The 70,893-nt window shown below is 51.2% G+C and overlaps 1 protein-coding gene across 1 annotated transcript; it reads left to right on the top strand.

Annotated features, from left to right (window-relative positions):
* Positions 1-7,196: 7,196 nt before the first annotated feature.
* On the top strand, positions 7,197-42,729 carry LOC144263810 (class I histocompatibility antigen, F10 alpha chain-like). The gene is made up of 8 exons (XM_077814791.1): positions 7,197-7,346; positions 18,271-18,534; positions 31,557-31,832; positions 33,461-33,736; positions 35,967-36,068; positions 36,486-36,518; positions 39,814-39,855; positions 40,411-42,729. The coding sequence occupies exons 2-8, from the start codon at positions 18,387-18,389 to the stop codon at positions 40,413-40,415; spliced, it is 882 nt and encodes a 293-aa protein (XP_077670917.1). The 5' UTR covers positions 7,197-7,346; positions 18,271-18,386; the 3' UTR covers positions 40,416-42,729.
* The last annotated feature ends 28,164 nt before the right edge of the window (positions 42,730-70,893 follow it).

Consider the following 70,893-nt stretch of genomic DNA (forward strand, 5'->3'; position numbering starts at 1 on the left):
AAAGGCAGGTACCTTTTGGGTTATCTGTCAGGTGGCCATCTTGGACTTGGGAAAAGAAGCTGGTGACTTTTAGCCATTTCCTCTATTAGTTTGGGTTGGGAAGCACACTCCCACGCACGGATTGAATCCGCGTAGATAGGGTCTAACATCCAGGCAGAGACGACGCAAAGAGGGATAGGGAGGGTTTTTAGGTAGGTCTACTCACCCATTCCTGTGTCCATCATGGAGTCTCTCCCTTACGTCCATCGCTGTCCCTGCAAGAGAAGGGAGAGAGAACATCCACATGACCTCCTGGGTGTAATTGTTTGCGAGACTGGAGCACTTCCAGAGTTAAAGTTTTGTTAATCCACCCCTTCTCTAGCCTAGCCTAGTCCTTTTCCCTCTAGTAAATAAAGTCTTGTTTGTGTGCTTACCACTGCCTGGCGTTATTTTCTTGTGCTAAGGCAAGCTCTGACAGACTGGCTTTAGAAAGGGGACCATGTGGGAAGAATTTACTGTAAGATTCCCTGCATCTTCTGAATGGGGTTTGGGTTCTGCCCTTTTCAAAGGAACGAAAAATCCTTTCAGGTGATCCTACGGGACTGAAACCCACTGTGATTACTTAAAAAGAAAAGGAGTACTTGTGGCACCTTAGAGACTAACCAATTTATCTGAGCACAAGCTTTTGTGAGCTACAGCTCACTTCATTGGATGCATACTGTGGAAACTGCAGAAGACATTATATACACAGAGACCATGAAACAATACCGTCTCCCACCCCACTCTCCTGCTGGTAATAGCTTATCTAAAGTGATCACTCTCCTTACAATGTAGTGGTCACTTTGGATAATTTATTACCAGCAGGAGAGTGAGTTTGTGTGTGTGGTTTTTGGAAGAGGCGGGGGGGGGCGGTGAGAAAACCTGGATTTGTGCTGGAAATGGCCCACCTTGATTATCCACATTGTAAAGAGAGTGGTCACTTTGGATGGGCTATTACCAGCAGGAGAGTGAGTTTGTGTGTGGGAGGACGGAGGGTGAAAAAACCTGGATTTGTGCTGGAAATGGCCCAACTTGATTATCATTCACATTGTAAGGAGAGTGATCACTTTAGATAAGCTATTACCAGCAGGAGAGTGGGGTGGGAGGCGGTATTGTTTCATGGTCTCTGTGTATATAATGTCTTCTGCAGTTTCCACAGTATGCATCCAATGAAGTGAGCTGTAGCTCACAAAAGCTTATGCTCAAATAAATTGGTTAGTCTGTAAGGTGCCACAAGTACTTCTTTTCTATTTGCGAATACAGACTAACACGGCTGTTACTCTGAAATATATCTTCCTGCTGTATTTTCCCCTGCATGCATCTGATGAAGTGGGCTTTAGCCCATGAAAGCTTATGCTCAGATAAATTGGTTCATCTCTAAGGTGCTACAAGTCCTCCCCATTTGCTTCTCCTGACTGATTCTGCTGGGGGCTCTGCCTGGCTCCAGCGCTCCGGTCCCTCAGCTACCAAGGCCACCTGGGAACCCTGATCGATTCCAGCTTCAAGGAGTGCTGAGATCCATCTGTCTCTTTCTGTGCCTCTGTCTCTCTCTAGGAATAGCCTCCTGACCCTGCCTCCTGTGATCAGTTATAGTTTGCTAGCCCCCCACCCCACCTCCATGGGTGTTTTTGGCTTCTCCATTCACTCGGCAGCAACGCTCCTTGTACCCAAGCTAAAGATCCCTGCAGTCCCAAAAATCCTCGGGGGTTTGCTCAGCAAGTGAGTTACTAGCAGAATGGTTGTGGAGTGAAGGTGGGGATAGGGAGGTGCTGAACCTGGGGGCAGAGGAGGGTGGCAGATGAAGGTGTTGCTCAGCCCAGCCCGCCGAGTCCAAGGACATATGAGGGGACCAGCTTTCAATTGCTGTTCGATCCAGCCGACTGAGTCCCGGGACACATCAGGGGTCAGCTTGTGAGTGCTGATGACCCAGTCCTCTCTGACATGCTATGATCATGTGTGTGTGCCTGTGTGTCTGTTCATGTTCATCACATCTGGGGGCTGGAAGACCCCAGCCCTGGGGAACCGAGGTCCTGCAGGATAGCTCCATTGGGAGGGAACTTGCAGAAGGAAGGAGGAGCGATCCATAGGGAAACACAAGTGACAAAAGCAGCACATTGACAGAATTGCAGAATCTCCTCCCACCAGAAGAGTAACCCTAACAAATGGGCGTACCCCAAGGTAAAGGGCAATTCTGGTAACAGCTAATTTGGGGCTTGTTTGGAAGGGGGATGGATGTCATTCTTGCGACAAGGGACCTGCTATGGCCAAAAACAATTTAGCAATGTGCGCCCTTCCAGACAAGTCTTATGTCCCAAATACTTTGGGTCTTCTGGGATAAGTCCCCGAATAATCAAGGATCTTTACCAAAAAGGTCGTCACGTCTAAAAAGGAAGAAAGATTGTCGTTGTGGAGATTATGAAACAAGCCCTGCAACTTTTGGACACGTATCCCGACAGTCCACAGGGGGCACATCAAGGAACGTTCAAAGCGAGACGGGCGTTCTTTTTGGGGGGACTAACCCCCATTGCGCTGACCAGGAGAAGGGGGAAGTGGGAGCCTGCAGCGCCATCTAGCGGCCAAAGGAGAAATCGCCGGCTTCTGGACCTGTGTGCGCCCTTGGTTCGGTTCACATGCAAACCTGTGTCACACCAGGTTGGTAAAACGGGGTTCTGCTGTACGACATCATCCTCTGGAATGACTCAACCCGACAGGACACCTCCTGCGATACACTGCTCCGAGTGACGCTCTCAAACAGGTCCCCACAGCTCCCCAGCCTCCCCCCACCGGGAGGCAGGTGTGAGAGGATTGTTCTCCCCAACTGACAGAGGGAGAAACAAAGGCTGAGAAAGGCGAAGGGCCTTGTCTTCCATCACACAACCTGTCGGGATAGAGTTGGGAACAGGACCCGGGTGTCCTGACTTTCAAACGAACCATCAGTCTGGAGTTTCACACACTGAATGATCAGAATAAAGTCACCTGCAATGAGCTACAGACCAACAACCCCAATAACTCGAAGGGACAAAGGCCTAGCTGGGGGAAAATTGTCCCACCTTAACCTCCTGTTTTCCGTGCCGAGAATTTGGCCAGCACCGGGCGGATCAGGCTGCCTCGGTACCCAACCTCTCCGGGGCTCTTCCCTTCTCCACAGGGACGTCTGTCTTCTCGCTCAATGAGCAGTGGGAAAGGAGAAAACCCCAGAGAGGCTCCACCTCGCGCTCACATCCGAGACCCTGAATTCTCTCTCAGTCCTCAAGGAGACACCTCAAGAAGGAGACTCCCTGCAGCAAAGCCCCGGGGGTCTCTGAGATCCCCCTGCCCTGCAGCCTGTCCTCCCTGGCCGTTGTCGTGGACTCTCTGTGAGGTCACCGCCTCCAAACCGCCTTTCACCAATCAGCTGAGTGCTGCAAAAGGCCCTTGTGATGTCACTGCCACCCCCACCCCTGCCCTGCAGGGCTCATGTCCTGCCCCGAGCCGGCTCCTGTGTGTGTTTGAGCTGCTCCCCCTGGGTCACCCCCACACGCTCAGTGGTCGTGCAAGGGTTCACGCAGGCCACACGTGGAACCATCAGAGGATGCTCAATGTGCCGCACTTGGCTTTGCAGAGATTTGGAGACTTGAAGGCCAGAAGAGACTGTTAGATCATCTCATCTGGCCCCCTACACATCACAGGCCTCCTGTATGGCGCAGTAGTGAGTTTTGGACCAAAGCAGACTCCAGAAAGGCATCTCATCAAGGGACGGAGGAAGCACCACTTCCCTTGGCAGTCTGGAGGAAATTGATGCTGTGGGGGGCAGGGAATTGACCCCAAGGCCACACTTGTGAGTCTGTATCATAACACACATGCATAACAGCACTGCGCGAAGTATGTACACGTCACCTTAACTCTGATGTTTCCTAACGTTTAAAGGCCTGGCCTCCAGGGTGTTCTTTGTGCTTACAGATCTATTTTGGGGAGAGATGCACTAATTTATTTCAGAGTGGTAGCCGTGTTAGTCTGTATCATCAAAAACCCCCCAAAAATGAGGAGTACTTCTGGCACCTTAGAGACTAACAAATGTATTTGGGCATAAACTTTCATGGGCTAAAACCCACTTCATCGGATGCATCCACTGGTGTTAAGGTTCCTTCCCCACTCTGAACTCTAGGGTACAGATGTGGGGACCTGCATGAAAACCTCCTAAGCTTACTCTTACCAGCTTAGGATAAAACTTCCCCAAGGTACAAACTATTTTACCCTTTGCCCTTGGACTTCCACTGCCACCACCAAATGTTTATCTGGGTTACTGGGAAAGCGTTTGGAAACGTCTTTCCCCCAAAATCCTCCCAACTCTTGCACCCCACTTCCTGGGGAAGGTTTGGTAAAAATCCTCACCAGTTTGCATAGGTGAGCACAGATCCAAGCCCTTGGATCTTAGAACAATGAAAAAAGCATTCAGTTCTTGAAAAGAAACATTTTAATAAAAGAAACAGTAAAAAAAAAAAAAAGGATCACCTCTGTAAAATCAGGATGGTAGATACCTTACAGGGTAATTAGATTCAAAACATAAAGAATCCCTCTAGGCAAAACCTTAAGTTACAAAAAAGACACACAGACAGGAATATTCATTCTCTTCAGCACAGCTATTTTCTCAGCCATTTAAAGAAATCATAATCTGACACATACCTAGCTAGATTACTTACTAAATTCTAAGGGTATGTCTACACTACGAAATTAGGTCGAATTTATAGAAGTCGTTTTTTTAGAAATCGTTTTTAGATAGTCGATTGGTGTGTGTCCCCACACAAAATGCTCTAAGTGCATTAAGTGCATTCACTCGGCGGAGTGCTTCCACAGGACCGAGGCTAGCGTCGACTTCCGGAGCGTTGCACTGTGGGTGGCTATCCCGCAGTTCCCGCAGTCTCCACTGCCCATTGGAATTCTGGGTTGAGATCCCAATGCCTGATGGGGCTAAAACATTGTCGCGGGTGGTTCTGGGTCCATATCGTCAGGCCCCTGTTCCCTCCCTCCCTCCGTGAAAGCAACAGCAGACAATCGTTTTGCGCCTTTTTTCTTGAGTTACCTGTGCGGACGCCATACCACGGCAAGCATGGAGCCCGCTCAGCTCACTTGGGCAATTAGGATCACATTAAATACCACACGCGTTACCCATCATGGTGCACCATGGTGCTAATGGGGCAGGTTCATGCAGTGGAACGCCGATTCTGGGCCCGGGAAACAAGCACAGACTGGTGGGACCGCATAGTGTTGCAGGTCTGGGACGATTCCCAGTGGCTGCGAAACTTTCGCATGTGTAAGGGCACTTTCATGGAACTTTGTGACTTGCTTTCCCCTGCCCTGAAGCGCAGGGGTTTTTGTTACCTTTAAGCTGGACCCCAGAACGTCACTCTTGGTGCTGAATCCTTGCAGCTGCTCTTTTAATATCTAGCAACTGCCTGAGTCTCCACATGCTTGTTCTTTCTTTCTTTCTTTCTTTCTTTCTTTCTTCCTTTCTTAATAAAATTTACCTTTTTGAAGACCATGCTTGGATTTCTGTGTCTTTAGAGGTCCGTACACGTTTTTCAGTTAGTTGCTGGCAACAGCTGATTTCTTCTTCTTTTCCTTTTCTCAGCTCTTCCCGGGGGTTGGGGGGTGGGGGTGGAAGAGCTTGGGGGTACCCCACAGGAAGGAATTCCCGAATGTGCCTTCCTGGGTTCTCAGAGGGGTTCTGCATTTGGTGGCATCATTTCCCAGCCCAAGGCCAGGGGGATCTGGGACCGAGGGAGTTTAATACAAGCCTGGAGTGGCCAGTATTAATGTGTAGAGACCTTGTGGATCCCGGCCTTCTGCGCTCGAAGTGCCAGTGGGGAATCCGCCTTGACAGCATCCCAGATGGGGAAGTTTCCCATGAGCCTGGCTCCCCAGACCAGGAGAGACCAGCCCAGGGCAGGATCCAAAACCCAGTGATACTAACGCCCACAGTGACCCTACTGCAGCATGGGGCAACCTTCCCAGGCCCCAGAGCCTCGGAACCTCCTCTCCCCGCCAGAGGAGGAGACGCACCAAAAAGAGTTCCCAGAAATGATGTAAACAGCCGAGTGAGCGGCAAAAGCAGAGAAAATAAAGGGGTTAGGTCATCATCTGCCTGTGCCTAGATCAGGGGACTGGAGTCCGGAGTCCTGGGTTCTCTCCCTTGCTCTGGGAGGGAAGTGGGGTCTAGGGGTTAGAGCAGGGGGCTGGAGCCCGGACTCCTGGGTTCTCTCCCTTGCTCCGGGAGGGAAGTGGGGTCTAGGGGTTAGAGCAGGGGGCTGGAGCCCGGACTCCTGGGTTATATCCCTTGCTCCGGGAGGGAAGTGGGGTCTAGGGGGGTAGAGCAGGGGGCTGGAGCCAGGACTCCTGGTTTCTCTCCCTTGCTCCAGGAGGGAAGTGGGGTCTAGGGGGTAGAGCAGGGGCCTGGGACCCGGACTCCTGGGTTCTCTCCCTATCGTTGCTGCTTCCTTGGCAAATCACTTTCCTCTCTTTGTGGCTCTCTCCCCATGCCCGGGGGGGAGGGGGGTGGCGGCGCTGGGGAGGTGCCGGGATGACTGTGTCTCACTCCCCCAAGGGGAGAGCGGGGCGGGCGCTTCGTTCACCGGCCCCGCGGAGCGGTTCGAGCCCCTCGCCGGCCGGAGGGGCCCCTGGAGGCTCGGGGGGGTCCCCGGCCGGGGGCGGGGCCCGGCCCGAGCTGTGACCCCCCCTCTCCCGCCGGCCGCCCGCCCCCAGCCGGGGGGTGCGGCCCCCCCAACCTCCAGCCTCGGCATCCATGGAACAGCGACCTCGGCCGGGGAGCGAGTCGCGGCTCCGGGCCGGGCAGCCCCGAGGCCACGGTCCCCGCCGTGCCGAGCCCTCCGCCCGTCCTCTCCCGCTCGTACTGTCCCTTCCCTCCGCCTGCTGGCCCCGCCGGGCTCTGCCCAGCGACCGGTGACGGCGGCGGGCCTCCGCGTCGCGATTGGCGGGATGCTCGGGGGCAGGAGCTGGCTCCGCCCCCCGCGGCGTTCTCGGGTCCCGCGCTGAACCCGCCCCTCCTCTCCCGCTCGGACTTTCGCTTTCCCTTCGCCTGCCGGCCCCGCCGGGCTCTGCCCAGCGACTGATGATGGCACCGGGGCTCCGCGTCGCGATTGGTGGGATGCCCCCTCCCCAGCCAATCCCTGCAGGCCAGAGGCTCCCGGGGCAGGAGCTGGCTCCGCCCCCCGTGGCGTTCTCGGGTCCCGGGGCCGCATCCGGCCGCGCTGCGGGGGGTCCGGGCCTGGCGCTGGCGCTGCGCCTCCTGCTGCCGCTGCTTGGGGCTGCAGCCCTGCCGGGGGCCCGATCCCGTGAGCATCGGGGGCGGGGGCAGCCGGGCTGGGGGGAGCTGGGTGCCGGGGGGGGGCAGTTCTGGGCTCTGCGTTCAGAGGTGTCGGGAGACCCCCCCCGCGCCCCCCCCCCGGCACTGAGCGGTCGCTGACAGGGATCAGTGACGTTGCTATAGTGACGGGGGGGGGTCCTGGCCCCCTTGTGCCCGGCGCTGCCGGGGGCTGCGGGGACAATGTGCCGTGGGGCGCTGAGCGCCCCTGACCCGAGCGGTGACCCCGGCGTCTCCCGCCGATCGCCCCCAGCCGGGGGGTGCGGCCCCGCTCGGACCGGCACCCATGGGTGCTGCACCCGCCGACGAGCCCCTCGCGGCCCCGTGCGGCTCCCGGGCTGCGGGGAGTCCCCGGGGCCAGGCGCTGCCCAGGCCGGGTCCCTGCCCGCGTCTCCGGGCCGGGCGGGGCTCTCAGACCCGCGTCCTGTGGGCAGAGCCGGGCTGAGGGTCAGCGGGGGGAGTAAACTGACCCCCCAGACAGACCAGGGTTCAGTGACGGGAAAAGGCTTCTCGGGTCTCTCGCACCTTTAATGGCTCCCAGACGGTTCCTCACGCCGGGTTTCACCCCAGGGCCCGGGACTCCCGAGTGTGGCTTGTCCTCGGCTCCGTCCAGCCGGGCATCCGTCCAGCCGGGCTCTGTCAGCACCAGTCTAGTCCCACCCACAGTCCCCAATGGGTCCTGTCTGTCCTGGAAGCAGGTCCTTCGAGGCGTCATCCCAGGGAGGAGATGTCAACCCCGCTCTCTCTCTGGCCGCGTGTTGGCACCCCGGGGCTGCGGGAGAGTTTGGAGCCCCTGGATCTGTGCGTTAGTCGGGTCTTCGTTTGGGCGAGGTGAGCTCACGCGGCAGAGCCCAGAACAGCTGCTGCGTTTGTGTGGTTGGGGTCTCCTGAACCTGCCGGATAAAGAGCTTCCGGATCCCTGCAGGGTGGGGTGAGGAGAGGGGAAGGCCCATCCTGCTTTTCTAGGTGTGGACTTGAATCTTCCTTGTTCCCCAGGAGGCAGCAGCTCAGACCCTGGGGAGCTCAGGAGCCCGTATTGAGCTGGGTGAGGCTGCGGGGTGGGTTTGGGGTTTGTTTGAAATGGTTTAAGGCACACTGGTGCCCTTGTGTCACCTCAGTAACAGGCTTGTTTTGACTTAAAGAGGGTTAGGCCCCAGTGCAGCCTGGCCCTACAGGATCATAGGACCATGGAAGACATGGGTTGGAAGAGACCTCAGGAGGTCATCTAATCCAACCCCCTCCTCAAAGCAGGACCAATCCCCAACTAAATCATCCCAGCCAGGGCTTTGTCAAGCTGGACTTTAAAAACCTCTAAGGAGGGAGATTCCACCACCTCCCTAGGTAACCCATTCCAGTGCTTCACCACCCTCCTAGTGAAACAGTGTTTCCTAATATCCAACCTAGATCTCCCCCACTGCAACTTGAGACCATTGCTCCTTGTTGTGTCTTCTGCCACCACTGAGAACAGCTGAGCTCCTTCCTTTTTGGAACTCCCCTTCAGGTAGTTGAAGGCTGCTGTCAAATTCTCCCCTCACTCTTTTCTTCTGCAGACTAAATAACCCCAGTTCTCTCAGCCTCTCCTCATAAGTCATGTGCCCCAGCCCCCTAGTCATTTTCGTTGCCCTCCACTGAACTCTATCAATTTGTCCACGTTTTTTGTTTAGTGGGGGGGGACCAAAACTGGCCGCAATACTCCAGATGTGGCCTCACCAGTGCCGAATAGAGGGGAATAATCTCTTCCCTCGATCTGCTGGCAATGCTCCGACTAATGCAGCCCAGTATGCCGTTGGCCTTCTTGGCAACAAGGGCACACCGCTGACTCATCTCCAGCTTCCCATGCACTGTCATCCCCCGGTCCTTTTCTGGAGAATTGCCACTTAGCCAGTCGGTCCGCAGCCTGTAGCGGTGCATGGGATGCTTCCATCCTAAGTGCAGGACTCTGCACTTGTCCTTGTTGAACCTCATCAGATTTCTTTTGGCCCAATCCTCTAATTTGTCTTGGTCACTCTGGACCCTGTGCCTACCCTCCAGCATATCTACCTATCCCCCTACCTTAGTGTCATCCGCAAACTTTCTGACGGTGCAATCCATCCCATCATCCAGATCATTAATAAAGATGTTGAACAAAACCGGCCCCAGGACTGACCCCTGGGGCACTCTGCTTGATACCGGCTGCCAGCTAGACATCGAGCCGTTGATCCCTACTCGTTGAGCCCGACGATCTAGCTAGCTTTCTATCCACCTTATAGTCTATTCATCCAGTCCATACTTCTTTAACTTGCTGACAAGAATACTGTGGGAGACCGTATCAAAAGCTTTGCTAAAGTCAAGGAATAACACGTCCACTGGTTTCCCCATATCCACAGAGCCAGTGCTCTCATCATAGAAGGCAATCAGGTTGGTCAGGCATGACTTGCTCTTGGTGAATCCATGTTGACTGTTCCTGATCAGCTTCCTCTTCTCCAAGTGCTTCAAAATGGATTCCTTGAAGCTCTGCTCCATGATTTTTCCAGGGACTGAAGTGAGGCTGACAGGTCTGTAGTTCCCTGTATTCTTGTTCTTCCCTTTTTTAAAGATGGACACTATATTTACCTTTTTCCAGTCGTCCGGCACCTCAGCCCAATGGCCTCAGGTTTTCAAGGATAATGGCCAATGACTCTGCAATCACATCAGCCAACTCTCTCGGCACCCTTGGAGGCACTAGATCCAACTCTATGGACTTGTGCATGTCCAGCTTTTCTAAATAGTCCTTAACCTGTTCTTTTCACCATTGAGGGCTTCTCACCTCCTCCCCATACTCTGCTGCCAAGTGCAGCAGTCTGGGAGCTGACCTTGTCTGTGAAGACCGGCAGAAAAAGCATTGTGAGTACTTCAACTTTTTCTACATCATCTGTCACTAAGTTGCCTCCCCCATTCAGTAAGAGTCCCACACTTTCCCTTACCGCCTTCTTGTTGCTAACATACCTGTAGAAACCCGTCTTGTTACCCTTCACATCCCTTGCTAGCTGCAACTCCAATTGTGCTTTGGCCTTCCTGATTACACCCCCGCATGCTCGAGCAATATGGTTATACTCCTCCCTAGTCATCTAGTTTCCACTTCTTGTAAGCTTCCTTTTTGTATTTAAGTTTACCGAAGATTTTCACTGTGAAGCCAAGCTGGTCACCTGCCATATTTGCCATTCTTTCTGCACATCGGGTTGTTTCTTCCTGTGCCCTCAATAAGGCTTCTTTAAAATACAGCCAGCTCTCCTGGACTCCTTTCCCCTTCATATTAGCCTCTCAGGGGATCCTGCCCATCAATTCCCTGAGGGAGTCAAAATCTGCTTTTCTGAAATCCAGGCTCTGTATTCTGCTGCTCTTCTTTCTTCCTTTTGTCAGGATCCTGAACTCGACCATCTCATGGTCACTGCTGCCTAGGTTGCCACCCACTTCTACTTCCTCTACCAATTCTTCCTTGTTGGTGAGCAGGTCAAGAGGAGCAGGGCCCCTAGTTGGTTCCTCCAGCACTTGCACCAGGAAGTTGTTCCCAACACTCTCCAAAAACTTCCTGGATTGTCTATGCACTGCTGTATTGCTCTCCCAGCAGATGTCAGGGTGATTGAAGTCCCCCATGAGAACCAGGGCCTGTGATCTGGAAACTTGTTAGTTGTCTGAAGAAAGCCTCGTCTACCTCATCCTCCTGATCTGGTGGTCTATAGCACAAGCCCACCATGACATCACTCTTGTTGCTCTCTCCTCTAAACTTAACCTAACCATTAGAGAATGGAAAGTTACAGCAAGTCCATCTGGGTCTGTCCAGAACTTTCTCTTTTGTTCCAGTCCAGAAGCTTCTCCTCCCTCCAGCAGCCCACACTTAGCCCCAAGGGGCCCCTCCTTAGTCTTTTGTTGTTGTTTCTGCCAAACATTGTCATCTGGACTCGTCTTCGGCTCTTTGTTTTTCAGCTGGTCACAGCTGGTTGGCTTCCTGCAGAGAATGGGTCATCCATCGTCATTAGTTGCTTGGTGCCAAATGTCCAGGCAGTTGTCTTCTGGGACTCCCCATCAGCATGGGGCTCAGACCCCAGATAGTGAGGCATCAGTCACACCTGGATCTCTGCAGCGTAAACAACCTTTTCCCCCACCTTGATAACCATGCAGCTTATAGGGGAAACTGAGGCACACAAATTACAAATCATTGGGAGAGGTGATTGGTGGGTGATGCTGAGAAAGACCAGGTGATGATCGGAGCAGAGGAGTCTGCACCAGAGAGTTCAGAGAGCAGGGCTTGGTGAACCCAAGTCCAGTGCATGGCCCTTCTGGAGAGTCGGGGAGCTGACCCAGGGCAGCCAGGTGAATGCAGAGGGGAGGGTGAGGAGATGGGGAGCAGAGGGTCGGATGGGCCATCGCCTTGGAAGCTGAAGTTACTGAGGAGGAGTGTGGGAAGCTGAGGAAAGGGAGGGAGAGCTGGGGTGGGGACCAGGGAGGGTGACTGAGGGGAGGAGCGGGGTGGATGGCAGATGACAGCAGCGTGGAGAGAAGAAAAGAGAGAAATTAAGTGCAGGGCCCTGTAAAAGAAGAGATGGAGTGAGGAGGGGAGAGGGAGTGGCTGGAAGCAGCAGGCGAGTGGGGAGCAGAGGCCTCTGCAGGGCAGTGTCAAGAGGCAGGGAGCCAGATCTCTGAGAGGCAGGAGCGGGATCAGACTCTGATCCGTAGTGTCCCTGTTGCTCCCATCACTTCAGTGTCCAAGGGCTAGAGCCATAAAGGGGCTAAGGTGCCTAAATCCCAGAATCAGGCCCCCCAGTGTTCACAGTTGTGGGCCCCACGCTGCAGGCCAGTCAGCCTCACCTCAGTCCGTGGAAAAATCATGGAGCAGGCCCTCAAGGAATCAGTTCTGAAGCACTTAGAGGAGAGGAAAGTGATCAGGAACAGTCAGCATGGATTCACCAAGGGCAAGTCATGCCTGATTAACCTAACTGCCTTTTATAATGAGATAACTGGCTCTGTGGATGAGGGGAAAGCAGTGGACGTGTTATTCCTTGACTTCAGCAAAGCTTTTGATACAGTCTCCCACAGTATCTTGCCAGCAAGTTAAAGAAGTGTGGGCTGGATGAATGGACTATAAGGTGGACAGAAAGTTGGCTAGATCATCTGGCCCAATGGGTAGCGATCAATGGCTCCATGTCTTGCTGGCAACCTGTATCAAGTGGAGTGCCCCAAGGGTCAGTCCTGGGGCCGGTTTTGTTCAATATCTTCATGAATGATCTGGAGGATGGCATGGATTGCACCCTCAGCAAGTTTGCAGATGACACTAAACTGGGAGGAGTGGTAGATATGCTGGAGGGTAGGGATAGGACACAGAGTGACCAAGACAAATTAGAGGATTGGGCCAAAGGAAATCTGATGAGGTTCAACAAGGACAAATGCAGAGTCCTGCACTTAGGACGTAAGAATCCCATGCACTGGTACAGACTAGGGACCGAGTAGCTAGGCAGCAGTTCTGCAGAAAAGGACCTAAGGATTACAGTGGACAAGAAGCTGGATATGAGTCAACAGTATGCCCTGCTTGGCAACAAGGGCAAATGGCATTTTGGGCTGTATAAGTAGGAACATTGCCAGCAGGTCGAGGGACGTGATCATTCCCCTCTATTAGACATTGGTGAGGCCTCATCTGGAATCCTGTGTCCAGTTTTGGGCCCCACACTACAAGAAGGATGTGGAAAAATTGGAAAGAGTCCAGCGGAGGGCAACAAAAATGATTAGGGGGCTGGAGTACATGATTTATGAGGAGAGGCTGAGGGAACTGGGATTATTTAGTCTGCAGAAGAGAAGAATGAGGAGGGATTTGATAGCTGCTTTCAACTACCTGAAAGGGGGTTACAAGGAGGATGGATCTAGACTGTTCTCAGTGGTGGCAGATGACAGAACAAGGAGCAATGGTCTCAAATTGCAGTGGAGGAGGTCTAGGTTGGATATTAGGAAACACTTTCACTAGGAGGGTGGTGAAGCACTGGAATGGGTTACCTAGGGAGGTGGTGGAATCTCCTTCCTTAGAGGTTTTTAAGGTCAGAAATCACGTTGGGAAAGAAAGCTACTAGAGCCTCCCCTGGGATAGTGCTTGGAGTGTGCTATAGACCACCGGGATCTGATTTGGATATGGATAGAGACGTCTTTAATGTTTTTAATGAAGTAAATACTAATGGGAACTGCGTGATCATGGGAGACTTTAACTTCCCAGATATAGACTGGAGGACAAGTGCTACTAATAATAATCGGGCTCAGATGTTCCTAGATGCAATAGCCGATCGATTCCTTCATCAAGTAGTTGCTGAACCGACAAGAGGGGGTGCCATTCTAGATTTGTTTTTGGTGAGGAGTGAGCTATTTTTAAGAAAGGAGAAAAAAACGTGATCTGGGTAACTACAGGCCTGTTAGTTTGACATCTGTAGTATGCAAGGTCTTGGAAAAATGTTTGAAGGAGAAAGTAGTTAAGGACATTGAGGTCAGTGGTAAATGGGACAAAATACAAGATGGTTTTACAAAAGGTAGATCATGCCAAACCAACCTGATCTCCTTTGAGAAAGTAACAGATTTTTTAGACAAAGGAAACGCAGTGGATCTAATTGACCAAGATTTCAGGAAGACGTTTGATATGGTGCCACATGGGGAATTATTGGTTAAACTGGCAAAGATGGGGATCAATATGAAAATTGAAAGATGAATAAGGAAATGGTTAACAGGGAGATTATAGCGGGTCCTGCTCAAAGGTGAAATGTCAGGCTAGAGGAAGGTTACCAGTGGAGTTCCTCAGGGATCGGTTTTGGGACCAATCTTATTTAATCTTATTACTGATTTCGGCACAAAAAGTGGGAGTGTGCTAATAAAGTTTGCGGATGACACAAAGCTGGGAGGTATTGCCAATTTAGAGAAGGACCGGGATATCATACAGGAAGATCTGTATGATCTTGTAAACTGGAGTGATATTAATAGGATGAAATTTAATCGTGGGAAGTGTAAGGTCATGCACTTAGGGATTAATAACAAGAATTTTAGTTATAAGCTGGGAACACATCAATTAGAAGTAACGGAGGAGGGAAAGGACCTTGGAGTACTGGTTGACCACAGGATGACTATGAGCCGCCAATGTGATATGGCCGTGAAAAAAGCTAATGCGGTCTTCGGTGCACCAGGCGAGGTATTTCCAGTCGAGATAAGGAGGTTTTAGTACCATTATGCAAGGCACTGGTGAGACCTCACCTGGAATACTGTGTGCAGTTCTGGTCTCCCATGTTTAAGAAGGATGAATTGAAACTCGAACAGGTACAGAGAAGGGCTACTAGGATGATCCGAGGAATGGAAAACCTGTCTTATGAAAGGAGACTCAAGGAGCTTGGCTTGTTTAGCCTAACCAAAAGAAGGCTGAGGAGAGATATGATTGCTCTCTCTAAATATATCAGAGGGATAAATACCGGAGAGGGAGAGGAATTATTTAAGCTCAGTACCAATGTGGACCCAAGAACAAATGGCTATAAACTGGTCACTGGGAAGTTTAGACTTGAAATTAGATGAAGGTTTCGAGCCATCAGAGGAGTGAAGTTCTGGAACAGCCTTCCAAGGGAAGCAGCGGGGGCAAAAGACCTATCTGGCTTCAAGATTAAACTCAATAAGTTTATGGAAGAGATGATATGATGGGATAACATGATTTTGGCTATTAATTGATCTTTGTCTACTAGTGGTAAATAGGCCCAATGGCCTGTGATGGGATGTTGCGGGGGATCTGAGTTACTACAGAGAATTCTTTCCTGGGTATCTGGCTCGTGAGTCTTTCCCACATGTTCAGGGTTTAGCTGATTGCCATAACTGGGGTCGGGAAGGAATTTTCCTCCAGGGCAGATTGGCAGAGGCCCTGGGGTTTTTTCGCCTTCCTCTGCAGTGTGGGGCACCGGACACTTGGTGGAGGATTCTCTGCACCTTGAAGTCTTTAAACCGTGATTTGAGGACTTCAGTAGCTCAGATATAGGTGAGAGGTTTATTGCAGGAGTGGGTGGGTGAGATTCTGTGGCCTGCTTTGTGCCGGAGGTCAGACTAGATGATCATAATGGTCCCTTCTGACCTAGAGTCTATGAGTCCGGCTTGACAAAGCCCTGGCTGGGATGATTTAGTTGGGGTTGGTCCTGTTTTGAGCTGGAGGTTGGACGAGATGACCTCTTGAAGTCCCTTCCACCCTGATATTCTATGAGCTCACACAACAGTGTGGGAGGAACTGAGTGATTTGGGCATCACCTCGGGGGTAGGAGACACCTGGTTTCAGGCTCCCTCTGCCTGTGCGGGAGACTGGATTTGAGCAAGGCTCTGCCACCTCACAGGGTGCCTTAGTCCCTGCGCTGTGGGGTACTCTGCTGTGGGGCCCCCTCCATCGCTCCTGTGGGAGCTATTCCACTGGGGAAAAGTAGAACTGGGCCAGAGAGCAGGGGCTTGAGAATGGCTCTGGAGCCGGGTGGTTGGAGACCCTGGGTCCAGTCCCCCTGCTCCACTGACTCTCTTTAATTAGTTAGCCAGGGAGAAGCAGCATCAGCAGCCCTGCTCGCCGGATCCGGCGTCTGATTGTGACTGAAGGGGAGTGAAATGGACAGTGGCTGGTGCACAGCTGGAGGAGCTGAGGGGAAGAAAAGGGGAGAGCTCCGTCCCCGTTAGATCCGTCTGTTCTTCAGCTCATACATAAGCCAGGTCAGGGCTGTCCCTGTTGTGTGTGTCCAGCGTCCAGCACGGGGGGCAGCCCTCTGGTCTGTAACTGGCCATTAGCAACTAGGGAGCAAGGCCCCGATCCTGCAGACGCTGTGTGTCACGTTACTGAGGTGAGGGAAGGCTCCAGGGGGCTGTGAGAGTGAGTGAGGGTCCACACTGCGAGGCTGCAGGATCTGAGACTAAATAATCCCTGAGACATTGAGGAACTAACGGGACCAAATAAGTTACCAGCCTGCGTCAGCCTGCCCCCCCACCCCCCGAGGTCCTGACCCACCCCCAGACGTGTGTGTAACTCCCCTGAGCCATGTCTGACGTCAGTGGGACACTCATATGCGTGAAGGGATCAGGGATTCAGTCTCTGCATCATCAGGCGGTTTGGGAGCTGTCGTCCTTCCCCATCCCCTTTGGCCCTGATCCTGCCTGTGGATCTGTGGGGCCGGGGGATCAGCCTGTGAAGTCTGTGGGGCAGGGCCTGTGCAGTGACTGGCACGACAAGGGTCCCGATCCCTACAGGGGACCTGGTGTGCAGCCACAGCATGAATAAGTGAAGACCAAAGCAGACTGTGAAGAGTTACAAAGGGGATTACAGTGGACGAGAAGCTGGAGACGAGTCAGCAGTGTGCCCTTCTTGCCAAGAAGGCTAATGGCATATTGGGCTGCATTAGTAGGAGCGCTGCCAGCAGATCGAGGGATGTGATTGTTCCCCTCTGTTCAGCACTGGTGAGGCCGCATCTGGAGTATTGTGTCCAGTTTTGATTCCCCATCTACAGAAAGGATTTGGACAAATTGGAAAGACTCCGGTGGAGGGTAACGAAAATGATTGGGGGCTGGGGCACATGACTTCTGAGGAGAGGCTGAGGGAACTGTGTTAATTTAGTGTGCAGAAGAGATGGGTGAGGCGGGATTTGATAGCAGCCCCAACTGCCTGAAAGGGGGTTCCACAGAGGATGGAGGTAGGCTGTTCTAAGTGGTTGGAGATGACAGAACAAGGAGCAATGGTCTCATGTTGCAGTGGGGGAGGTCTAGGTTGGATATTAGGAAACACTATTTCACTAGGAGGGTGGTGAAGCACTGGAACGGGTTACCTGGGGAGCTGGTGGAATCTCTTTCCTTAGAGATTTTTAAGGCCCGTCTTGACAAAGCCCTGGCTGGGATGATTTAGTTGGGTTTGGTCCTTCTTTGGGCAGGGGGTTGGACTAGATGACCTCGTGAGGTCTCTTCCAACCCTAATCTTCTATGATTCTATGATCTTACAAAACTGGGTGACTGGGTGACTGGGCAACAAAATGGTAAATGAAATTCAGTGTGAATAAACACAAAGTAATGTACACTGGAAAACATAATCCCAACTATACATATAAAGTGACAGGGTCTAAATTAGCTGTTACCAGAGTCATTGTGGATAGTTCTCTGAAAACATGCACTCAGTGTGCAGTTTCAGAGCGGTAGCCGTGTTAGTTTGTTTATGGAGGACACGTGTCTCAGTGGCTATTAGTCACGATGAGGCAGGGATGGTGTCCCTAGCCTCTGTTTGTCAGAAGCTGGGAATGGGGCGACAATCCCGGCATGATTCCTGTCTGTTCATTCCCTCTGGGGCACCTGGCAGTGGCCACTGTCGGCAGACGGACACTGGGCTAGGTGGAGCTTTGGTCTGACCCCGTCTGGCCGTTCTTATGTTCTGAATAAGTTATAGTAAATTGTGTGCACAGCCAGTGTCCTGGATCCCACCTGTATCTTGGACACATCCCCCTGCCCACCTTGCCTTCCCCAGCTTCAGCTCCTGCATCTCCCATCCCCCAGTCCTCCTGCCCCACCCTCTCCCATAACACCGCCTTCCATTTCCCCACACCACACTCCAGCCCTGCCCCTCCTCCTGGGCCCCCTTTCCTTCTTCACACTTCCCTGCACCCCCAATACACTCTCCCCATATACTCCCCTCCTCCTCACACATGCTCCAGCCGCCCTGTACCTCCCCACCCCTTCCCCTCCTCACTCCCCCTCCAGCCCTGCCTCCCTTTCTCCTCGTACCACACCATCTCTTGCTCCCCAGTCAGGCCGTTCTGTGAGCCCTTCCCCAGGTCTCCCTCCCACAGGAGCGCTCCTGTGTATTGCCAGGGGCTCCCTGGCAGGGTCTGGTTTGATCTGACCTCCCTGCCCCCAATCTTTCCCCCCAGGCCTGCACTCCAGGCGTGTATTGGACACGGTGGTGTCGGAGCCGGGCCCGGGGCTTCCCTGGTACAGCCGTGTTGTGTACGTGGACGATCAGGTCACCTACGTCTACACCAGCGGGATGAAGAGGGCGGAGCCCTACACAGTGTGGATGGCGCAGAACGAGGGTCTGGAGTTCTGGGACGAGGTGACCTGGTGGGGACTGCGCTTCCAGAAATGGTACAATGTGAGTCTGACCACCCTGGGTCAGCTCTACAACCAGAGTGAGGGTGAGTGCGGGACCCGACCCGACCTAGGGACGCAGGGACATGGGGTGGGGGGCCTGGTTGATGTAAACAGGGTGAAGGGACACAGGGATGCATGTTGGGGATGGGGGGAAGGGACAGCCCCCAGGGGCATTTTCTCGCTGGAGTCCGTGTGAATGTGGGGGACAAAGGGACATGGGGCGGGGGGAGGGGCTGCAGGATGGAGGGTTCATGCGAAAGACATGTTTTGACACCCTCCAAAGTGGGACTCTCATACTGTCCCCTCCCCAGACACCCCAGATTTGTGCTACCAGTCCCACTTGCAGCTTCCTCGGCTGCCCTTCGGGGGACCCCCCGCCCCTCGTGTGTGGTCATTTCCTGGGCAGAGCGGCAGAGGTGCGAAAGCCAGAAGTTCCCGTCAGACCCGGCTAGTCTGACCTCCTGGTCACCCAGGCCAGAGAATCGTACCCAGCAATTCCTGCACGGAGGGGTTTGTTCCTCTCGGCTACGACAGTGACGCTGTCAGACCCTAGAGCTAGAGCAGGGCTCTGGGACGTCTTGTCTCAATTCCCAGACACCGAGTGATGGGGAATCCCAGTATCGGCAGCCCCAAGTGTTGAGACATCACGAGTCAGGCCCCCAAAATCCTGAGTTTGGCTTAAATGTCGTCAGTATTTTGGGAATAGTATTGGAGTTTATTTTTATTTGCCCTCTGGTCTGAGCCTTTAGGGGACACATTTCCGGGGTTTTCCCTGCTCCTAGAAGGACTAGAAGTTACTGCTGTAAGAAGAGAGCTGAGACTCTCCTCTAATCTCATGAGTCCAGGAACTAGGGATTTAATAAAACCACCCAGCATCATGAGACGCACGGTAAAGTCACAAGAGCAGGCAGTGCTGCATTCACCCAGCCCTGGGGAGAAGCTGCTCACCAGTGAGCCTCCTTCATTGTTCGCTTTGTCTTATTTCCAGAGTGAGTTTATTGAAGGTCAGATTCCTCTTCACTCCGCAGAGTGAGGGTCTGACATTGACTTGGGCTGGAGAGTTACTGAGAGAATCAGGCCCTGCAACGTGCAGAGACTCCCGGGCTTCCTTACTCCCGGCAGCACAAACCCCAGCCTGTGTCCACTGGTTGGAGCCCCTGGGGTCAGGCAGGTTCCCCTGCACACTATCGATAAATGTGTAAAGAGCCGTTCTTCCTGCTCAGCCTTATATATGGGGTGTAGCCCCTTGGCCAGGCCCCCGGATTGGGCTGTCTCACTTAGCACGGGGATGATCCATAAGCGTTCAGTGCCTGTCACTGCTGAACTATTCCTGGCAGGTGAGGGTCTCTGATGTAATTGCTCTGCCCTTCCTGACAGGAATTTTCACTCGCCAGTCCCGTGATTCCCCTGTGTCAGTGGTACTGGCCTGTCACATTGGTCCTCACCCAGGAGTGTCCCCAACCCCTTGTTATAGCACCCCCCGGCCTGCCCGAATCCCTCCTGCCTCCCAGCACTGAGACAGCAGCAATGAGAACTAATTCCCATCCTCTCATGGACACCTGGGTTCCTGGTGGCGCTGCCCCATGGCTAAGCGACAGGGTGGAGGGTTGTCAAGTGTCTGCCCCCCTAGTGTGGGAGCCCCTTCTGTAGCTAGTTTAACCATCTCCTGACTAGTCTCACCCATTGGTCCCCGGCTGCTGAGACTCCAACCTGACCTGCTCACACGGACACTTGCCTCCCCAATGTTAAGAAAGGGGCTCCGCTCGCCTGCCCCTAACCCTGCGGTGGGGAGCTGCTGTTCTGTCCCCGCAGCCCCCTCCCGAACCACTGTCCTGACTGCCCCCTCCTGCCTTCCTCCCCCCATTTACCCCCTCCTCGCAGTCCTCGGGCTGCCAGGTCACCAGAGACTGTCCTGAGTCCTGCATCCTGGCCACCAACGCTGTTCCCCTCTCTAGCTGTGTCTGCCCCCAACACGCATATGGGGGAATTCGGAGTCTGGTCCCTCTGAGACCCCATCGGTGCCCCCACCCTGCTCATCCCTGTGGAGATCAGCATAGAGGAGAAGAGGGATGTGTGGGGCTGCTTGCTTCTCTCATTACTCCATCCCTTTTCCCCTCAGTTGTTTTTCTCACTTTTTGACTTCAGTTGACTGGAATAAATAGTTAGTTGGACTCTCATAGCAGAGTTTCTTCTGGTCCTGAAACTGGGCATGCCTCGGTCTCCGGGCTTCAAACCTGGGACCTTCTGCAGCGAGCCCATGCCTTTGAGCGACCGGCACTCTAGCTGTCTAAAGTGCGTGGATGAGACTCCTCTTGCGGATCTCTGTCAGCTCTGCCACCAGTTCAGTCCACATGTGAAACAGGATAGGGAGGCCACGCTGAAGTTGTGACAGGTTTGGTCACAGAGACTCCCCTCGAGACTGTCACTCGATGTGCTGAGATACCAATGAAAACAACCCTCCTGCGAGAATAGGCTCCCCTCTACTCCTGTCTTGCTGAGTTAGACACACCAGTCATCTCCAGCACAGACACAGAGGTTGGGCCACAGAAACTGAGTTTCACTCATCCCTGGGGCTTTTCAGTTAACAGGGACTTTCCCAGCACCCAGTGTTCAGCCTTTCTGAGAGCCTGAACCCCAAATAAATCTGTTTTACTCTGTATAAAGCTTATACAGGGTAAATTCATAAATTGTCCACCCTCTATAACACTGCTAGAGAGAGATGGAAAGCTGTTTGCTCACCAAGGTATTAATCACTTACTCTGTGTTTATTAATAAACAAAAGTGATTTTATTAAGTATAGAAAGTAGGATTTAAGTGGTTTCAAGTAATAACAGACAGAACAAAGTAAGTCACAAAAGCAAAATAAAACAAACTCGCAAGTCTAAGCCTAATACATTAAGTAACTGATTACCGGAAATATCTCACCCTCAAAGAAGTTCCAATAAATTTCTTTCACAGACTAGACTCCTTCCTAGTCTGGGCCCAATCCTTTCCCCTGGTACAGTCTTTGTTAGATCCAGCAGACAACTCAGGTGGTAAGTAGGGGTTTTCTCATGACTGGCAGCCCCCTTTGTCCTGCTCCACCCCCTTTTATAGCTTTGGCACAAGGTGGAAACCTTTTGTCTCTCTGGGTCCCCACCTCTCCTGCTAAATGGAAAAGTACGAGATTTAAGATGGATTTCATTACCAGGTGATATGGTCACTGTAAGACCCCTAGTCTCCATTCTTCCTGGGTTGGCCCTCACATGCACAGGAAGGCTTGCAAGTATATGGAGCCATTCACAGTTCATTGACTCTGAAGCATCCTTAATGGTTTCCAATTAATATGTTTACATTAGTGATACAAGTTTATATCTTATTCTCCTAACTCCAGAGATGGAATTAATACATGCAAACAAATGGGATGAATACACTTAGTAGATTACAAGCTTTCTAATAATACCATACAAGAGACCTTTTGCATAAAGCATATTCCAGTTACATCATATTCACATTCATAAGCATATTTCCGTAAAACACATGGAGTGCAACGTCACAGAAGTCCCTCCTGATGGAATCAGCACTCAAACCTTCTTCAGAGCTGAGCCAGTCAAACTTGGCACCGTGTACCTCAGTCTTGGTATGAAGAGCTGCTGCAGAGAGAGTCCGTACGGTACTCTCGGCACCGTTCCCCATGCCCAGGGCCAGGAAAGAAACATGAGCAGCAGCTGCCTGAGAGGTTCCCCATCTCTCAGAATGGACAAGCATGGGGAGTGCCGGGGAGTGCGACCAGCGTCTGGCCACTCCTCTGCCCCTGCTCCGCGGCGATACCGTCGACTCCGCCCTGTCCACAGGCCTTGTGGAGTCCGGTGCCCGACCAGCCGCCAGCACCAGAGGGGCAGAGAGGCACAGCAGGGTCACGGTGCCGTCCGTCCCGGAGGGGTTTGCGGTGGCCAGGGACTGGCTGGCATGGTCGCTACCACCCTTGCTGGCAGTACAAGAGTTGGTGCCAGCAGTGGGGGAAGCAGAAGGGAGCATGTTGCCTCGAGCTCCCGTCTGGTACCAGGCCCCTTGCTCTCTGCTTATGTCGAAGCAGCTTCCCCATCTCGGCCCGATCCCTGGATCCTCAGCACCGTCCCTTGGAGCCGACGGGTACCACACCCCCCTCGTCCCCACAAGATGACTCATCAACCAAGTTGGAGTTTGAATCTTGCACCCAACCGAGGGATTAGTACCAGTACCCCAGCAATCAGCCCTATGCAATGGTGGATCCCGGGGTGGGGGTTCCTCCGATTGCCTGGCTCAGTGGGCAACGGCCCATGCAGATACAATGGCCTTTTCAGAACCCCTGGGGTTTTCCTCCACTGCCTGGCCTCCCGTCTAGGTGCTCCTGCTCAGTGGTGTCTGAGAGAAGGCTGCCTCCTCCTCCCCAGAAGAGGCAGGGATGGGTGTTTTGCCACCCCAGGACACTTCAAGGCTCACCAGGAGTTATGGAAGAAGGTGGCCTCAAACTTAGGGCTGAAAGTGGAGGTAGTTTAAAAAAAATCCTCCAACAGCTTTGTCAACATCTCGGCTGCAGTGGTCCTGTTGAAGGTAGCTCTGCCTTTCAATGAGGCCATAGTGAGTCCAGTTAAAACCCTATGGCAGACCCCTTCCTCACTGCCCCCCACGTCAAAGAAGGCAGATAGGAAGTACTATGTCTCCACCAAAGGGTAGGAGTACATATGTTCCCATCCCCCTCCCGGATCCTTGGTCGTCTCGGCAGCCAATGAGAGGGAAAGGCCAGGGTTATGAGGGGCCACCCACAAGTCAAAAGACTAAAAAAAGCAGGACTATTTTGGTAGGAAAATGTATTCTACCAATGGTCTATAGCTCCACAGCGCCAGCCAACAGGCACTGCTGGGCAGATATGACTTTCACTCCATGTTGAAATTTAAAGACTCGTTTCCCCAAGAGTCCAGGCAGAGGATTGTTGCTGTGGTGGAAGAAGGGAAGGCAGTGACCAGGGCTTCCCCACAAGCCACCCTTGACAGAGTGAATGCGGCAGCCGGGGCTATGCCGTCACCAGTGGCCATGCAAAGGGGCTCCTGGCTTCAGTCCTCTGGCCTACAGACAAAGGTACAGCAGTCTCTTCAAGACCGTCTGTTTAAAGGGACTTTGCTCTTCTCAGAGCAAACAGATGCCAAACTACACTGCCTGAAGGACTCCAGAGCCATCCTCAAGTCCTTGAATCTCCATGTCCCAGTGCCTTTGAGGAAAGAATTCAAACCCCAACAACCTGCCCACTTCCCAGGCCCGCCGCCTTGTCAAGCCCTGTTCAAAAAGCAGAACAGCAGTAGTAGATGCAGACAGGCGCCCCCATCTGCCTCAGCCTCGCTGTTTGGCCCTCATGGATACTCAGGGGGCTCCAAGCAAAACTTTTGATGGGGCACCCAAGGGCATTACACCAGTCCACATACCAGATCCTGCCCCCCTTTTGTTTTTGGACCATCTCTCCTGCTTCAGTTTGGCATGGTCCCTTATCACCACAGACCATTTGGTGCTGAGTACGGTGGAGGCGGGATTATACAAAGCAGTTCGTTTCCATTCCTCCCTCCTACCCCTCATCCCTGTCCCTCTTCAGGGACCCTTCTCATGAGCAACTTTTAGCCCAGGAGGTGCAAGTCCTTCTGTGGCTCGGAGCCATGAAGGAGGTGCCTTGGAACTTAAGAGGGAAAGGGTTTCACTCCTGTTATTCCTGTGATGGATTCTGTCACAGAGATCCCCTTGGGACTGTCACTGATATACTGAAATCATCTCTGAGCCAGTTTTCCCTGCCAGCTTGGGAATTCCAGAACCCTGTCTTGTTGAGCAGACATGCTAGTCTGTTTACATAGACCCAGGGTCTGGGCCACGCTCCCAAAGCTGCAGGCTTTAGCTGAAAGCTGTTCTGCAGGTTACCTGTCTCCAGTGCCCAGACACCCAGTTCCCAATGGGATCCAAACCCCAGATAAATCTGTTTTACTCTGTATAATGCTTATACAGGGTAAATTCATAAATTGTCCGAACCCTATAACACTGATAGCGAGATATGCACAGCTGTTTGCTCCTCCAGGTATTAATCACCTACTCTGCGTTTATTAAAAAACAACAGTGATTTTATTAAGTATAAAAGGTAGGATTTAAGTGATTTCAAATAATAACAGACAGAACAAAATGAAACAAAACACGCAAGTCTAAGCCTAATACATTAAGAAACTGATTACAGGAAATATCTCACCCTCAAAGATGTTCCAATAAGTTTACTTCACAGACTGGACTCTTTCCTCGTCTGGGCCCAGTCCTTTTCCCCTGGTACAGTCTTTGTTAGATCCAGCAGACATCTCGGGTGATAAGCAGGGGTTTTCTCATGACTGGCACCCCATTTTATAACTTTGGCACAAGGCGGGAATCTTGTGTGTCTCTGGGTCCCCGCCCCTCCTGCTAAATGGGAAAGTACCAGATTTAAGATAGATTTCATGACCGGGTAACATGGTCACCTGTCTCTGAGACCTCAAGTCTCCATTCCTCCTGGAAAAAGAAAAGGAATACTTGTGGCACCTTAGAGACTAACCAATTTATTTGAGCATGAGCTTTCGTGAGCTACAGCTCACTTCATCGGATATGCATCTGATGAAGTGAGCTGTAGCTCACGAAAGCTCATGCTCAAATAAATTGGTTAGTCTCTAAGGTGCCACAAGTGCTCCTTTTCTTTTTGCGAAGACAGACTAACACGGCTGTTACTCTGAAACCTGTCATTCCTCCTGAGTTGTCCCCCAGGTACACAGGAAGGCTTTCAGGTAGATAAACCATTTACCATCAATTGTTCTAATTAATTGGAGCCCTCAAGTTCCTAATGCCCCATTGACGGCCCTCACCTGGTATGACTACAACTGTGATACAAGTTTATATCTTATTTCCCCAACTCCAGACATAGAAATAATACATGCAAACAAATAGGATGAACACACTCAGTAGATTACAAGCTTTCTAATGACATCATACAAGAGCCCTTTTGCGTAAAGCATATTCCAGATACATCATATTCACATTCATAAGCGTATTTCCATAAAGCATATGGAGAGCAAAATCACAATTCATTAATCCTGAGTGTCAAAGGGCGTCTCTGACCCATTCTAGCCCTGCAACACCTCAAAGGCTGAAGTTGTGCATTGTCTCCCTGGCCTCCATCATTCCTTCCCTGGATCCAGGGGATGGGTACGCTGCCCTCGATTTGAAAGATGCCTATTTCTACATCTCTATTTTCTGAGACCACAGAAGGTTTCTCAAGACTGTTGTGAACCAGGCTCATTACCAGTTTACCATCCTCCTGTTCATCCTGTCAGCAGCCAAAGGGGTCTTTATGAAATGCATGGTAATAGTGGCAGCCTTCCTGAGAAGGTGAGGGGTGCAGGTGTATCCGTATCTCAGTGACTGGCTGGTCAAGGGCCAGTCCAAGTGCCAGGTAAAAGCCAGTATCCACCTCGTCCAAGCAACCTTTCGAGCACTGGGCCTGCTGATAAACGAGCAGAAGTTTATTGAAGCAGTGCTCTATTATACCCAGGCCAGGGCCTTCCTCCCAGAAGCCCACTTCCAGTCAGTGTCGTCACAGGTCAAGGCCCTCCCAGGCTGTTGGGTCACAAGGCCTTCTACATATACGTGGTGCGATATGTGAGGTTGCACCTCAGACCCCTTCAGGCTTGGCTGGCCTTGGTGTACTGGCCAAACAGCCATCATTTGGACTCGGTGCTCATAGTGCCTGCCCATCTCAGGCACCTCAGGACACAAGGTCGGTGGTCCCAGCAGGAAGTCTTGCTACGGATGAACATCAGAGAGCTCAGGGCGGTCCGCCTAGCACGTCAGGTGTTCTTACCCCCCATCGCAAGCAAGGTGGTGCAAGTTCTTACAGAGAATATGGCAGCCATGTTTTACATCGACAGGCAGAGAGCGGCCCGCTCTTCTTCCCCGTGTCAGGAGGCCATTTGCTTGTGGGAGTTCTTCATAAAGCACTCGAGCCACCTCGAAGCTTCTCACCTTTCGGGAGCCCAGAATGAGCTGGCAGATCAGCTCTTCTCACTGTGAATGGTCCCTATGCCCCGACATAGCAAGGACCATTTTCCAGTGGTGGGGTGCTCCCCTCGTAGAACTGTTCACAACCAGACAGGAAGGGGAAATGTCAGCAGTTCTGCTGTCTGCATGACTGCAACCTGGGCTCGCTCGCAGATGCCTTCTTACTCCCTTGGAGAAAGCACCTGTTCTGCGCCTTCCCCCCCATTCCTTTTGTGCACAAGGTCTTGCTGAGGTCAGGGGCGAAGGTTATTCTCATAGCCTCAGCCTGGCCACGTCAGCACGAGTCTGGCTTATTTCTAGACCTGTCAGTAGCTACTCCAATGCCGCTCCCTCCCCTTCTGAACCTGATCTCGCAAGATCACGGCCAGATGCTCCATCTGCCTGACAGCTCCATGGTGAAGCCTGCAGAACTGGCCTGTGCGGAGCAGGTCTGCTAGGTCTTGCTAGGCAGTCGGAAACCATTTACCAGAGCTACTTACCTCCCTGAGTGGAAGCGTTTCTCCATTTGGTTGACCCAGCAAGGCCTCTCACGGGGGTGCCAGAACCTCCCTATGAGTGGGGGGGCACCGGTGCTGAAACTGTGACTCCGCCTCTTCCCCTGATGCCCCCCCATGCTCCGCCTCTTCTCTTGAGGCTCTGCCCCCTCCCCCCTGCTGCTGAAGTGGCGGGGCCATGGCCCCTCGGTCCCCCTGTGCTGGCACCCCTGCCTCTCACCGACTGAGTCATCTCTCAGATGAAGCAGATTCTCCAGAACAGTCTGGGAACAGCCAGGTCTAGCGATTCCATCTGCTGAGGTGCACCTAGCCGCCATCTCCGCATTCTACCCCCAGGCGGGTGGGTGGGTGGTCAGTTTTTTCACATGAAATGTCCCTTCACTTCCTGAAAGGCTTTATCCGCGAATCTGGGAACCCGTCTGTGATAAATGAGGGTGGGTAGCACCCTTATGTAACTCCCCAACCATTCAGTTAGCCTTAGAATCCTCCTTAGCCGCTGCACCCTAATTGCCTTTCCTGTGAAGGGTTAAGAGGTAAACGTCAAATGAGTTGGCACCTGACCAGGGGAACCAATAAGGAAGCTGTACCCTCTCAAATTGGGAAAGACTGCTGGGTGTGTGGGTCTTTTGTTCTCTCGGCTGCAGAGGGACAGGGCAGCAGTCATGCTGTAAAAAGCTCTGGGTCAGGTGTGAAAAGTCATCTGGATCATACCTAGAAACTACTCATTTGGAACCACAGATATGGAAGTAGAACAGGAAATGGTCAGGTAGACGCGATTAGGCTTGTCTCTTTTTATGGCTTGTGGACTCCTCTCTGCTGACCCCAGGTGCTTTTGTTTTGTTGTAACCTTTAAGCTGGACCCCAAGAAAGCTACTCTCGGTGATTAATCCTTGCGGTTGCTCTTTTAAGATCTAGCAATAACTTAAGTTTTCCAAACGTGTTTTCTTTCTTTTTTCTTTTTTAATAAAATTTCCTTTTTTTAAGAACATGATTGGATTTCTATGTCTTTTGAGGTGAGGAGGTTGTGCATATCTTAATCTGCCAATACAACAGCTGGGTTCCCCTTTTCTTTTGTTTCCTTTCTCGGCTTCCCCGAGGAAGGGGTGGAAAAGCCGAGGGGCCCCAGAAAATCTTCCCAAGTGACTTTTTCTGGATTGGCAAAAGGCAGATTTTCACTTGGGTGGTGGCAGCATTACCAGCATGGAGTGGCCAGTATTAATTTTTAGAGTCCTTGCAGGCCCCCACCTTCTGCACTCGAAGTGCCAGAGTGGGGAATCAGCCCTGACACCATCCCCCTGGGGGACTTAAACATGGTCCTGTCAGAGCTCACAGGGCCTCCCTTTGAGCCACTGGCATTGTGCCCTCTGTTGTACCTTTCCTGGAAGGTCGCCTTTCTGGTAGCAATTACCTCAGTCAGGAGGGACTCGGAGATCAGAGCTCTTATGTCAAAATCTCCGTATACAGTGTTCTTTAATGACAAGGGTTGCCCCCACCCTTGTTCCTCCTGAAGGTAGTCTTGGAGTTTCCTAGTAATCAGGCTATTTTCCTGCCCATTTTCTTCCCGAAGCTGCACAAGAATAGGGAGGAAAGACATCTCCATACTCTTGGATGTTAGGCAGGGCATCCTAGTGTTCTGTGTAGAAATGACTATATAGAAAGTCGATCCATAAATCCACACAGCTCTTTGTGGCAGCAGCTGATAGGATGAAAGCCCCACCCATTTCAGCTCAGAGAATTTCATTGTGGATCACACTGTGTATTCACATGTGGTACGAGCAGGCAGGTGTCCCACCACCTGCCTTCCCGGCGGCCCGTTCTATGAGAGCACAAGCTTCCTCCGTGGTGTTCATGGCCCAGGCTTGATCCAGGACATTTGTAAAGCAGCGACCTGGGCGTCAGGACACACTTTTTCTTCCAACTACGCCATCACCCAGCAAGCTAGAGAGGACACTGGCTTTGGTTGGCCCACCTCTTACGGTACTGCAAGGGAGTCACCGAACGTGGCATGAACGTGTGCAAGCAGTTGAAGAAGAAAAAATGGTTACTAACCATTCTGTAACTCTTGGTCTTAGAGACGTGTTGCAAACGTCCATTCCACGAGCCACCATCCTCCTCCTCTGTTGGAGTTGCTGGCAACAAGGAACTGAGAAGGTGCGGGGTCGACTGGTCCTCTTATACTGCGCCATGAGCGCATGGTACCAGAGGGCACGAGAGGCGACCTGACGGGTACCACTGAGAGAGAAATTTCTGGCGACTGTGTGCGGGGCCCGCACACCTAGCGTGGAATGGACGTGTGCAGCACAGCTCTGAGAACAGCCGTCACAGGAAGGTTAGTAACCGGTTTTTGCCCAAGCCTGGGGCATGGTTCAGGGACACAGCTCAGTGGGCTCGGCTCTCACCTGTGGCTGTGACCCCAAGTGGTATTTTAATCCCTTGGCCGACGTTTTTCCAAACGTGATTCGTGATTTTTTGGGTGTCTGAGATTCAGCGGCCGGGTGCCCCCATGTTCTGATCAGGCCCCTTTAAAAGGTCTCAGTTGGGCACCCAAAATCACTAGTGATTGCTGAAAATCTAGGCATTTACCTCGGTGTATCTAATGCATGATGGGGGAGGGGTGTAAATACTTGGGACCCTGTGTGGGGTATTTTTGTGCCCCCACATTCTGCCCTGTTTGCCAAGCGAGGGGTCTGATCCGTTCCCCACGCGTTTCAGTCTTCCTCGTGATCCTCACAGTGTTCTCTGTTCACCACAGCCTCCCTCCCTCTCTCCTAAATTCTCCTTCCTGTCCCCATCTCTCTTCCCTCCCCCCTAGTCTCCCTCCCTGCCTCCTGTCAGGCCGGGGGTGGCTGTATTAACTGAGTCTGCTCTTGGCTGTGTGCGAGATGGGGGCCATTGTTGTGAAGATTAGCCTGGCTGTGGGAAAATGGTGGCCAGTTGAACTAAAGGCCGTCAATGGCCTGATCCTTACAGGGAATCACCTTGAGACAGTGGCCGTGTGAAAAAGAGGCCAAGCATCCGAAGTTGGTGCTTTGCCGTTCCTAGATTGAGCTGGAGGCATGGGGAAGATGGGGCAGGGAAACAGAGGGACCCTGGGGATTCGTGAGGTCATTAAACCAGAGCAGAAGTTAGTGTGGGGGACAGATCTCCTGTACCCCTTCCCTACAGGGACATGCGGGTAATGTGAATGGAGGAGGTGGGGGACCAAGTCACCCTGAGGATCCTGCAAAATTAATACAACCAGAGCAGGAGAGAGTGGGGTATAGACACCCCGAACTCTCTCTCTTCTCCAGAATGACCCTGATTACCAGAACTGGGGGACTCCTCAGAGAGCAGAAGAGAGCTGGAGGGGATAGACCTCTGCAATATGGACTATATGGTGGATAGAAAATTGGTCCTCGGGCCGGTTTTGTTCAATATCTTCATAAATGATCTGGAGGATGGTGTGGATTGCACCCTCAGCAAGTTTGCGGATGACACTAAACTGGGAGGAGAGGTAGATACGCTGAAGGGTAGGGATACGATACAGAGGGACCTAGACAAATTGGAGGATTGGGCCAAAAGAAATCTGATGAGGTTCAACAAGGACAAGTGCAGAGTCCTGCACTTAGGATGGAAGAATCCCATGCATCGCTACAGTCTAGGGACCGAATGGCTAGGCAGCAGTTCTGCAGAAAAGGACCTAGGGGTTACAGTAGACGAGAAGCTGGATATGAGTCAACAGTGTGCCCTTGTTGCCAAGAAGGCCAATGGCATTTTGGGATGTATATGTAGGGGCATTGCCAGCAGATCGAGGGACGTGATCGTTCCCCTCTATTCGACATTGGTGAGGCCTCATCTGGAGTCCTCTGTCCAATTTTGGGCCCCAGACTACAAGAAGGATGTGGAAAAATTGGAAAGCATCCAGCGGAGGGCAACAAAAATGATTAGGGGACTGGAACACATGACTTATGAGGAGAGGCTGAGGGAACTGGGATTGTTTAGTCTGTGGAAGAGAAGAATGAGGGGGGATTTGATAGCTGCTTTCAACTACTTGAAAGGGGGTTCCAAAGAGGATGGTTCTAGACTATTCTCAGTGGTGGCAGATGACAGAACAAGGAGTAATGGTCTCAAATTGCAGTGGAGGAGGTTTAGGTTGGATATTAGGAAAAACTTTTTCACTAGGAGGGTGGTGAAACACTGGAATGCGTTCCCTAGGGCGGTGGTGGAATCTCAGGGAACATACAAGAACAAGCAGCAGTGAGGTGATCCTTGAAGGTTGTGAGCTCTCTATAGTGAGGGGTCTTTAGTGTACAAAGACCCAACAGATGGAGCGTGGGCCCCCTGTGGGTTTGGCTTCCCTCCTGAAAGGAGCTGGGAGGGTGTAGGACCCAGCAGCATAAGTGGGAACCCCATTTCTCAGGGGAGGGAGGGCCCAGTAGCAAGGGGAGGACCCAGTGGTCTACCTGCAATGGGGTCTTGGTGAGATTTCAGAGAGAGGCTGCTGCTGACCCTCAGCTGTGTTTCAGGGTTTCACATTATCCAGACGATATACGGCTGTGATCTCCGGGAAGACAACACCACTTGGGGGTTTTACCAGGATTCATATGACGGACGCGACTTTCTTACCTTCGATAAGGAGACCATGACTTGGGTAGCAGCAGATATTGGGGCTCAGATCTCCAAGAGGAGATGGGATGCTGAAGTACTTGACAACCAGCGGTGGAAACGCTACCTGGAGGAGAAATGTATTCCCTGGCTAAGGAGTTCTCTAGAGTACGGGAAGGAGACTCTGCAGAGGAAAGGTAAGATGGGGGACAAGCCCCACCCAAGAGGTCACTACAAGTTACATCTCCATTCCCCAGCCCCAGTTCCAAAATGGAGCAGGGGAGTAAGGGGCAATTCAGCGAACCTTGCACCAGGGATGGGTGGGGAAAGAACCCCTTCCCCGCCAGCGCTGCTGGAAAAAAAGATAAGAAATTGAAAATGTTAAAAGCAGCTCACTGTAGAGAAGCTGATCAAATGAGCCCAAATTTGCAGCACACATTCTAGCTCTTCCCCTGGTGTGACACAGCAGTTATCAAGGCAATCTGCCAATGCGTGTGCATGTTAGAGCACTTTACTTAATTATGGAAGAGCCACCACTTCTCTGGACACCAGCTTCATTCACCATGTAATTCTTCCTCATTCACTGTCTGCACCATCATATTTTCTTGTGTTACCCCCAGCCCCTGTGTTCCACCAATGACGGTAGCTTTGTTCTTGTTGCCTTTGTCCAAACTTCTCCCACAGTCATTTATGTGCTTTCTTCCATGCCATCCCCTACATGTGGAATTGCCCTCCCCATACTAATCTGGAAGAAGGCACCCCTTGTCCTTAAAGTTTTCCCCCTCAAGACCTACCTTTGCTGCAACACCCTCTTACTTATTCCTTGATTCTTTTATCAATAAGACATCTGATAATCACACTCAAATTTATCAAAGCTTTTTCAGAAAAGATTAATCAGCACAAACATAGAAGGGAAGAGGTTAAATGCTTTACCACTCCGACTCAGGAGGACAGTTGCAGCGTAGTCTGCTTCAAAATGTTAACTCGCTATTACCCACATATGTACCTTGTGTGTTACCATGTACACACATTTCCCAGATTAGTTAGCATCATTACACACCCTAATCTTTCCCTTCCCAAACAGTTTGCACTTCCTGTTCAAAGTTACTTGAAATTTGTACCCAGTTTTTTGCAACATACTAGTTACTTATTTCTCTCAGGAACCTCAGCAGAACATTATCTTGACAATTGCCATCTTTACAAATGCCAAGAAGTAAAAGCCATACACAGCAGTCTAATGTATATTTCAGTGCCAACGGGCTGGGAAACTGATTTTTCAACATAAGAGTAAATGCATTTGAAATCCATAATATTGGGGTAAATAGATTTGGTAACAACCTACAAGAAATTAGCCAATTAATATTAGTTAATTTGAGGGGCAATTTAGCACTGTCACTTTTTGTTTAATGGGCCCTTTCCATCTTTAATTGGTCATTTTATCTAGTTCATTTTTTTGCTCCCTGGCCAGGGCAAGATTATTCTCTCTTTCATATCCAGGGACTGAGAGGAGATGGGCACAAACCTAGCACATGATTGACACCTGTATCTGGAGCTTAGTGAAGCCTTTCAAGGTACTTGTGTCACTGTGGTTGGGAGCAGAGGCCAGGTCAGGGACCTGGATTTGTGGTTCACCGTTGCTGATGCTGTGAATTGGGCACAGGAATTCTCTAACATGGTGGCTCTCTCTCATCAGAGGGATTCCGTCTCATGGACTTTCGTCCTCTCCCACTCCTGGGGTCTCAGAATTTCATGCTGCAAAGCTCCAGCAAAGGCTGCCTGGATTAGAGCTTGAAAATAACTAACTTCAGTTTCTTCTTTTTCCCAGTGCGCCCAACAGCTAGAGTGAGCGACAGGTCATCTCATGACGGCCTCACCACCCTCTCCTGTAAGGTCAGTGGGTTCTACCCCCGGGACATCACCGTGACCTGGCTGAGAAATGGGGAGAGCAGACAGCAGGAGACCTACTCTGAAGGCATCCTACCCAGTGGGGACGGGACCTACCAGACCTGGGTGACAATGGAGATTGATCCCAAGATCAAAGGCCATTATTCATGTCACGTGGAGCATGAAAGCCTATCAGAGCCACTCTCCGTCTCCTGGGGTAAGGCATTTGTGTGTGTGTCTCTTTTTTCCTTGTGGGAGAGGGGGAATCCATTAAACTCAACCCCTGAAAAATTCTCATTTGGATTTATAGGCTGAAGCTGGAATTTCCTCAGGGTCTGTGAGGCCCTGTCCCCTTTGGCCCTGTCCCTCTGCATCAAGTTCTTGTGCTAGAGTTGGGACCCACAGTGCCTGGGGCTCATGCCTTGCTCTCCAGTTTGCTGCCTCTGGGGCTGTTCGATACATCTCAGCAATACACTGTCTCTGAAGGGAGAAGATTAGTAATCGGACATTAAGGCCTGAAGGGACCATTCTAATCATCTGATCTGAGCTCCTGCATAGCCCAGGGCAGGGGGGAATCACACCAGGGACCCCAGCATCCAGTCTGGTCATCTGTGAGCAAACTAGAGCTCATCCTTCAGAAAGAGATGCCCATTCCAGGTGTAAAGTCTCCAAGGGATGGAGAATTTACCACATCCCAGGGGAAGCTCAAATCTGCCCCTTATTTCCAGACAGAATTGGTCTTGCTTCAGCTTGCAGCCCGGTGTCAGAGAAAAACACAGTTCTCTCTCTCAGGTTGGGTGCAGCAAGTCAGGTACACTTTATTATCTCAAGCAATTGCACAGAGGGAGAGAGTGCCCTAGGACACAGGGTTTCCCACACCTAGACAGGTCTCTCTACAGATAAACAATTAGAGCAAGTATTTATACCTTTATTACAGACAATAATAAGCAACAGCTGCATATTGTTTATACATATTCCTTCATGATATCTCATTTTGCTCAATTTCTCTTATAGTCTATGTTCTATTCTTATCTAATACAAGGTCACAACAGCCTCTTTCACAGTTCTTTTCCACTCGCTTTGCACTATCCCCGCTTCTACAAATCTTGCGTTATTAAAGCTAGAGTTAGCCTGACTTCTGTTCATTTCAGAGGCCTGCATCCAAATTCCCTTTATATACTTCCACATCGGTCTCAACTTCATGCACTTGTGGTCCTGCCATGAGTGCAGGGGACGGGACTAGATGACCTCTCGAGGTCCCTTCCGGTCCTCTGATTCAGCAGGTTCTCAGAAACACGGCTCTACGGGCCCTTCATTCTTGCCCATGTGGCCAGAGAGAGAGGTTTAATGTTGGGAGCAACTTGTTTCTGTGCGCAGTGATGCTGGAAGGGAGGTGTGGCCTTGGAATGGAGCGAGGAGGCAGATTAGAGCCCTGCATCACGGGGGAGAGTCTCCTATGCCCCTAGCACAAGAAAGTCTAAAAATAATTTATTACAGATGGAGCTGCCTTCCAGCCATATTTTTGCTTGGTTAAATGGGATGTGCAAAAATGCAGCATTTGGAAGTGCAAACAATTTCTGAGAGGGCAGCCTGCACCGGGACTCTCGTCAGCAGATGGTTTCACATCAAAATCCTGCTACCACGTCCCCTGCCAATTTTTGTGTCATAACCCACATTTCCTTATTCTCTTCGAAATATTTTTCTTTTTGCTGTATTATCATGTGGCTCTTTCAGACAACAGGAGAAGCTGATTAATGAAACTGAAAGTGTGTACAGAACTCGGGGTTTAACAGGTTTATATAAACCAAAAACAGTATTAATATTTCTGTCCTCCCCTCTTTACTTCCTGCCCCCTCAAAAAACACGCATTGTGTCTGTAACTCCATTCATGGCAGAGAAATCCAGAGCTTTGAAGTCAGTTTCCAGTTTGGCACCAGATTCCCACTGTTCCATTAGTCATGAAAGTCAGCATGGTCAAGGGGGGTTAGGGGCTGGGAGCCAGGACTCCTGGGTTCTGTCTCTGGAAGGGGAGTTGGGGTTAGGGGGTTAGAGCAGGAGGGGCTGGAAGTCAGGATTCCTGGGGTCGATTCCTGGCTCTTGCACTGCCTCACTGTGTGATCTTCAGCAAGTCTCCCCCCTTTCCCGTGTAGGGATGATACTGACATCCATGCTCTCCCACAGTTCTGAGGATTGGTTAATGTTATAAAAGTCTTCGAGTTTAAGTGCTAAATATTTATTATGACTGGAAGTGGTAGAGACTGTGTCCAGGACTTCCTATGGTGGGGTGCAATGCATGGTGGATGCACTGGAAGGGGTGGAGGGCTGCAGGACTCAGCCCTAACTTGGGGAGCTGACTGACGGATCCCTGCAGTGGGATGAAAGGGGGATTTTAGTGGTGGGGGGAGGGGGATTTTTCCCCATTGATCATTCTCTCCATTCCATTTCAGAACCAAATAACAATCTGATTCCCACTGTGGCTGGAGTTATCACTGCAGTTGTCCTGATTGGTGTTATAATAGGAGTAGTCATCTGGAAAAAGAAACGCCCAGGTAAAGAGCCTGGGATGGGGGGATTCTCTGGACTTGCCGGGCCCTGCACACCCGCCTAAGGGCAACAGCAGTACAGAAGCCTGTGTCAGTCCGGTGTAACTGCCCCATTGCGGGACTGAGCTAATGACCCCCAAAGGGAGCTGCTGGAGGGCCAGACCCAGATACTGGGTGCGGGTTACAGTTTATATGGGGCTAGGTTTTCCATAGAGCTCAGCACCCAGTGCGCCGAGGTCTGTGGAAACTGTCTCATTGTGTCTTTCTCTCCTGCCAATTGTGAGCGCCTGGGACCTTGAGTCCATTACTGAGCGCCAGGGGGCTGTGCTGGGCCAGGGGCCCGGTTTCTGAGCTGTGGACACAGATCGGAGTCGGTTCCTGCCTTGGGAGCTGAATTCACTGAAATTTGCCCTCTCTCTGCAGGGAAGAAGGGAGATGGCTATGCTGTAGCTCAGGGTAAGTGACAAGAGACCCATCACCTCTTTTCAAGTGGCCACCTCTGAACGGCCATCAGTATTTGCTTGTGGATTTTAGCCTGGAGCCACTGACAGGAGATCCTCGCTCCCACTCATAGGCCTTGTCTACACTGAGGATTTTAGGGAAATCTCCAACTATTGCTCTAGTACCATAGAATCGTAGGACTGGAAGGGACCTTGAGAGGACACCTCGTCCTGTTCCCTGCACTCATGGCAGGACTAGGTATTATCTAGACCATCCCTGAGTAACCTGCTCTTAAAACCCTCCAATGAGGGAGATTCCACAACCTCTCTAGGCAATTTATTCCAGTGCTTAACCACCTCTTCCAGTCCTCTCTCCCATCTTTCATGACTTTTCAGAGCTATTGACTCAGATATCTCCTCTCTCAGTTCCTTGACTATTCTAGGATGCTCTTCATCAGGCCTTGGTGACTTGAAGACCTCTAACTTGTCTAAATAATTTTTAACTTGTTCTTTCCCTATTTTAGCCTCAGATTCTACCTCAATTTCACTGGTGTTCACTATGTCAGACATCCAATCGCTATGACACGTTTGGGTGAAAACTGAAACAAAAAAATCATTTAGCCCTTTTCCCATTTTCACATGTTCTGTTATTGTCTTTCCTTCCTCATTGACTAATGGGCCTACCCTGTCCTTAGTCTTCCTCTTGCTTCTAATGTATTTGTAGAATGTTTTCTTGTTACCTTTTATGTCTCTAGCTAGTTTGATCTCATTATGCACCTTGGCCTTTCTAATTTTGCCTCTACATACTTGTGTTATTTGTTTACAGTTTTCCTTTGTAGTTTGATCTAGCTTCCACTTTGTGTAGGACTCTCTTTTGATTTTTAGATCACTGAAGATCTCCTGGTTAAGCCAGCGTGGTCTCTTGCCATCCTTCATTTCTTTCCTGTGCAGTGGAATAATTTGCACTTGTGCTCTTGATAATGTCTCCTTGAGAACTTTTCAACTCTCCTGAACTGTTTTTCCCCTTAGACTTGCTTCCCATGGGATCTTACCTTAGCAAACTCAGGGAGTTGCTAAAGTCTGCCTTCTTGAAATCCATTATTTTATTGTGTTGTTTTCCCTCCTACCATTCTTTAGAATCATGAATTCTGTCATTTCATGATCACATTCACCCAAGCTGCCTTCCACTTTCAAATTCTCAACCGGTTCCTCCCTATTTGTCAAAGCCAAATCTAGAACAGCCTCTCCCCTAATAGCTTTCTCCACATTCTGAAAGAAAAATTGTCTCCAACACATTCCAAGAACTTGTTGGATAATCTGTGCCCTGCTGTGTTGTTTTCCCAGCAGAGGTCGTCTTCAGTAGTGTAGCGTGGCTGTAGACACGTGTTCTCTAACCTTGCTCCGAGGAAGTCCTAGACGATACAAGGGTTAAAAACACCTGAACCCCATCTCCTCGATTGCTCCACCCCTGCTCTCTCTGGTGGAACTGCATGGCTTGCGGGCATGGGTCCCAATTTCAGTAGTGTAGACAAGGCGATAGTCAGGAATGTATACGGTGGTTTTGGGCTGAATTATTATCCCCCTAGAGCTGTGCTGTGTGTGGCTGAGTGTGACCCTGAAGGTGTCTGACCTGCTTTTAATGTTACACTTCTTTTGATTTACCTGAAAGTTGGTTTGGTGCTTGTGAAATCTGGGCCTGATCCAAAGCCTGTTGAAGCCAATGGGAGTCTTTCCACTGACTTCAGATCAGCACCACTCTGTCGCCTCGATGACAACAAGTTCAAATCCCCTCCTCAATTGTCTCCTGTAATTAGCTTTACCAACAAGACCAAGACTAAAATTATGGGAGATATTTACAATCATTATTGACTGCATCTGAGGCCCTCTAATGTCTGGTATGAAGAGCCAGTATAAAGTGCAGAGATCTGCCAGGCCCTGCTAGGGTGTAGTCATCCAGCTCTCTCTCTATGCTCTCAGGGGTCCCCCAGCAGGTAACGGAGGGGGTTTGAGAAGTGCCAACAAAACCTCCGCAGAGCACCACCCTTCCTCCTACAGCTGGCCCTCAGTCGTGCCTCCTTCCCTCCTCCTCGTTACTCCAGAACAACAGAAATTCACATGCAAGAACTTTGTTAATGGGGAGTTAAGGTGGCAGGTGCTCAGCCCTGCCCTGGGCTCCCTGTGTCCTTTCAGAATGGGAGTGTTTAATTCCCAGAAGTCAAAGGTTGGCAAACCAGGATATGCAGAGATATTATGGCCAAATTCACAGCCATAAAAAACGCATCACAGACCATGAAATCTATACAGATTTCACCGGGGAGACCAGCGTTTCTCTAACTGGGGGTCCTGACCCAGAAGAGGGTTGTGGGGGGCGGAGGGGGTTTGCAAGGTTATTGGAGGGGATCACAGTATTGCCACCCTTACTTCCGTGCTGCCTTCAGAGCTGGGGAGCCAGAGAATGGTGGCTGCTGGCCAGGCACCCAGCCCTGAAGGCAGTGCCCCCCCAGCAGCACCCTAAATGTAAGGGTGGCAATGCCGTGACCCATCGACAGTAACCTTGCTGCCCCCCCTCCCCCCAGCCCCTTTTTGGTCAGGACCCTACAGGTACAACAATGTGAAATTTCAGATTTAAATAGCTGAAATGATGAAAATAACAATTTTTTACATCCTGTGACTGAAATTGACCAAAACCGACCGTGAATTTGGTAAGGTCTTAATTATGATGCTTCCCACGCAACTCAAACTCTGCCCCAGTGGGTCTGGGAATAGGAACAGGAAGTAGACCAGCACCATGCCAAACCAAACTTGCCCTTGTCTGTGTGCCCAGCACCGCCCCAAATCCGCATTCCTCTTCATACCGTCCACACTGTTCGGTGCAGCGCCATTGATTAAGGCGGGAATTGCTGTTCATTGGCGGGGGGAGGGTAACGTCTGTGGTCTGCGTGAGGGACCCCTCTGGGCACAGACCAAAGGAGGCAGAGTTGAGGTTGTTTGGCAGGAGTATCCTTAGCCCAGCATCTCCTGCTTTGCCAGCCGTTGAATGTTGAGTAGTCTGGGCTCCCGCTCTGACGAGGCATGAAGAGCACAGAGCAGTGCTGTCCCCCTACAATGGTGACGTTTTTCGCACGTGAATAATGGAAATCCAGGGCAGCTGCCCTGTAGACTGGTCTGTGCACCAACCAGCTCACTGCTCGGGAAGAGTCAGGTGATGACTGTTCCCTTTGGATAGGAGTCCCCGTATCTACTAACTACGTTGAAACCCTGCCTTGTGAGAGACGCTAATATACTCTCTCTTCTCCTCCTCCTCTGCACAGCAAACGACCAAGGATCTAGTGGCTCTGACCTATCTGCCAAGGGTAAGTGACGGGGGCTCTAGCCTAGGGGTTCACTGCTCTCACTGAGGCCTCTGGAGAGAGAGACCTAGTCCAAGTCATTGGACCCTGAGTCTCCCTGGCCCGTCCCCTCAGCCCCAAGGAGCAGAACAGGGGAGTTCTGAATCTCTTATTTCCCTTTTATTCCTGGGGGTGCAGGAACAGGTTTGCAGCCAAATCCCCCTTGTTTTCGCTGCGATGACTTTAGGTGTGAAAGACTCTAGTGAGAGGGATTTCTCTGTGGCTGCTGACACAGCGTGGGCTGAGCTTAGCTTTTGCAAGGATAACTCCAGCTGCTTCAGAGAACAGTCTCCAGTGAACTGCAGGGAGGAAGCAGCAGGGACAGAGCCCAGCACTTGGGGCTCCAGGAACGCGGGTCTCTGACCCTGGAGCTACAAGCTTTGTCAGCGGGGTTAGAGATTTTGTCCACTGAACCCTGCAGCCACTAGGGCGACCGCCCCGACCGCAGCGTGCACTGTCATTGCAAAACATGATGGCAGGTTCCCTTTGACAGATGTTGCCTGTGTTTAACTTCTGCAGCTTAACTGAGCCTGGTGGAGTCCGTGCCACGGCCTGAGGGGACCCCCGAGAGGAAGACGGATGAGCTCTGCTCTGTCTCCCTACAAGAACCAGTCAACCCCACTCTAGCTTTTCTCTGGCACTTGGAGCGTCCCGTGTGGGATTTCCGGCCTCGTCTCTCTGCTCACTGAACCATGTTTTGCTTTTCAGGTGTCATAGTTTTCTGTAATAATGTTTTATTTGCACAAAATAATTTCCAACATTTTAATGGATAAAAACTCTGTTAATCAGAGTTCAGCGTTTGCCCCATTCAGTGTGGGCACGCCGTGCTCTGGCTGGGCGGTGCGGTGAGCTAGGTCTGTCAGCAGTAACTGCTTGTGCGTCTGTGGTGGGGACGGCTTTTTTTCCTGCCGAATGTCATGATTATAACACGGTAAATGGGCGGGTCTACTCGCAGCTGGTCGCGCTGTTGCCATCATCAGCTGAGGACGTCTGTTGGACAGGAATAAGTGTCTGTGTTTAGTTTGTAAGTGCCTCTAATGTCCTTTTCACCATTCATAGAGCCATAGAAATGCTGGGCTAGAAGGGCCCTCAAGAGGTCATCAAGTCCAGCCCTGATCTCAGGCAGCACCAAGTTAACCTAGACCATCCCTGACAGGTGTTTGTCCAAACTGTCCTTAAAAACCTCCAACGACGGGGATTCCACATCCTCTCTAGGCAACCTGTGTGATGAAGTGGGGTATTTTCCTAACGTTGCATATGTATACTGTGTGCCTCAGTTTCCCCCGTGTGCTGCATGTCTAACCCAGGTGGTAGGTGGGGTGTCTGTTGTTGTAGAGGACCAGGTGTGACCCAGTCTAGCAGCCTGGACCCCAGACCATGGCCTGGACACTTTGTAACTTAGTGACTGAAAACCTGAAGGCCCATCCCAGCTTGGAGCCAGCCAGTTATGGGCAGCGGAGAGAACAAAGAGCTGAAGAGAGAGTCACCTGGAGACCTGTTTTCCCGGGAAAGAAGACAGATGGAAGTGGGGCCTTGGAGGTGATATGGGGTGGGCCGCAGAAAAGAGGATTCACTTCTGGTCTGGGAACAAAGAGCGGCCTGAGCCCACCTGGATAGGGACAGACGCAGATGGACGCCCCTGAGAAGGTCTTGTAATCTGCTCCAGATGTACAATAAACCCTTCTGTGCTGCCCTGGCTGAGAGTCGCTGCAGGCTCGAGAGAGGCAGGCATGCTGGAGGCTCAGACGGGCGGTACTGGGAGGCGGAGGAGAAGCCTACAGCTTAAACCCTGAGCCAAATAGTGTGACTTCATGTAGGGTCAATACTCTAAAGGCCGGTTCCCCCCAGGGGCCATACGGAGCCAAAAGGGCACTGGCCTGTGAGTCTGTGACAACCTGTCCCACACTGAACTGTCCTTAGAGCTAGAGAGTTTTCCTAATGTCTAACCTAAATCCCCCGTCTCCTACTATCAGTGCACCTGGAGAACACTTGATCACCGTCCTCTTCAGAGCAGCCCTTAATGCCGGGATAGATCATTATTTTTTGTCAAGGTCCAAATTTCTTGGTCAAGATATAGTCACGGTCCAGATTCAAGAGAAACATTTTTCACACCACAAGTGCCCATGTTCAACGAACACCTACAGTGCTGTGAAATATACCCAGGGCCTATATTGTTTATATTCTTAGTGCATTAAATGAAAAATAAAATCAAGCCATGGTATAGCCTAAAAATAACCTCCAAGAAAGATAACGAGGAGTCTGGTGGCACCTTAAAGACTAACCGATTTATTTGGGCATAAGCGTTTGTGGGCCCACGAAAGCTTATGCCCAAATAAATCGGTGAGTCTTGTTGGATACCCCAGGGCATGGCCACTAGTTAAGTCGAGGGGATGGAAGGCCATAAGGATCGAGGAAGTCTCCCTGCTGAAGGCCGAAGGGCTTCTTCTCAACCCCCCTTAATAGAATTCAAGCCTGGCTGGTTTGAGTAAGCTCTTTTGCTCTTAAAACAATGTTGCAGCCGCAGATAATGCCTCAGAGTGTAAGGTTTGCTGACGCCAAGTTAAAGATAATAGGAGAGAGAACTACAAGGCCAGACAGAATGTGCTGGTTGTTTAAGTTGCTAGGAATGCTTGTTAGCGGTTGCAGGAAGTAAACATTGTTGTAACCCATATAAGGAAGGCAGAGTATTTGTGTAAAGTTTTAATTGGCTGATGTGTAGTGCAGTAGCATTAAGGGATATAAAAGTGTGTGTAATGACCTGCTCTGGGTGCAGGATTTGAGATTCTGTTCTCCCTGCACCTTGTTTGCAGCTGCAAATAAACTTTTCTGCTTCTCCACCCCGTGTGATTATTGAGTGAAGCACACCAGGTAACGAACCCCTGCTGTTGTTTTGCCTCTGGGCACTGGGTGCCGGCAACAGTCTTTAAGGTGCCACCGGACTCCTCATTGTTTTTGGGGATACAGACTAACACAGCTCCCCCCTGATACTTGTCTCCAAGAAAGATGTAATTTATGTGAAACGTTGAGAAAATGTTTAGAAAAATGTCAAATAGATGCAACTATTAGCATTAAAAATACTTTCAGGCAACAGGTTTGTGTGTGAGTTTTGTCAAATACAGTTATTGTAGGCGTATCTGCACAGAGAGAGAAAAACAGATTCAAAACTTTTTCAGCCATTTGTGGTTTATTTACCATCAGTATCAGAGTTTGAAAGAAACACTTAGTACACCTGAACTCTTCATCTTTTACGATTCAAGCCTTTCCACTACCAAACACCCACCCACCACCACTCCCAGATCCTTCTCAGCAGCGCTGCTGCCGAGCCAGTTTGCCTCATTCTGTATTTGTGCATCTGGTTTTCCTTCCCTACGTGGCGCACCTCACATTGGTCTTTGTTGAATTTCATTTTGTCGTCTGTTGCCCAGTTCTCCAGTTTATCCAAGTCCCTCTGAATTTTAGCTGTATCTTCCAAAGTGCTGGCAACATCCTTCCCCCCACCCCGCAGCTTTGTGTCATCTGCATCATTGATCAGTCTGCTCTCTGTACCTACATCCAGGTCATTAATAACGATGTTAAACGCTGGACCCAGAACAGATCCCTGGGGAACCCCACTTAAGACCTTCTCTTTTGCCCTCACAATTTACAGCTCTCTCCTCCCCCTCGGGGTGCAGTGACCCTCTACGGGTTAACAGGACCTTTTTCCAGTGAAAGAGCCTTTATCACACTGTGAATATTCTTAAACATGTACATGTATTTGTTAGCAATCAGCAGCTGATCAGCAGAATACACTCACCGAGCATCTAATGCTCACCACTCCCAATAAAGCAGACAGACCTCTCCTAATGGCCAGTCAGCGTTGTGTCATCTGGGGCTCTGGCTTCTCCACAGTCTGGTCATGCAAGGGTTAAAAATCTAGGCCGTTCTGGCCTTGAGCCGAATCCCCGAGCTACGTTCCAATGAGCTTGTTTTCTCACCCTCCGGATAGAGTTAAAATGAGAGTTCTTCTTACAATACCTTCTTCGCCAAGTGTTTTACTCAAAGCATGTCTAGACGTCTCACCAATCGTAACCCCTCATGGGCTAAAGCAATTTCTCTAGCAACAGCAAAACCTTATAATTTCTGCTTATCGGCAAAAGCAACTTTTAACTCAAACTCCCACGGGCGCCCAGTCAGAGCCTTGCAGACACGCCAGGGCAGCGGGTCCGTCCTCCCTCCCGGTCCAGTCGCTCTGTGACGTTCCTGGGTCTGTCCCAGGGAGTGATGCTGCAGCTGCCCCTGGCATTCCTTGTCCGTGGGCTCAGGAGCACAGCAGGGGAGCTGCCTTGTTCCTTCCCCCATCGTGGGGCTGCCTGGACCCACCGCAGGCTGGGGAGGGCGGCAGGTGAGACACACAGATGGCCTGGAGACCCCTCAAGGGACGCCCACAGACTGGGCCAAGCCCCTCTGCCTGTCCCATGCAGCCTGCAGGGCTTGCTGGGTTTAACTCTCACCTCCGGGGTGAGACTGGATTGTACCACAGTGTAACGGGGACGTGCTGGTGGCTCCTCCCTGGGGAATTTGGGTGCTTGGTGCCCAGGGTTCATCTCTCCTGGTGGCAGAGAGCACAGGAGCAGCCAGTGCAAACTGTATAGCCTTCCCCTCTGCTCATGGGTGGCTGGGCTTAAAGATGCCTCTGAACCAGGCACCTTCACCCAAAAGGGAGCTGATTCCTGGCCCATCGCAGGGCGTGAGCTGGCATCAAACAGCTCACTCTGGGCAGGGCCTTGTACCCTTACTACCCCTATTTCTCCAGCGTTGAAAGGTCAAAAATCCCCCTCAAATCTTCCTTTAAGAGATGAATAGCGTCTGAGCTGCGTGGGCAGCGATTTGCACTAGTTGGTGTGGGGGTGGGGGGGCTTGGTGTTGGTTGGGGAGCTCCCTGTCCATATCCCCCACCCCGGAGCCCACTCCAGGCTCATCCATACCCCCCTGCGGTCTCCCAGGAGCTGGGGCTGCCTCCTCTCTGCGTGATGAGTTCCCTTCTTGATGGAGGGCTCTTGCAGCTGCTGTGATCCAGTGTAGTTTCACTCTGTTGTGGCTGTGAGGACGACTGTGCCGGTTTCAGGCAGCCCAGGGGCTCTGGGTGAGGGAGCGGCTGACAGGGGATGTTTGATCTAGAACAGGAGTTCTCCAACTTCACCGCACCACGACCCCTTTCTGACAACAAAAACTACGACATGTCCCCAGGAGGGGGAGCTGAAGTCCAAGCCTGCCTGAGGCCCACTGCTCTGGGTCCCCACTGCTTCAGCCCCAGGCAGGGGTCCTGTAACCTGAGCCCCATCACCGAAGCCCTCAGGCACGTCTAAGCCAGCCTGGTGACCCCACTAAAATGGGTTCACAGCCCACTTTGGGGTCCCAACCCACAGTTTGAGACCCACTGATCTAGAAAGTTAAAATGTTTCTACTGGTACCTAAGTAGCAGCTGCCCTTAATGATTTTATAAAAGAAAATGTTTTACATAGTCTATTCTGATATGTCCATAGTAGCCATTAAATACAAGAAACCATGTAAAAATAATCTTCTAAAATAACTAAATGAAATTTCAAAATTGTTATATTTTCTAAAATTATTATTTTTTTTAATTCTCTCTAATTGGCAGTTTCAAAAATATTTGTTTTCATTCTGAATTGGATCAAAATCAAATTTCAACATGTTAAAATTCCCCCTAAAATAGAAATTCCAGGTTCTGACCAGCTCCCCCCATAATTCCTGCCTCCCCGCCCCCATTATAACATGGCTTTTGCCTTCATTATCACAGCCAATGCTGGTCAAACTGTAATGCAACTAAGACAGTTTAATAGCGCCTGACGAAGAAACCAGGGATAGTCTGTTCTGTGTTTGTACAGCGCCGAGCGCAGCAGGACCCTGGTTCATGCCCATGGCCCCGATGGTAAACACAGGATAAAGGACAGTTCTGTGAGCAGAGGGATCTGGAATGCGGGGAGGGGGGTGTGAGGCCTCCTGGAGCCAGCAGAGGGCAGCAGCGACCTCCTGGCAGACCTGTACTCCAGCTCCTGTCTCCGGGGTCCTGAGTCCTGCTTCTGTCCCCAGCCTGTGCTGGAAAATGCACAAAGAGCAGGACTGACCTGCCTCTCCCGCAGTGTGATCCTCACACAGAGACTCCAGCTCCGGCCCAACAGCACTCACAGGGCAGCTGAATTTTCTGTGGGAAAATTGGCTAAATATAGGGTTCACAACCAATCATTCCTTAAAATGTCCCCTCGTGTCTCACTTTCCTAATCTAGCCTTTCTCAAAGGCCAGGTGAGCTGATCAGAATGGGGCCTTCTGTCCTTACCAGCTTTGAATTTGGGGAAAGGTGCAAAGTTGAAATGTTAGTAGCCACTTAAAAGCGGCCAAGCGTCCTGTGGCACCTCGTAGCCTAACAGACGTCCTGGAGCATGAGCTTTCGTGGGCGAATACCCCCGTCGTCGGAGGCAGGGAGTGGAAATTCCCAGAGGGGGGTGTAAATATGAAGCAAGAATCAGGCTAGGGATAACGAGGCTGCACTTGGGCAAGTCTCTTCATGAGGCTGATGGATTTCCACTCCATGCGGCTAAATGCAGGGCCTCGCAGGGTGACAAGTATCATACTTTAGCCGTAGGGAGTGGAACTCCAGAGTCCTTATTAGCCTCCTTCAAATCCCTCCAAGGTGTCTGCAAAAAACCTGACCATGGTGAGGGTGCTGGTGTCCTGTCATCACAGCTGATCGTGCTGACCAGTGTTGTCTCATTGCTTCCTTGTGCGCCTCTGTCTGTCTCCATCTAGTGTTTCTTGTATTCGTGTCACGCCCCCTCTCCACCCGGTTACCTTCTTTAATGCCAGTCTGCAAACAGGTTTTGATGGACAGGTCTGGGTTCTTCTGGGTCCCGCCACCCACCCAGCAGGGTGTATCTTCTTTGTGTTTCCCTGTGAATGTATTTGGCGATGTCTCCACCACCCTCACTCCTTCCTGGCAGGGTCCCCAGGGCGGCTTGGGAGGAAAATGCCAACCCCAGGGTAACCCCCACTTACCTGCCAGAAAGTCGGAGACTCCCAAGAAACCACACAAATACATAGAATATACTCAACACAGTAATTATATTAAACCAGAGACAAATATAACATAACAGGGTAAAACACTATTCTTCGTGCCCATGCTGACAATCCCCGTGACTTTCCCCAGTCACGTGACCTGATGTAGCCAATGTAAGATCAGTGTCCCGTTGGTACGTGTGCTTTGTTGGGGCCCTTGATGACCTATGCCCACGATATCTTCCCTGCAGTGGTTTAGCAGGGTGGCTGACTGGGCTCAGTGCAGCCCAAAGGACTCACAAGTGGGAGGAGGTGGTCAGACCCTCCACAGGTTTACTATGCAGCCGGTGATAAAATCCCCAAACCCGAACTCCCTGGCCTGAGGACACAGTTCAGGGAGTAGGGGGTCCCCAAAACAAATTCCCGGACTGACGAACTAAAAGATGGTGCACTCACAAACTCCATGAATGATCCTCAGGTTCAGAGATGACTCTGGACCCCTCGGTCACGGCAGAGGGGCTGATCTCTGCTGGCAGGGAGCCTCTTCAGGCCCGAATCCCAGGATCTGTAATCTGCACCTTGAGCCCTGCATCCCAGGATTTCCCCTCACCACACAGGGGTGCAGGGCTCAAGATGCAGATTACAGAACTGGACTAAACTCCAAACTGTCGTCTCCTAGCCCAGCGTCCAGGCACACTCCCGGCAGGCCAGCCCTGGACTAGCCGCCAGAGCAGAGCTGGCCCTGTGGTGACTGGTCTCCCCTAAGGAGCTGGGGGCGAACTCAGCCTGGCTGGGGAAGTTTCCCAGCAAAACTCTACAAACTGGGAGTCATCAGTGGAGAGGGAAAAGCCCAACAGAGGGATCTTGCTGTCAGGTCCCTAGAGGCCAGTTCTTGGGGGAACCCTGCATGCAGGCCTGGGACTCCCCAGCTGACCACACAGCCAGGCCTGCCCTTGCCCTGCCTGGCTCCAGACTGACTCCAAAAATGGCTTCTCCCCTTTCCTGAGCTCCCTGGGAAGGGCCTCTCTGAGTCTGCCTTGGCTCCCCCTCCCTGCCAGGGACAGTGCCCCTCCCGGAGCTGCCAGCAGGCAGAGCCTTGGGGGTTACACTGGTAAACAAACAAACAAACAAACCACAAAGCAGAAAGCAAACCCGCGACCTAGAGGGGAAGTGAAGGCAGCTATATGAAATCACTCTGTCACTGGGAGTCCTGAGGAAGTGGAACCACACAGGACAGTTTGGGAAGAGCCAAAGGGAATGTTTGCTGGAGACCAGGGATGGGAAGAACTTGGAAGACTCAGCCCACAACACAGGGCAACAGGGAAACAGCCGGGGCAGAGACAGGGTGAATCCACTCACCGGAGCAGAGGGGTTGGAAAAACCAAAGAATCCCCACTGGAGACAGATCCAGTATGCTTGGTGACTGTGGGAAAAGCTTTGCTGGGACTTCAGCCCATATTACTCTGCACAGCAGACAATCCACATGGGAGAAAAACGCTACTGATGTGCCGAGTGCAGGGAAAGCTTCAGTCGGAGCTCCCAACCTCTTTCACATCAGAGACAGCACACCGGAGAGAGACCCTGTGGATGTCCTGCCTGTGGGAAATGCTTCTCTCGCAGCACTGCCCTCATTAACCATCAGGGAATCCACATAGGATTGAAGCCCTACAAATGCCCCCAGTATGGGACGAGCTTTGCTCGGCACTCACAGCTTGTTGTACATCAGAGAATCCACCCTGGAGAACAACCCTGTGGAGAAAGCTTCCAGGACAGTTCAAACCTTCTCACACGTAAGAGAAAACACACAGGAGAGAAACCTTATAAATGCCCTGAGTGTGGGGAAAGCTACAGTGACAGCTTTAATAGGCATTGGAGGGTGACACTGGAGAGAAGCCCTTCAAATGTGATATTTGGAAAAGCTTCAGGAAGAGCTCAGACCTTATTGCACATCAGAGAATACACACAGGAGAGAAACCCTATAAATGCCTCCCTGAGCTGTGGTAAAAAATTTCATTATAGCTCAGACCTGATTAAACATTAGAATCATAGAATATCAGGGTTGGAAGAGACCTCTGGAGGTCATCTAGTCCGACCCCCTGCTCAAAGCAGGACCAACACCAACTAAATCATCCCAAATAGGGTTTTGTCAAGCCGCGCCTTAAAAACCTCTAAGGAGGGAGATTCCACCACCTCCCTAGGTAACGCATTCCAGTGCTTCACCACCCTCCTAGTGAACCTAGATCTCCCGCACTGCAACTTGAGACCATTGCTCCTTGTTCTATCTTCTGCCACCACTGAGAAGAGCCGAGCTCAATCCTCTTTGGATCCCCCCTTCAGGTAGTTGAAGGCTGCTCTCAAATCCCCCCTCACTCTTCTCTTCTGCAGACTAAATAACCCCAGTTCCCTCAGCCTCTCTTCATAAGTCATGTGCCCCAGCCCCCTAGTCATTTTCGTTGGCATCCGCTGGACTCTCTCCAATTTACCCACATCCTTTCTGTAGTGGGGTCCCCAAAAACTGGGCACAATACTTCAGATGTGGCCTCACCAGTGCTGAATAGAGGAGAATAATAATTTCCCTCCATCTGCTGGCAATGCTCCTACTAATTCAGCCCAATATGCTGTTGGCCTTCTTGGCAACAAGGGCACACTGCGGACTCATCTCCAGCTTCTCGTCCACTGTAATCCCCAGGTCCTTTTCTGCAGAACTGCTGCCTAGCCAGTTGGTCCCCAGCCTGTAGCAGTGCATGGGATTCTTCCATCCTAAGTGCAGGACTCTGCACTTTTCCTTGTTGAAGCTCATCAGATTTCTTTCAGCCCAAACCTCCAATGTGCCTAGGTCACTGGACCCTATCCCTACCCTCCAGCATATCTACCTCTCCCCCCAGTTCAGTGTCATCCACAAACTTGCTGAGGGTGCAATGCAACCCAGCATCCAGACAGATCATTAATGAAAATGTTGAACAAAACCAGCCCCAGGACCAACCCTTGGGGCACTCCGCTTGATACCGGCTGCCAACTAGACATCGAGCCATTGATCACTACCAATTGAGCCCGATAATCTAGCCAGCTTTCTGTCCACCTTATAGTCCATTCATCCTACCCATACTTCTTATATTGTTGGCAAGAATACAGTGGGAGACCGTATCAAAAGCTTTGCGAAAGTCAAGGTATATCACGTTCACTGCTTTCCCCATATCCACAGACCCAGTTATCTCATCCTAGAAAGCAATCAGGTTGGTCAGGCATGATTTGCTCTTGGTGAATCCATGTTGACTGTCCTGATCAGCTTCCTCTCCTCCAAGTGCTTCAAAATGGAGTCCTTGAGGACTTGCTCCATGATTTTTCCAGGGACTGAGGTGAGGCTTACCAGTCTGTAGTTCCCCGTATTCTCCTTCTTCCCTTTAAAAAGATGGGCACTATATTTGCCTTTTTCCAGTCATCCGGTACTTCCCCCGATCGCCAGGAGTTTTCAAAGATAATGGCCAATGGCTCTGCAATCACATCCGCCAACTCCTTTAGCACTCTCGGATGCAACGCATCCGGCCCCATGGACTTGTACATGTCCAGCTTTTCTAAATAGTCCTTAACCTGTTCTTTCACCACTGTGGGCTGCTCACCTCCTCCCCAAGGGAGCTGACCTTGTCTGTGAAGACTGAGGCAAAAAAAGCATTGAGTACTTCAGCTTTTTCCACATCATTTCTCACTAGGTTGCCTCCCCATTCAGTAAGGGTCCCACGCTTTCCCTGACCTTCTTCTGCTTGCTAACATACCTGTAGAAGCCCTTCTTGTTACCCTTCACATCCCTCGCTAGTTGCAACTCCAATTGTGCTTTGGCCTTCCTGTCCAGTCAATCTGGTCGCCTGACATATTTGCTATTCTTTCTGCACACAGGCAAGAAATCCTAAAAGTGCCCTGACTAGGGATTTGCCAAGTGAATATCATCTTTGCCATTTACCATGAACCTCAGAGAATCAGGCCAGGCTGGAGTGGCTGTTTAATGAGGATATGCAATGATTATAAAGTAGAGAATAAATCACATTCCTGGAACAGAGTCGTGTAGGGCAAGAGGCTGAGATAAGATTCCCACATTGTGATGGGATTTGTTTATGATTTTGCAAGAACCTCTGACTGTCCTCTGATCAACTCCTCCATCAACACAATTTGTCAGTTCAGGCCATAGTCGAGGAGCACTTGCTAACACTAAGCTCCGACATAGCAGCATCCACGAGTAATGGTCTCTATCATCTCCCCTTGGCTTGGAGATGCTGTTCCTTCCTGGCAGACAAACATCTGGCCTCAGTTACTTACAGCTTTGTCACCCCTCAGCGGAGCTGCAGCAATGTGATCTGCCTGGCCATGAAACCATCAATGCCGGGGGACCTTCAGCTGGTAAGGAACGCTGCAGTGCATCTCCTCTGCAACACAAGCTCCTGTGAGCATATCACGCCTGTCCTCCACTCCCTGCATGGCCTGCCCACCGAATGTCAAATTATGTTCAAGATCTTGGTCCTTGTCTCCTGGGTGCTCCATGGCCTCAGCCGAGGTTATATAAAAACTCCCTAAAGCTCTGTGATGAAGACCACAGACAGCAACTTGCATTGCAACTCAAGCACCACGAAACAGGCCACAATGACTGTAATGTTTATTTGTGCAGGAGAGAGAACTGTCTTTGTGGCCGGGCTCAGGTGGTGCAATGAACTCCCCAAGGAACTAATGATCGTCACCAACCTGACCATCATTTACTCCTAGTGCTTGGACTTTGCTTTCTCTAGTATAAATACCTATCAACACGTTCACTTATCGCAACAAACATAGCAGAACTCTTCCCCTGCACACACTTCTCCCCCAGAAAGGATGAAAGAACAAAAAACATGGGACAGAAGGTTGCTTATCACACTACTGAAAGGTGATCAGATACTGTAGGGAGGAACATGGTATGAGCACCGATAGAGAAGAAAAGAGATTTCTGCTGCCATGCAGCTACAACCTTATTATCTTATTCTCTGTGACTTTTCATTTAGACTTGACAATAAATTATTTAATAAAATGGATACATTCAGGAGCAAAAATGGTCTCCACTAGGTTTGAAATACAATGTCCTGACCTAGGCTGAGTGTGGATGATGGTTTACTTGTGACTTTCTTGCTTTGCACGAGGAGGAATAACATGGGTCTGAGTTTCTCAGAATCATTCATCTGCAGAGGAGAAGAATGCGAAAATGGGCATTCCTGGGGTGAGACGGGACCTTCAGGAAAGTCTCTTGATGAGTTTCTTTTAAATTACAGAGTCTAAGGGGGCTCTGCTGTTTATTCCCTACAGGTACCATGCATTCCTAGATCTAGACGGGTTATCTAGATGACTGAGGTGCTGACTGTTCCCCGTAGAGTTACACACTGCCACTATCATGGGTCTGTAGTCTCCTTTATGATACATGTCTCCTCTACAAAGCCCTGGACTAAGAATGTGAAATCCATGACCCCATTTCTTGTACCTACTCCACAGGGTCGGGGAATGAATCCGCAGACATTCAGAATCCAGATGCATTAACTACAATATATTTCTTTTCTGATTAGCTTTCTACTTCCTTTTTTCATACAGGCACTGATCAGAAAAAAATATCAAAATGTTCACTTCAGAATCATGACAGAGAAGATATTGAATCTAATTCCCTAGTATCTCAAAATACCTGATCAACCTAAATATTGTCACAGGCAGATTACAGAAAGTCTTGAAAGCCAGCAGCATCTGTGTGCAGCCTGAGATTTCAGGTATTATTGCTCACAAGCTAGATGCCCTTCCAGCCTGGGCTCAACCCTTCTCCCCCCAGTTCAGTTCTTACTTCCAGGTGCTTTTCAGTGTCTCTTTGGGTGGGGAGGCAGAGGAAAACCACGAGGAGGTCACTCCCCTGCCCTATATAGCTCTTGTGTATGGTGGGAACCTTTTGTCTTCCAGTGGAAAAACACTGGCATTCAAAAGGGGGGGGAGGGTCCAGTACCAGGTGACTCGGACCCAGGTCTCTGCAGGGCTGTGGCAGCCATTACTCTCAAGCTGTCTGGAGCATCCACAGGAAGACTAAGCCTTTCACAGTCCATTGTCTTTGCTAATGGGCCATCAGCCTGTCTGGCTTGTCACTGTTGTACCTGCAGGTCTAGTTGTGGGTGACACCCAAAGTAACCCATTGGAAATACAGATACGTGGTCAATATTTCTAACTTCAGATACAGAAATGATACAGTCACACAAACTGGATAATCACATTCAACAAATCGTAACCTTTTCAATGATATCTTCCATGAGCCATTCTGCATAAAGTACATCTCAGTTATGCCAGATCCATATCATAAGCATATTTCCATAAAGAATATGGAGTGTAACATTACACAATCAATCTGGTTTACGTTTGCACATATCCCCGATATGGAACACTGGCTGTTGGCATTTATTCCGTGATATTAATCATTTCTATGATTTCGAGGATGGGATGAAAATTTAAAATGATCTGGACAAACTGGAGAAATGGTCAGTGGTAAACAGGATGAAATTCAATAAAGACAAATGCAAAGGACTCCTCTTGGGAAGGAACAATCAGCCACACACATACAGAATGGGAAATGACTGCCTAGGAAGGAATGCTGCAGAAAGGGATCTAGGGGTCATGGTGGACCACAAGCTAAATATGAGTCATCAGCGTGACACTGTTGCAAAAAAAGGGAACGTCATTCTGGGCTGTATTAGTAGGAGTGTCATAAGCAAGACATGGGAAGTAATTCTTCCACTCTACTCTGTGTGGATTAGGCCTCAACTGGAGCATCGTGTCCAGTTCTGGGCACCACATTGCAGGAAAGATGTGGACAAATTGGAAATGGTCCAGAGAACAGTGACAAAAATGATTAAAGGTCTCGAAAACATGAGCTGTGAGGGAAGATTGAAAGAATTGGGTTTGTTTAGTCTGACATAAGGAAAAATTCCTTAACTGTCAGGGTGGTGAAGCACTGGAATAAATTGCCTAGGGAGGTTGTGGAATCTCCATCATTGGAGATTTTTAAGAGCAGGTTAGACAAACGCCTGTCGGGGATGTTATAGATGGTTCTGGACCTGCCATGAGTGCAGGCGACTGGACTTGATGACCTCTTGAGGTCCCTTCCAGTGCTATGATTCTATGATTCTATATATTAATGATATAATATTAGCTATATAATATAAATAATAACTTTACTTCCTGGAAAAACAACGAGGATCCTTGCGGCACCTTAAAGACTAACACATTTATTAGAGCATAAGCTTTTGTGGGCTTCAGCCCACTTCTTTGGATACAGAAAGGCAAGCTGGAGTTTGGCAGGGGAATAAATATATGCTTACAGAGATGGGCGTGAAGCATTACTGTGCAGAGGCCAATACAATCAGAGGAGATGTGGCCCATTACTAACTGTTGATGAGAAGCTGTGAATACCAGAAGAGGGAGAAAATCTTTTGTAGTGAGCCAGCCATTCCCAGTCTTTATTCAGGCCAAGTGTGATACAATCAAACTTGCCAATGTATTCCAGCTCAGCAGTTTCACACAGAAGTCTGGTTTTGAAGGGTTTTTTTAAGAATGGCAACTTTCAAGTTTGTCACTGAGTGTCCAGGGAGATTGAAATGCTCTCCAGGGAGACTGAAATTTGTGAAAGTTCCCATTCTTGACAGGTTTCAGAGTAACAGCCGTGTTAGTCTGTATTCGCAAAAAGAAAAGGAGTACTTGTGGCACCTTAGAGACTAACCAATTTATTTGAGCATGAGCTTTCGTGAGCTACATTGTGTAGAGAGTTGTCACTTTGGATGGGCTGTCACCAGCAGGAGAGTGAATTTGTGGGGGGGGGTGGAAGGTGAGAAAACCTGGATTTGTGCTGGAAATGGCCCAACTTGATGATCACTTTAGATAAGCTATTACCAGCAGGACAGTGGGGTGGGAGGAGGTATTGTTTCATATTCTCTGTGTATATATAAAGTCTGCTGCAGTTTCCACGGTATGCATCCGATGAAGTGAGCTGTAGCTCACGAAAGCTCGTGCTCAAATAAATTGGTTAGTCTCTGAGGTCTCTGAATACCACAAGTATTCCTTTTCTTTTTCCTATTCTTGATGTCAGATTTGTCTCCATTTATTCTTTTGCATAGAGACTGTCCGGTTTGGCCAAGGTACATGGCAGAGGGGCATTGCTGGCACATGATGGCATATATGACATCAGGTGAACGAGCCCCAGATGGTGTGGCTGATGTGGTTAGGCCCTGTGATGATGTCACTTGAGTAGATATAGGGACAGAGTTGGCAACGGGGTTTGTTGCAGGGGATGGTTCTTGGATTACTGTTTCTGTGGTGTGGTGTGTAGTTGCTGGTGAGTATTTGCCTCAAGTTGTGGGGCTGTCTGGAAGCGAGGACTGGCCAAGGTTTCTGAGAGTGAGGGATCGTCTTCCAGGATAGGTTGTAGATCCTTGATGACGCACTGGGAGAGGTTTTAGCTGGAGGCTGAAGGTGATGGCTGGTGGCGTTCTGTTATTTTCCTTGTTGGGCCTGTCCTGTAGTAGGTGATTTCTGGGTACCTGTCTGGCTCTGTCAATCTGGTTCCTCACTTCCCCAGGTAGGTATTGTAGTTTTAAGAATGCTTGAAAGAGATCCTGAAGGTGTCTGTCCCTGTCTGAGGGATTGGAGCAAGTGTGGTTGTATCTTAGGGTTTGGTTGTAGATGATGGATCGTGCGCTGTGTTCTGGATGAAAGCCGGAGGCGTGTAGGTAAGCATAGCAGTCAGTAAGTTTCTAGTAACAAGGATGGTGTTTATGTGTCCATCACTTATTTGCATGGTAGTGTCCAGGAAGTGGATCTCTTGTGTGGACTGGTCCAGGCTGAGGTTGATGGTGGGATGGAAATTGTTGAAGTCCCAGGGGAATTCTTCAAGGGCCTCCTTCCTGTGGGTCCATATGATGACATCATCAACGTAGCGCAAGTAGATTAGGGGCGTTAGGGGATGAGAGCTGAGGAAGCGTTGTTCTAAGTCAACCATAAAAATGTTGGCATCTTCTGGGGCCATGCGGATAACCATCGCAGTGCCGCTGGTTTGAAGGGACAAATTGTCCCCAAATGTGAAATAGTTATGGGTGATGACAAAGTTACAAAGTTCAGCCACCAGGTTTGCCGTGACATTATCGGAGATACTGTTCCTGACGGCTTCTCGTCCATCTTTGTGTGGAATGATGGTGTGGAGGCTTCTACATCCATAGTGGCCAGGATGGTGTTTTCAGGAAGATCAGTGATGGATTGTAGTTTCCTCAGGAAGTCAGTGGTGTCTCGAAGATAGCTGGGAGTGCTGGTAGCGTAGGGCCTGAGGAGGGAGTCTACATAGCCAGACCATCCTGCTGTCAGGGTGCCAATGCCTGAGATGATGGGGCGTCCAGGATTTCCAGGTTTATGGACCTTGGGAAGCAGATAGAATACCCCTGGTGGGGGCTCTAGGGGTGTGTCTGTGTGGATTTGTTCCTGTGTATCTTTAGGGAGTTTCTTGAGCAGATGGTGTAGTCTCTTTTGGTACTCCTCAGTGGGATCAGAGGATAGTGGCCTGTAAAATGTGTTTGTTGTCTAGTGGCCTCCTGTTCAGAATCCAATCTGTTCATGATGACGACATCACCTCCTTTGTTACTTCCTGGCTCTCCCATAACCCCACAGCTCCCCAACTCAGGGCCATCCCTCCCACATCCTCCCTCCTTCACCTTGTCACGCTGCAGAGATCCTGGGTTCCCCACATCCCTGATTATAAATCTGGCACAGCAGTCACTCTCCTGTCCAGGAAGGAGGAGTTGGGTAAGAGCCTGGGGGTGTCAGGGAGGGCAGCAGCTTTGGGACTGGCAGACCCCTGCCGGGGAGCAGAGCTGAGGTGAGGAGGGGCCATTGGTGCAGAGTCACTTTCCTGCCCAGCCCCAGCTCTTTCCCAAACGTCTCTCCCCTCACCTGGAGTCTGCAGCTCAGGAGCTGGTGTTGGCAGAGCCTGGGGGTCCCCGGGGGGCTGGTTCCAGCCCCCGCCCGGAGAACCTCCCCCGGGCCGGGCACAGAGGGGCTCTAGGGAAGGGCGCTCCCTGCTCACACCCCACGGGGGAGCAGCAGCGGCTCAGCCCGGTTCCTGGATCCCATTAAAGCAGAAGTTCTCAACCCGCAGCCCATGGGCTGCTTGTGGCCCAGTCTACACACGACGGCGACCCATGTGACATCCCCAGGCCATACAGGTAATACTGTACACAGCCCACAATGGGAAATGGGTTGAAAACCAGGGCAATAAAGGCAGCAGGGGTGGCCTCTGACCCAGGAAGTTCAACCTCTGATCTGCTGAGCAGCACGAGGGATGGGCTCCTACGAGGCTCGTCCCAAGACTGCTCCCTGGCACCATTTGCTACCAGTAGCAGATACTGGCACGAGATCCTCCCTTTTGCTCTGCTGTCAGCATTTGCTACATCCCACCCACCCGTCCCCGTCTCCTGGACTTCAGACAGCAAATCCTCACAGAGCGGGGTCTGCCTCTCCCAAGTTGCTGCCCGTCACCTTTGTCCATCTCCTGGCACTCATGATGTGGTGCCGGGGGCTGGCAATAGCCCCTGGGTGCCATAATACGCAGACACACGGCGGGACTAAGGGACAGGGCCCTTGTTCGTGTGGTGGGTGCCGGAGATTTCAAGTCCACATGCATCTGCGGGGCCCCCAGCTGCCATTAACTGTGTTCAGTGTCGCGGGACTGAATGGAGGAATGAGCTGGATCAGCTTGGCAAAGAAGGGAGCTGGACACGGATCTGCCGTCTCCCATGAACAACAGACCTCCTTCCGCTGGGCAAGGGGGCAGCACCTTGCGGGTTAAACCTCCAGCACAGGGCAGAGCCGGCATGTTTATCGTAACAGCAGCTAGGGAAAGAGGAAAAGCAACAGAGAAAGTCCTTTGGCTCACAGGGTGATCTGTGCCCTGAGACTTTAGCTCCCTTTACAGCTTCAAGCAATCACTCTCATGGGAGGCAACTAGCCCGGAGGAGGCTACAGAGACATTTCATGATGCATAGAGATAAGGCATTTGTGGCGACATCGTTAACCTCCTGGGTTCAGACCAAATATTGCAAAAGTCCATTAATTTTGCAGTGCTGTTTGTGCTTCGGGTGTTCAATTCTCTTCTCTAAGGGGCGGACAGCACTGTATTTTGGCATGACACACACGGCAACGGCTGGCAGGACAGGGGGTGTTTCCCCTCCACTCCTGCACCAGCTCTGGGGGCACCATCTTCCTAAATAGCAATGCTACAAATCTTCCTGGTTTACCCATTGCCTTTCTGAACAAGACCCTTCCCTGCCCCTCTGGAACACACCTCAAGGTAAAATCCTCCAATATGAGAACACCCAAACTTCCTCCCAGATACTGCACGCCAAACCTCCTGCTGCACCTCAACCCCCGTCCCGTCCCTGGCCCCACCCCGGAGCCCACCCCACCCGCTGGAGCTGCACCCCCTCCCACACTCCCATCCCCTGCCCTGGCCCTGAGCCCGCTCTTCTACTCCAAGCCTCCAGGAGCCCCACAACATCTAATAGCCACACGGAGTTAATCTGGCTCTTTCTGCACTATGTTATTTGTTAACTTTTTTAATCAATTGGTGTTATTTATTTGTTAAGTGTCCAACTCTACTAAAAAAAGTCAGTCTGAAATATTTCCGTCAATATGTAACATTCCCCAGACATCAATTCCTAATAAAATCAGAACTGCAACATATTTCAGTCATTTCTTTGCTTACAGCACATTCATTTCCCACCCTTCCACCTTGGTGGATACACGGCACCTTCACGCCCCTATTTCCTTTCCTGTTTCGGGTGTTACACAGTGGCATCTTCTCTGCCTGTTCCAGAAAATCTCTCCCCGTCCGCCACCCACCCACCAGCGCGGATCTCCCCGAAGCACCTGGCACAGAGCTGTCCATCTGCAGCTCCCCAGCGTATCGTCCAGAGCTGCTGGCTCCTCTCCGGGGAAAGGTTCCTGCGCCAGGGAAGCAGAGGGTGAGGTGGGTCTCTCAGAACCACGGGAGGAACCACAAACACCTGAGTGTCCACACTCGCCTTGGGAGCAAAGGTTCCCACCTTCATGGCAGAAAACAAAGCAGAAGGTCCTGTCACCACTGACCTGTCCAGGCCACCCCACGTGAATACCGGTGACCTTGCCAGGGCGACCAACCAGGCCTTGCAGCACCATGAAGAAATAGCCCAGGCCTTTGATAAGCTGTAAGAGCTGGTGCGGGGGGCAAGGATTAGGCACATGAGTCCCACAATGCCACTCAGGAACCTCAGACAGGCAAAGCCATCAGGAACTTCCTGTGCAGGGCCAAGCTTCACGCCCCCGCCGAGCAGCACCCCTCTGGAGCAGCACACGCGTCCCCAGCCGTCGATCCAGCTGCACTGCACTGGTTAGCTACACGCCTGAGCCTCTCGCATGTGGGGAGCTCCCGCCTGGCGCTGGCCACGTGCAGGGCCATTCTTAGGGGAAACAACACCCTGGGCAAACCTGCATTTTGGCACCCCTGTCCGTAGATGCCTTCCAAGGCTCCCCTTCTCCCCCCAGCCCACCCTGCCTCTACCCGCCCCATTACCCCCAACTCCCTTCCGTGACCTCGCACTCCAGGCCCACCCTGCTTCTTGCCTCTTAACCACAGCACCTCCCTGACCACGGCACCCACCCGGAGGGCCGGTCTTGCCCCGCAGTGACTCACGTCTGGATGCCACGGTGACGGGCCCCATGGGAAACCCCACAGCGGTCACGTTGACTCCCCCAGCCAGTGCCACAGGGACCCCTCGTCTGGTCGCTGAGCAGGACAGCCAAGAGGATGGAGCAGGCGTTCGGCCGCGCTCCGACAGGGCGAGCGGGCTCTGGGGCAGGCGTCCCTCTCCTGCACCTCCCAACCTCTCCCACTCAGCCCCGCATCCAGCTCCTCTGCCAGAGCCCAGAGGGTCGCAGCCCAAGGGGGGCGCTGTGACAGGAGGGCACCAGAGGGCTGTGGTGGCCGGGGCGCATGGTGACCTGAGAGCCCCAGAACCGGGGGGAAGGAACCGGACGTGGCTAGATAGACTCACACTGGTGTGGGGATACCGGGAGGGGGCAGTGACATGCGGGCTCCAGAAGGGCAGATTTCTCCCACCCCAATGCTGAGCATCACCAATGTTCAAGTGCCCCTCCCCCGGCCCAGAGCAGGGGGTGATTGGGGGAGGGGGCGGTTAACATGCTCCAGCGCAATGGAGGGAGCTAGGGTGGGTGGTGATGGTGGGAGGTTGACTCCCGAAATCTCCCCAACCCCCTGCACTAGCCTGTCCCTTTGGGCTGAGTAAGAAAAAGGGGGAGCCCCTGAGAGCTGGGGAGCATGGGGACCTGTCGGGTCAGAGTGTGGCCTGCAGCAGGGGACCCTGAAAACTGGGTAGAATTGCAGCAGGAGGCTGAGAACTGGGAGGCTTGGACCTGTGGGGCAGAGGGAAGGGGCCTCCTGGGAGCTGTGTGGACATGGCCGGGGGCTGGGAGCTCTGGGTATAGGGAGGAGTCCCCCTGACTCTGGGGGCCCAGAGAGGGGCCTCCTGGGAGTTGGTTGGGCTGGGACCTAGAGGCACGGGGGGGTGGGCCCTGGAAGCTGGGTGGGTGTGAGCTGGGGCACAGGGAGAGGTCCCCTGGGAACGGGGGTGGGCTAGAAGCTGGGGGACTGGATCGGGACCCCGTAAGATTTACTGGTCTCTCTGCCCTGCACTTTTAGTTCTCAGTCCCTTCCCTTCCCCTCCCCTCGCTTCCCAACCTGGAAGAGTCTGGCAACTTCCCGCTCCCGTTGGCTGGCCCCATTCATCTTCCATTGGGCCCGTGGAAAGAGGAATGGCAGGGCTGGGACCATCTGGGGTGGTGGGAGGAGGGGAAGGGGAATATGGCGGGTTCACTTGTAGAGCCCCCCTTGGGACTGTCACTTGATGTCCTGAGCTACCACGGAGTCTAACCCTTCTGCCAGCCTGGGCACCCCTTGACTCTGCCTTGCTGAGCCAGACCCTGCAGGCCCCCTCCAGCACAGACCCAGAGATAGGCCCACACCCTCCGCCGAATTCAGACACGGAGAATCCCTCAGCCCTGGGGCGGCTCAGTTAACAGGGTCTTGTCCCAGCACCCAGTGCAGCGCCTTCCTGGGAGCCTGAACCCCAGATAAACTCCTCTCACCCTGTCTAAGTTGTACGCAGTGTGAGTTCATATTATTCGCCTTCTTTCTCCTTGTAAAGAGAGATCTGCACACACTGCTCTCCCCCCAGGGACCAATGACTTACACTGGGATTATTAATGAACAAAAGTGATTTTATTAAGTATAAAAGTTAGGATTTCAGTGTTTCTAAGAGATAACAGACAGAACAAAGTAAGTTACTAAGTAAAATAAAACAAACACAAGGCTAAACCTAATACACTAAGAAACTGACTCCATGTAATATCTCACCCTCAAAGGTGTTCCAATGAGCTTTTTTTCACAGACTGGACGCATTTCTAGTCCGGTCCCAATCCTTCCCCGTTTAGTTTATGTTAGTTCCAGCAGACATCCTGGATGGTGAGCAGAGGCTTTCTGCTGACTGGCCGCAGCTTCCCTCCTGTTTCACCCTCTTATATAGATTTGGCAAAAGGCGGGAGTCCTTATTTCAGCTTGACCCTCCCAGTTCCTTATGGAAAAGTACTTTTTCAATGATCTGTCACAAGAGGCAGTTTGCATAAAGCATATTCCACTTACGTCATATTCATACTCGTGAGCACATTTCCGTAAAGAATACGGAGTGCAACGTCACAGGGAGACCCGGCTCGCAGGGGCAGAGGGCAGGGGCAGAACTTGGAGCCAGGCTGGGAGGGACACCCTGGGGGTGGGGAGCAGGGGGGCTCTGCTCAGGAGCAGGGAAGCAGACGCTCTTGCCATGCCAGGCTGCACCCCGCAGGCAGCCTCTGCACCACGGTGCCCCCTGGCTACAGCACTCTAGGCAGGGCCCACACTGCCCTGCCCTAAGACTGGCCCTGGCCACATGCTTCTTGGGGCCGAGGGGAGCTCTCGTGTCAGGACTCCACCCCTGCAGCTCCGGGCTGAGCGCTGCACAGGTCTCCAGGAACCTACACTTCAACCTCCCCACGTCCAGTTCCCACAGCCGTTCCTCCCAGCTCTGCAGCACTCTCCTGCCCCTCCAGCCCATGCTAGTCGGCCAAGCCCAGACGTGGCACTCCACCCAGGGAAGCCACTCCAGGAAAATGTCATGCAGAGGTAACTGCCCAATTTCCTCCTCCTCTGCCGCCAACCATACATCCAGGGCATCACTGGGGGTGTCTCCCAACCTGTCCAAAGCTGTCTGGCTGTGTGACTGCCGTGACATGTGGAGCAGCCTGTTTGTACCAATGACTGTGGGGATCGCACCACTCCGTGGTGTTTCCTTCATGCTGCCTGGCAGCTACCTAAGTTCCCTCTAAGCCACGCGGCTGTGCAGCAGGCTATCAAGGCCGTGCAGGCGGGGAGAGTTGCCTCTCCCTTGGCCCCGGGCTGCTGCACAGAGAGAGGGCTGGGGGGACTCCTCACTCCCCGCTGCATCCTGTACCCCTCATCCCTGGCTCCATCCCAGAGCCTGCACTCCCACCAGGAGCCCTCACTCCCCACACCCCAACCCTCTGCCCCAGTCCTGAGCCCCCTCCTGCACCCCAAACCCCTCAGTCCCTACCCCACCCCTCATCCCTGGCTCCATCGCAGAGCCCACCCGCCCAGCTGGAGTCCTCTCCCCCAGTACTCCAACCCTCTGCCCTAGTCCTGAGCCCCCTCCTTAAGTGGGCTGCATCCACACAACACAGATACTACCTGAATGCCCCTGAGGATGTCACATGAGCCACAGCTGTGTGCTGATTGGGCTGCAAGTGGCCCACAGGCCACGGGTTCAGAACCACTGAGCTAAACCTTCCAGATCTAGGAATGCATGATACCTGCAGGGAATAAACAGCAGAGCCCTGCTAGACTCTGTAATTTAAAAGAAACACGTCAAGAGACTTCCCTGACGGTCCCATCTCACCCCATGAAGGCCCATTCTCACATTCTTCCCCTCTGCACATGAATGAATCTGAGAAATCCAGACCCATGTTATTCCTCCTCCTTCACAGCAGGAAAGTCACAAATAAACCGTCACCCCAAGGCCAAGCTCAGGACATTGCATTTCAAACCTCATGGAGACCATTATTGCTCCTGAATGTATCCATTTTATTAAATAACGTGCTATCAAGTAGAAATGAAAAGTTGGACCCTACCCCTATGCTGGATAGACAAACTGGAGGACTGGGCCAAAACAAATCTGATGAGGTTCAACAAGGACAAGTGCAGAGTCCTGCACTTAGGACAGAAGAATCCCATGCACTGCTACAGGCTGGGGACCAACTGGCTAAGCAGCAGTTCTGCAGAAAAGGACCTGGGGATTACAGTGGACGAGAAGCTGGACATGAAGGCTAACAGCAAGAAGGCTAACGGCCTATTGGGCTGCATTAGTAGGAGCATTGCCAGCAGATCGAGGGACGTGATCGTTCCCCTCTATTCGGCACTGGTGAGGCCACACCTGGAGTACTGTGTCCAGTTTTGGGCCCCCCACTACAGAAAGGATGTGGACAAATTGGAGAGAGTCCAACAGAGGGCAATGAAAATGATTAGGGGGCTGGAGCACATGATTTATGAGGAGAGGCTGAGGAAACTGGGGTTATTTAGTCTGCAGAAGAGAAGAGTGAGGGGGGATTTGAGAGCAGCCTTCAACGACCTGAAGAGGATGGAGCTCGCCTGTTCTCAGTGGTGGCAGATGACAGAACAAGGAGCAATGGTCTCCAGTTGCAGTGGGGGAGGTCGAGGTTGGATGTTAGGAAACACTTTTTCACTAGGAGGGTGGTGAAGCACTGGGATGGGTTCCCTCGGGAGGTGGTGGAATCTCCTTCCTTCGAGGTGTTTAAGGCCCGGCTTGACCAAGCCCTGGCTGGGATGATTTAGTTGGGCTTGGCCCTGCTTCGAGCAGGGGGTTGGAGTCTAAGTTCCCTCTCAGCCGCGCGCTCGCACACCAGCGATGAAGGGCCACGCAGCAGGGGCCTGGAGAGGAGGGGGTAGATGGGAGGGGAGCCAGCTGGGGATGAAGGGCTGCCACAGGCCCCTCTCCTGGCCCCGAAGCTCGCTGCTGCCAGTGGGGAGAGAGAGGCCCCTTCCCCCAGAGCTCCCTCTTGCCAGCACCCGGCAAGGGAGAGAGGCCCCTTTCCCCCGGAGCACCGTGCTGCTGGTGGGGAGAGGGCTTGGGGGACTCCTCTGGCCGGAGCCCCCACTCAGCCTCTTTGGGCCCAGGGCTATTCGATTTTGTGGGCCCCCAGGCTCCAGGCTGTTGTGAAAAATGCAGGGTTCAGAGCGCAGGAGGGGCTGCAGGTTGAGGCAGGGGGGTGGGTGCGGAAGGTGGTGAGGGGGCCGACTGGGGGTGCGGGCTCTGGGGCAGGGCTGGGGATCAGGGATTTGGAAAGTGGGAGGGGGCTCAGGGCAGGAGGTTGGGGTGGGGATCTGGGAGAGAGTGAGGGTGCAGGAGGGGGCTCAGGGCAGGAGGTTGGGGTGGGGGTATGGGGTCTGGGAGGGAGTTAGGGTGCAGGAGGGGGCTCAGGGCTGGGGCTTGCGGTGCGGGGTGCTTGCCTGGGGCAGCTCCCATTTGGGGGTGCACTGGGGTTGAGGCAGGCTCCTTGCTTGCCCTGGCCCTGCGCTGCTCCTCCCGGAGTGACCCTGCAGCTGCCGGCACGGCACGGATGTCCCTGGCTGCGGCCCCGGGGGGGGAAGGTTGCTCCTTGCGCTGCCCTGTGTTGCCTGCAGGCACCGCCCCCACAGCTGCCATTGGCTGCGGTTCCCGGCCAATGGGAGCTGTGGGGGTGGAGCCTGCAGGCGAGGGCAGTGGGTGGGCGGAGCTTCCAGGCACTCACAGCTCCAGCTCCAGCCCAGCACAGTGGGGGAGGGACAGCCGTGCACGAAGCCGCCTCCCTGCTCCCCGCTAGGAAGGGCCGGACGCAGGGACGTTAGTGGCCGCAGCCCAGGGTCCCGGCCTAAGGGGGCCCCACCAAAAGATCTGCACTTCTGGCAGCCTGGAGATCTTTTTGATGAGTCCCCCTTAGCCCAGGGCTGCAGCCCCTAGAGCCCCTGCATTAATCCTGCCCTGTCTGCACCCCAAACTCCTCATCCCCAGCCCCACCCCAGAGCCCGCAGCTCCCACACCTCCCAGCCACTGGGTCTCATAATTTATAAAATTGCTATTCGCAAAAATCCAAATACTGAAAATTAATTCCCGGATCCTGCAGACACTTAAACAGACACAGAACTTTACTCACAGAAACAGTCCCGTGGTTTAAAGTTCAGTGAGAGTTTGCAGCGTCAGGGACTCCATGTATTTTTATTAAGAACTTGTCATGTAGTGACATAAAATCTGTCACTTCAACAGTAAAACAATTTTGTTTTAACAATAAAAAGTTATTTAAACTCCTAGTATTTTACAATAGCAATTTTTTTATACCGGCCAAAGTTTGCAAAAAGTGGAGCCCAAAATTAGGCTCTTCAGCCTGCCTTTAGCCACCTAAGGGAGGGGTTTTCGGAAATGCTCAGGGCACAAGTCCTCTTGACTTCAACCTGCAAATCCCGATGGTTGAAGCATTTCAGCTCTTTACTTGTGGAAGTACAGTGTCCTGGCCAGAAATCCTCTCGCTCGTCCACGTCGCTTTTCACTAGTAGATCTCAAAGCTCTTGACCAAGGAGGCGCAGAGCACAGGCTTCTTGATTTTCAATTCTGCATCTGTATAGTCTCATACTAGGGGATATTAATGAGGCCTTGGGATTGTCTTTTTCAGCACAGATGAGCATTTTAAGTGTGAAACTTCTTAATAGAAAAATATCGACATAAAATCTGAAATCTTATTAACACTTAGGAAACTAAAAAAACAAACAAGTAGAAAACATCCACTTTGACAGTTTAAGACCATAAAATGGAAGAGAAGAACTAGCAATATGTAGATAAGAAATTTGATGTAAATTTTCAAAAAAACCCTATATTTAAATGTCATAATTTAAATAAAAATTTTAGTTGTGATTTTTAGCCACCCTAAGAAGGGGAGCTCCCAAAGGGTGCTGATGAAAATGTGGACAGGTAGGAGAAACACGAAAACAAAACCAAGACCCGTTGTTTGAAAACACAAGAACAAAGAACGTAAGAATGGCCATATTGGGTCAGACCAAAGGTCCATCCAGCCCAGTATCCTGCCTACCGACAGTGGTCAATGCCAGGTGCCCCAGGGGGAGTGAACCTAACAGGTAATGATCAAGTGATCTCTCTCCTGCCATCCATCTCCACCCTCTGACAAACAGAGGATAGGGACACCAGTCCTTACCCATCCTGGCTAATAGCCATTAATGGACTTAACCTCCATGAATTTATCCAGTTCTCTTTTAAACCCTGTTATAGTCCTAGCCTTCACAACCTCCTCAGGCAAGGAGTTCCACAGGTTGACTGTGCACTGAGTGATACTAAACTGGGAAGAGTGGTAGATACGCTGGAGGGGAGGGATAGGATACAGAAGGACCTAGACAAATTGGAGGATTGGGCCAAAGGAACTCTGATGAGGTTCAATAAGGATAAGTGCAGGGTCCTGCACTTAGGATGGAACAATCCAATGCACCGCTACAGACTAGGGACCGAATGGCTAGGCAGCAGTTCTGCGGAAAAGGACCTAGGGGTGACAGTGGACGAGAAGCTGGATATGAGTCAGCAGTGTGCCCTTGTTGCCAAGAAGGCCAATGGCATTTTGGGATGTATAAGTAGGGGCATAGCGAGCAGATCGAGGGACGTGATCGTTCCCCTCTATTCGACATTGGTGAGGCCTCATCTGGAGTACTGTGTCCAGTTTTGGGCCCCACACTACAAGAAGGATGTAGATAAATCGGAGAGAGTCCAGCGAAGGGCAACAAAAATGATTAGGGGTCCAGAACACATGACTTATGAGGAGAGGCTGAGGGAACTGGGATTGTTTAGCCTGCAGAAGAGAAGAATGAGGGGGGATTTGATAGCTGCTTTCAACTACCTGAAAGGGGGTTCCAAAGAGGATGGCTCTAGACTGTTCTCAATGGTAGCAGATGACAGAACGAGGAGTAATGGTCTCAAGTTGCAGTGCGGGAGGTTTAGATTGGATATTAGGAAAAACTTTTTCACTAAGAGGGTGGTGAAACACTGGAATGCATTACCTAGGGAGGTGGTAGAATCTCCTTCCTTAGAGGTTTTTAAGGTCAGGCTTGACAAAGCCCTGGCTGGGATGATTTAACTGGGAATTGGTACTGCTTCGAGCAGGGGGTTGGACTAGATGACCTTCTGGGGTCCCTTCCAACCCTGATATTCTATGATTCTATGATTCTATGAAGAAGAACTTCCTTTTATTTGTTTTAAACCTGCTACCCATTAATTTCATTTGGTGGCCCCTAGTTCTTATATTATGGGAACAAGTAAATAACTTTCCCTTATTCACTTTCTCCACACCACTCGTGATTTTATAGACCTCTATCATATCCCCCCTTAGTCTCCTCTTTTCCAAGCCAAAAAGTCCTAGCCTCTTTAATCTCTCCTCATATGGGACCCGTTTCAAACTCCTAATCATTTTAGTTGTCCTTTTCTGAACCTTTTCTAATGCCAGTAAATCTTTATTGAGAAGAGGGGAACACATCTGTATGCCGTATTCAAGATGTGGGTGTACCATGGATTTATATAAGGGCAATAAGATATTCTCCGTCTTATTCTCTATCCCTTTTATAATGATTCCTAACATCCTGTTTGCTTTTTTGACTGCCACTGCCCACTGCGTGGACGTCTTCAGAGAACTATCCACGATGACTCCAAGATCTTTCTCCTGTTTAGTTGTAGCTAAATTAGCCCCCATCATATTGTATGTATAGTTGGGGTTATTTTTTCCAATGTGTGTTACTTTACATTTATCCACATTACATTTCATTTGCCATTTTGTTGCCCAATCACTTAGGTTTGTGAGATCTTTTTGAAGTTCTTCACAGTCTGCTTTGGTCTTAACTATCTTGAGCAGCTTAGTATCACCTGCAAACTTTGCCACCTCACTGTTTACTCCTTTCTCCAGATCCTTTATGAATAAGTTGAATAGGACTGGTCCTAGGACTGACCCTTGGGGAACACCACTAGTTACCCCTCTCCATTCTGGAAATTTACCATTTATTCCTACCCTTTGTTCCCTGTCATTTAACTAGTTCTCAATCCATGAAAGGATCTTCCCTCTTATCCCATGACAACTTAATTTACGTAAGAGCCTTTGGTGAGGCTTCAGAGTGATAGCCGTGTTAGTTTGTTTCAGCAGAAAGAACAAGGAGGACTTGTGGCACCTTAGAGACTAACCAATTTATTTGAGCATAAGCTTTCATGGGCTAAAGCCCACTTCATCAGATGCATGCAGGGGAAAATACAGCAGGAAGATATATAGATATATATACACAGAGAAGATGAGAAAATGGGGGTTGCCATTCTAACTCTTAACGAGACCAATCGATTAAGGTATCACAACAAAAGTGTTTTTTTCTCCTGCTGCTAATAGCCCAATTAATTGATTGGTCTCCTTAAGAGTTGCTATGGCAACCCCCATTTTCTCGTCTTCTCTGTATCTATATATCTATATCTTCCTGCTGTATTTTCCACTGCATGCATCTGATGAAGTGGGCTTTAGCCCATGAAAGCTTATGCTCAGATAAATTGGTTAGTCTCTAAGGTGCCACAAGTCCTCCTCATTCGCTTTTCCTGACTGATTGTGCTGGGGGCTCTGCCTGGCTCCAGCGCTCCGGTCCCTCAGCGACCAAGGCTACCTGGGAACCCTGATCGATTCCAGCTTCAAGGAGTGCTGAGATCCATCTGTCTCTTTCTGTGCCTCTGTCTCTCTCTACGTATTGCCTCCTGACCCTGCCTTTTGTGATCAGTTATAGTTTGCTAGCCCTAACTTTTGTCATCAAATGTAAGTTACATTTAATCTTGGAGCGGTTTTCTTTGTTTGGCTCAACCTTGTAAGGTTACTACCTGGAAATAAATAACTTTCATGGTTAAGCTGATTGCTCTCCCCCTTACTGCCCCCCATGGGTGTTTTTGGCTTCTCCATTCACTCTGCAGCAACACTCCTTGTACCAAAGCTAAAGATCCCTGCAGCGCCAAAAATCCTGTGGGGTTTGCTCATCAAGTGGGTTACTAGCAGAATGGTTGTGGTGTGAAGGTGGGGATAGGGATGTGCTGAACCTGGGGCGTAGGGGGGTGGCAGATTAAGGTGTTGCTCAGCCCAGCCCCGTGAGACCAAGGACATATGAGGGTAACAGCTTTAAATTGCCGTTCAATCCAGCTGACTCAGTCCAGAGACACATCAGGGGTCAGCTTGTGAATGCTGATTCCCCAGTCCTCTCAGACATGCTATGTTAATGTGTGTGTGTGTTTGTGTGTGTGTGTGTGTGTTTGCGTTCATCAGATTTGGGGGCTGGAAGACCCCAGCCCTGGGGAACCGAGGTCCTGCAGGGTAGCTCCATTGGGAGGGAACTTGCAGAAGGAAGGAGTAGCGATCCATAGGAAAACACAAGTGACAAAAGCAGCACATTGACAGAATTGCAGAATCTCCCCCCACCAGAAGAGTAACCCTAACAAATGGGCGTACCCCAAGGTAAAGGGCAATTCTGGTAACAGCTCATTTGGAGCTTGTTTGGAAGGGGGATGGACGTCATTCTTGGGACAAGTCACCTGCTATGGCCAAAAACACTTTAGCCCTGTGCGCCCTTCCAGGCAAGTCTTATGTCCCAAATACTTTGGGTCTTAGATTCTTAACCCTTTAGAGGTGAAAGGGTTTTTCCTCTGGCCAGGAGGGATTTCAAGGTGGTTAGCCTTCCCTTTATATTTATGACAGTCCACAGGGTGCACATCAAGGAACGTTCAAAGCGAGAAGGGCGTTCTTTTTGGGGAGACTAACCCCCATTGCGCTGACCAGGAGAAGGGGGAAGTGGGAGCCTGCAGCGCCATCTAGCGGCCAAAGGAGAAATCGCCGGCTTCTGGACCTGTGTGCGCCCTTGGTTCGGTTCACATGCAAAGCTGTGTCACGCCAGGTTGGGAAAACGGGGTTCTGCTGCACGACATCATCCTCTGGAATGACTCAACCCGACAGGACACCTCCTACAATACACTGCTCCGAGTGACGCTCTCAAACAGGTCCCCAGAGCTCCCCAGCCTCCCCCCACCGGGAGGCAGGTGTGAGAGGATTGTTCTCCCCAGCTGACAGAGGGAGAAACAAAGGCTCAGAAAGGCAAAGGGCCTTGTCTTCCATCACACAACTTGTCGGGATAGAGTTGGGAACAGGACCCGGGTGTCCTGACTTTCAAACGAACCATGAGTCTGGAGTTTCACACACTGAATGATCAGAATAAAGGGACCTGCAATGAGCTACAGATCAACAACCATTCACACTGATTCTTCAGCAAGTGTTTTAGAAGCAGGAGAACACCAGCGAGAACCAGGAATGGCTCAGAGACCATCAGCAGCGAGAAGGAGAACAATTCACCAAGCAGATGATTGGTTCTGGCTTATTTGCTGGGCCTTAAATGAGAACATCAAAGTCCTGAGACTCCTCCCTGCCACGAGACCCCCTGCTCAGCCAATCAGCGTGGAGACTCTGGCGGTGGGCTGAGGGTTCCCCAGATGGCCCAGGGATGGCTCAGGTCACCGGTGAGGATCACTCTCAGAGCACGCTTCCTGTCCCATCTCTTTGGGAGGCCTCCCACCATGAGGGCGACAGAGCAGCCCCCTCCTCGCCAGTGGATGGAGGGAAGCAGGAAAAGGGAAACCAAAAAAGTCAAACCCCAAGGACTCAAA

Source organism: Eretmochelys imbricata, chromosome 4, assembly GCF_965152235.1.
Source record: "Eretmochelys imbricata isolate rEreImb1 chromosome 4, rEreImb1.hap1, whole genome shotgun sequence".
Taxonomy (NCBI): domain Eukaryota; kingdom Metazoa; phylum Chordata; order Testudines; family Cheloniidae; genus Eretmochelys; species Eretmochelys imbricata.

Bases quoted from the DNA above. Each gene is read 5' to 3' on its own strand.
- LOC144263810 (XM_077814791.1), top strand. From the start codon at position 18,387: ATGAAGAGGGCGGAGCCCTACACAGTGTGGATGGCGCAGAACGAGGGT. The intron at 18,535-31,556 runs GTGAGTGCGGGA...GCTGTGTTTCAG, and splicing joins GCTCTACAACCAGAGTGAGG to GGTTTCACATTATCCAGACG. The intron at 31,833-33,460 runs GTAAGATGGGGG...TCTTTTTCCCAG, and splicing joins GGAGACTCTGCAGAGGAAAG to TGCGCCCAACAGCTAGAGTG.